Source organism: Erinaceus europaeus, chromosome 3 (assembly GCF_950295315.1).
Source record: "Erinaceus europaeus chromosome 3, mEriEur2.1, whole genome shotgun sequence".
Lineage (NCBI taxonomy): Eukaryota > Metazoa > Chordata > Mammalia > Eulipotyphla > Erinaceidae > Erinaceus > Erinaceus europaeus.
This window is the reverse complement of record NC_080164.1, coordinates 120,787,553-120,859,641: the sequence shown is the minus strand read 5'-3', so window position 1 is coordinate 120,859,641 and position 72,089 is coordinate 120,787,553. Positions and strand designations below refer to the sequence as shown.

The 72,089-nt window shown below is 36.2% G+C and overlaps 2 protein-coding genes across 2 annotated transcripts; both read right to left on the bottom strand.

The window, feature by feature from the left end:
* Positions 1–26,594: 26,594 nt before the first annotated feature.
* CSN3 (casein kappa) lies at positions 26,595–31,680 on the bottom strand. Its single transcript, XM_007523557.2, has 3 exons — positions 31,624–31,680; positions 29,209–29,241; positions 26,595–27,045 (listed from the first exon to the last, which is right to left on the bottom strand). Exons 1-3 carry the CDS (start codon positions 31,678–31,680, stop codon positions 26,602–26,604), a joined length of 534 nt encoding a protein of 177 aa, XP_007523619.1. The 3' UTR covers positions 26,595–26,601.
* A 7,756-nt stretch (positions 31,681–39,436) lies between these two features.
* ODAM (odontogenic, ameloblast associated) lies at positions 39,437–64,270 on the bottom strand. Its single transcript, XM_007523556.1, has 11 exons — positions 64,220–64,270; positions 64,089–64,133; positions 63,534–63,581; positions 61,358–61,591; positions 60,902–60,949; positions 59,060–59,164; positions 58,010–58,057; positions 57,196–57,267; positions 56,608–56,766; positions 45,962–46,031; positions 39,437–39,594 (listed from the first exon to the last, which is right to left on the bottom strand). The coding sequence occupies exons 1-11, from the start codon at positions 64,268–64,270 to the stop codon at positions 39,437–39,439; spliced, it is 1,038 nt and encodes a 345-aa protein (XP_007523618.1).
* Between the last annotated feature and the right edge of the window lie 7,819 nt (positions 64,271–72,089).

Below are 72,089 nucleotides of genomic sequence, written 5' to 3'. Positions count from 1 at the left end.
CATCTTTATTAATGATTTATAAGAGTATAAGATAATGGGAGTATAATTTCATAGCACTCCCATCATCATAATCATGTATTCAAGATGCCCTTTTACTGTGGAGAATAACATGTTCAACAGTTCTGGAAACTAGGGCATGGGGGTCTTTGGAAACATTTGTTTTTTTCCACCAAATTATTAAACAGAATTTGAAATGACATACTAAAACAGTAATTAAGAATGTTTTCTGCTGTGCTTTTCCTTTGAATTCTCTTTTTACTTACCCTTACTTTCAGTTATCTTCATTGTTTTTCTTGATCAACAATTTATTTGGCTTTGTATGTTAACATACAAGGCCACCAGGTTCTAGATGCTAGCATGATGCCGGCCAGACTTCCCTGGACAGACAAACCCACCAGTGTGTACTGGAGCTCCAATTCCCCAGAGCCCTTCCACACTAGGGAAAGAGAAAGGCAGGCTGGGAGTATGGATCAACCTGTCAACGCCCATGTTCAGCAGGGAAGCAATTACAGAAGCCAGACCTTCCACCTTCTGCATCCCACAATGACCTTGGGTCCATACCCAGAGGGATGAAGAATAGGAAAGCTATCAAGGGAGAGGATGGGATATGGAGTTCTGGTGGTGGGAATTGGATGGAGTTGTACTCCTCTTATCTATGGTTTTGTCAATGTTTCCTTTTTATAAATAAAAACAAAAACATTTTTTAAAAATTATTGGATAGAGATAGAGAAGAATTGAGAGGGGAGAGGGAGGGAGACAGAGAGAACCCTGGAGCTCTATTTCACCACTCTTAAGCTTTCCCCCAGCAGGTGGGGACAGGGACTTGAACCCAGGTCTTTGCTCACTGTAGTGTATGCACTTAACCAGGTGTGCCACTGCCTGGCCCCTAACACCCTTTCCTAATGACTTCCAGGTCATTTTTATACTGAGGAAAAATCCCTCTTTCAGAGTGGTGGATGGTTGTGTTGAGGTTAGAGGAAAACATTCCTTTGAATAGGATTGCTCTTTAGATATCAGTAACTGAATATAAATTTAGTAGAAAGGAGGATTTTTTTTTGCATATTCTCTTAAGACTACTGAATCCTTATATTTGATTAGTGTGGAATATTATAGCTGGTGATTATTCTTAATAATTTACTCTGTAATTTCTAGATTCTCATTATTCTCCTTTCCCTTCTCTCCCCCCACCCACCCTCCTCCTCCTTCACCTGAACACTGCTCAGCTTTGACTAGTGGTGGTGTCAGGGAAGTGCCCTAGAACCTCTTGTATGCAAGTCCTATGTACTACCACTATGCTATCTCTCTAGCCTGACTATCATTCTTTGTTAAAGTATTTTATCAAGTAAAAAAATTAGTAGCTTTTATTATAGAGTATTTAACATTTTGTCACATATTCTAGAGCCTTATGATTTTTATCAACTCTATTTTCACGTAATTTACTTTCACGTTCCTCTGGTTAAACTGAAATAGTGTATATAGATATTCAAGGAGAAAAACAGATGAATCATTTTCCGTTTGTTTAAAGTGTGCTGAAAGATCTTAAGATATAATTTTATTTGGAAAATAAAACTTTCTTGGAAATCTGTTTGAAAGTGACTGTAAGAAATTATTTTAGTTGTGGATCCAGGTGGTAGTGTACCTGGTTAAGTGCACACATTACCATGTGTAAGGACCCTGGCTCAAGTCTCTGCTCTCTACCTGCAGGGACCAAGCTTCATGTGCAGTGAAGCAAGTGCTGCAGGTCTCTCTCTCTCTCTCTCTCTCTCTCTCTCTCTCTCGCCCCCTTTCTATTTTTCCTACCCCTCTCATTTTCTCTCTGTCCTATCAAAGAAAGGGGGAAAAAGGGTAGGATGGGTGAGACATGGCCACTAGGTATAATGGATTTGTTGTGTAGGCGATGTTGTGTAGGCCCCAGAAATAACCCCTGTAGCAATTAAAAAAAGAAAGAAAATATTTTATTTGCAGATATTTTAGAACTTTCTGGCTATATGCTCAATTACATTAAGTTTAGTTTACTTTGACTGGATATTTGCTGTTTAATTTGAATCACTTACCATTTTTACATTGTAAATATATTCATATTAATTCATGATCCAGAACAATCCAGTAATCCTGAGGAATACTGAAATTAACCAATTTATGTGAAAACATTTTGAAGTAATTATATTAAATGAGGTTGTTCTTAGGATGAAAAGATCTATGTTTAAATCCTAGTTATCAACTCACTATTTGACCAGAGGGAGAGCATCTTTTTGTAGAGATAGTATAATACCTCCCTAATTCACATAATATCAATCAGATTTAAATTAGAAAGTTTTTTTAATGCATAAATACATTGCAGAGTTGTTTATAAATCTGGCCAATAAGGCTAAATCTAATTGATACATATATTTAATAATTGTTTATCTAAATTGACTTGTTTCTAGAATATTGTATCTCATCTTTAGAGTAGTTGCTATCACAAATACCACTTGTGCCTTCATTCAACATTATTAGACAATTACATCTTTTTAAGTTTTGTGATACCAAGAATACACTGATTAATAAAAATAGTGTTTGTAATGATCAGGATGTGCTACTGAGTAGTTGAATGAAAAAATAGTTTTATTTATTAAGAATCCTTCTTAGTAGATCTCAGATATTTTAACTGGACAATTTTTTTATTATTAGAGGAACATGTCTTCTAATTCACCTTTGCTTCGAAGACCTCTTGAGTTCAAGGCATCCTGGAAAATTAACAATGTAATGCGTGTGCCAGTAACAGGACAATAGATAATACTGTCTTTTATGAGATTTGAGGTTATTAGTTTCAAACCAGAAAGGTCACATACACTTAAGAGTGTTACATCAATTTGACTCATAATGTGATTTTCTTTCTTTCATCTATAAACTTTCCATCTGCTTCAGAACACTAATAACTATATACCCTTTCATTAAGTTCAGAATTATAGTTTTGTTAGCCAAATATTTGGACATAGCCAAGAGGACTTTTTTTTGTGTGTGTGTGAAGGGAGTCTTGTACTCATATGTCAGAAACTCTCAGTTGTTTTGTTTAGCAATGCTCTCAGGAAAAGTTCTTGATCTTTTTTCTAGCTGTTCCCTGTGTACAGAAATGTTTGCCTTACCTGGTGCTCACTATGCTAACATTTGTCTATGTGCATTTATTTATTTTAAATAATTTTTATTAATGTTAACACTAGAAGAGTCAGAATTTAAAATAAACAAATTCACTTTTAAAATTAATAAATACAATTCAAGTATAACATTTATTTCTACTTGTGGATTTTTAAAGTTGAAGTAGCATCAGGTCAAGATTTTATAAGTTTCAAGTGTGTATCATTGAAAAATCAGGGGCTGGGTTTTGGAGTACCTAGGCACACACATTATAGTGTCCAAGGACCCAGGTTCAAGGTCCTGGTCTCCACCTACATAAAGGGTAGTTTCACAAGTAGTGAAGCCTTAAGGTTTCTGTCTGTCTGTCTGTCTGTATATTCTACCTATCTATCTATCTATCTATCTATCTATCTATCTATCTATCTATCTATCTATCATCTATCTATCTATCTATCTATCTATCTATCTATCTATCTACCTATCATCCCCATCTCCCCTTCTCAGTTCCATCTCTTCTCTTTGTCTTCCTTTCTGTTTCTGTCTCTCATCCTCTATAAAAAAAAAGTGCCTAGGGATTTACCTTTGGAATTGAGTATCCAGCAACATTCTATCATACAACTATTTGTAAAAGAAAATAAAAGTGGTGGTTGTATTGTCATATGGAAAACAGGGAAATGTTACACATGTACAAACTATTGTATTTACTGTTGAATGTAAAACATTAATTACCCAATAAAGAAATTATAATTAAAGAAAATAAAAGTAAAGTAAAAGGTATACTTGAATAGAGAATAATGTACCAAAATTATGATATAATGATAACAAAGCCTTCTTTGCACCACCAATATCACTTTATTGAGGAAATGTTGATTTACAGAATTTTTGCTGTCACAAGAGTACATTTTCTATCTCCCCAAGATAAGTATCAGTACATTTCACCCTCAATAAAGCCATAATAGAGTGTGATCATAAACCATCAATTGTAAAATTGTAAAACACTTCAATCTCAGAAATGTTAAAATATCCAATTTAGAATTTGTAAATTGTGGTATGTGTGTATGTATGTTTTTTAGTCTCTAATTATATATATATATATATATATATATATATATATATATGTATATGTCAGAAATATTTTGGCTAGGAAAATAACTGTCAGAGCGTGGGACTCATATGCCTGAGGTTCCCAGTTCTATCTCTGGCACAAAATGTAGCAGAAAAGAAGATGTGGTTTAATTTGTCTAAATAAGCTGAAGTTGTCAAGAGAGGAATGATGGAAGGTTTTATGAAAAAAAAAAGTTGTATTTACTTTCTGGTTAAATCCTCAAGATTTTCAAATAATCCATAAGTAATTTGATTATTTTAATGATCCTACCCAGTTTATAGAAGTAAAGTTCGGAAGTTGAATCTAGCCATTCCTAGTTGCTGACTAGTCCTTAAAAATGTAGTACAAATTTACTGTCTATAGATTATATTTTTTCTTCTCTCTCATCACAATTCACATTTTTCCTTTTTTTAATCAGAAAGTCTCTTTCACTGCATGCAATTAACTAAGTCTTGATGATTTGACATATTTTAAACAAATTTTTAGAACTATATATTCTGGCTTTTGGTTTTAGCCACATAGCTTGTGTTGGAGTTGCATTATTTGATGAAAATATGAATTCCCATATACTTTGGAAAATAGAATCACTATGATCACCAATTTTACAATGTAATTCTAAAGAAAAACATTACTTATAGTTTAAAATAATTTATGAGCTAAACACTGTCCAAGAAGTCACTTTAGTTTACCAATTTAATAAAGCAATTTCTCATTCACTAGAGTGAAATCTCTAGGAAGCTTTTGGAAGTTGGTAGATCACTAAGAAACATCAGCATTAAAATTCTCACATATATTATTTGATAGGCTTATTTCAAATTATTTTAAATTTCTAGATATTGCTATGTTTTTCAGACTTCAGAAGTTGTTTGGATTCTTTATTTTTAAATTTTAATATTTATTTATTTCCTTTCTGTTGCCCTTGTTGTTTTTTTATTGTTGTAGTTATTATTGTTGTAGTTATTGTAGTATTGTTGTTGGATAGGACAGAGAGAAATGGAGAGAAGAAGGTAAGACAGAGAGAGGGAGAGAAATACAGCTGCAGACCTGCTTCACTGCCTGTGAAGCGACTCCCCTGCAGGTGGGGGGGAGGCTCGAAGCGATTCCTTAGGCTGGTCCTTGTGCTTTGTACCATGTGCGCTTGACCCATTGCGCTACCTCCTGATTCCCTATTTTTAATTTTTAAATATTTATTTTCATTTTTGTTGCCCTTGTTTTTTATAGTTGTTGTAGTTATTATTGTTGTTGTTATTGATGTTGTCGTACAGAGAGAAATGGAGAGAGGAGGGAAGACAGAGAGGGGGAAGAGAAAGATAGACACCTGCAGACCTGCTTCACTGTCTGTGAAGCAACTCCCCTGCAGTAGGGAGCTGGGGGCTTGAACAGCTATTCTTATGCCAATCCTTGCGCTTTGCACTATGTGCACTTAATCCACTGTGCTACCGCTCAGGTTGCTTGGATTATTAAATTTGTGGCAGAAAATCAGGAAACAAAATATTAAAAGGAAAAAAAAGTAAATTAGTTTAACATGACCTTGACATTTTTCTTGAAAAATTATTATGCCAATTTATTCCATTTTTACTAAGCATACTGTATAATATTGTGGGTCATATTTGCCACACCAATAAATCATGTGAGCATGGATTTTATTAAAAGATTTTTTTTTTTTTAACAGAGCACTGCTCAGCTCCTGCTTATGGTGGTGCAGAGGATGAACCTGGGACTTTGGAGCCTTAGGCCTGAGAGTCTTCATATAAAACCATTATGCTGTCTCCCCACCACCTTTTAAAAACTTTTTACAACCCTCACACCATCTTCCCAGACAATACCTTTGGCCCACCTGGAATGTTAGCTATTGGGCTCAGGCAAAAATTAGCAGAGTCATGGGTCCCTTGGAATATACCTAAAATAGACCTAACTTTTTCCGAAATAGAGACCTCAAATCTCACCTTCTATATTCATGCCTTTAGGTTCCAGATTATTAAACAATTTGTTCTTCTTTATATCTTAATGCTTTTTCAAACATCAACTTACGGATGCTACCACGACACCAACCTGAATTCCCCAAGCAGAGGACCTCACCAATATATCCTGGAACCCCATCTTTTCGGAGCCCTGCCCCACTAGGGAAAGATAGAAACAGGCTGAGAGTATGGATTGACCTGCCAACACCCATGTTCAGCAGAGAAGCAATTACAGAAGCCAGACCTTCCACCTTCTGCACCCTATAATGATTCTGGATCCATACTCCCAGAGAGATAAAGAATAGGAAAGCTTCTAGAGGAGGTGATAGGATATGGAATTCTGTTGGTGGAAAATGTGTGGAATTTTATCCCCTTATCCTATGGTTTTGTCGATATTTTCTGTCTTTATTTTATAAATAAATAAAATGAAGGAAAAGAAAAAAAACAAAACCTAGCTCTTTAAAGTACTGGCCAGGGCCAGATAACTCCCCTGGTAAATTGTTTGCTTTGCCATGTGCAAAACCCCTGCTGGTTACATCCTGGCTGCTAACTTACAGGGGAAAGTTTCCTTCTTTGTCTTTGTCTTTGTATTTTTTTTTTCTCTCATAAAGTCAGCTTGGAGCAGTGACAAAAAAACAACTCTAAATATAATTTTAAAGGTTTATAAATGTATAGAAAATAAATATTCTACTAGTTCTTATCCTTTCTTTGACTGGTTATTTTTCATTCCTTATTATAAATAATTTGAAATGGCTATATTATTCATGAAGGTTTTGTTTTCCATTTCCATTTAGACTTGAATGATTATATATTCCATTAATTTATATGCTATTAACTCTGTCTTTATTCTTACTATTATGACTTGTTAGTTTATACTATTACTAATTGTGTTCTCTGTTTATTTTGCTTTTGGGGGGCAACAAAGTGTGCTGAAGTAACTGTGCATCATCCTAAGTCTGAAACCTTTGAGGCAGAAGAATTTCAGAATCTGCCATCTTGCTTATTTCATATTTAAAATTGCCTATTGAGGGAACTCTGTGTCTGGTGATTTTTTCTTGTGACTCTTCGGTGAAAGGGAAAAAACATATTAACACTTTTAAATGAGGTTTTAAAACTTATCATTTATTTTTCTTTTCCACAGGGATGCAGGTGGGCTACTAGTGGAGAGGCTACAGCACTGCCTCTTTCTTGGTGCTGTGTACTCCTTATGTGTTTTACTGAGGCTCAAACCTGTGCCAGGCATGACAAAGCAGGTTCCCTCCCAGCTGAGCTATCTCTCTAGCCTCTTGAAGATACAGACTTTCTTAGAGGACAGAAAAGAGCAACTGAAGAGGACTCTGAATTTAAAGCAAAAATGACTGTATTGGGCAAGGTCATACTCTAAACATTTTAGTATGCTATTTTTTACTAATTGAAAAGTAAAATTCATTCATTTATATACAAGATACACCTATCAGTTTAAATATATTGTGTCCACTTAAATATAGAAAGAAAGAATTTAGAGGATGGTATAAAGAGATTTAAGACTGGGCTAGGTGGTGGTGCACCTGGTTGAGCACACATGTTACAGTACTCAAGGATCTGGGTTTGAGCCCCTGGTCCCCACTTAAAGGGGGAAAGCTTCTTCAGTGGTGAAGCAGTGTTGCAGGTATCTTTCTCTCCCTCTCTGTCACCCCCTTTCCTCTCAATTTCTGGTTGCCTCTAATGAAGCTAGTTAGAAACATTTAAGACTTAATACTTTGGTTTTGTATTCAATTAGACTTCTTGTGAAGACCCTGCATATATGAATCATATTTTTGAGACAAATGAGTGGAAAGTCTGAGCTAGTAGTATTATCATGTCAGATAAGTGTGCACAGTTGACCCAAGAAGTATTAGAACAAATTGTTTTTATATGTCAAATGAATCTGTATATGTTGTGTGTGTCTGTATACATATGCACATATTTTCAGATGCTGTAATTGCTACTTTGGTCTACTCTGAAAGAATTTCATCAGAATAATGGTTAGGGGGCCGGGTGTTGGCGCACCTGGTTGAGTGCACATGCTACAATGCACAAGGACCCAGGTTCTAACCCCTGGTCCCCACCTGCAAGGGGAAAGCTTCACAAGTGGTGAAGCAGGGCTGCAGGTGTCTCTCTCTCTCTCTCCCCCTCTGTTATCTCTTTCCCTCTCCATTTCTGGCTGTTTCTTTCTAGTAAATAAAGATTAAAAAAATAAAGAATAATGGTTAGATCCAGACATAATAAATATAAAAAAATTCCAGTCTTTCTATGGTTAGGAATGTGAGAAAAAATAGATTTTGTATTTTAATGACTTGTGTTGAATAAAAAATATTGATGCCTATTGATTAAAAAATATTGATGCCTGTACTTCCATGGTTATGGTAAAATTGTTCATAGTAGCCAAAATATGGAAACCATTTAAGTACCTCCTAAGGGATGGAGGGATAAAGAACACATAAGTATACATACTCTGCAATATTACTCAATTACAAAAAGAAATGGATGCTGCTATTTGTGACAAGATGGGTAAGCCTAGAAGGGAAATTTGTATAGTAAAGTACACCAGAGGAAAACAAACATTGATAAAATTTATTTATGGAATATATATATATTTGAACTCACAGAAGCTGGGTAGCTTGTAAGGTCTAGGAATGGATGAAATAAGAAGATAATGAGATTATGAGATGAATAAATTCTGAGAGGCTAGTTTTGCAGTTGATAATACTACTTAAAATATATACATAAATACTACTTAAAATAATAATAATACTTAATACTACTTAAAATACTACTTAAAATAATACTACTTAAAATACATACTTAAAATTTGCTATATCTGAAGTATTCATATCCACAAAACAATTGACCATGACAAATATTTTTATTGATTGTAGCAACCATTACATAGCATAAGAAGTACAAATCATCACACTGTGATGTATATTAACTATATGATTAAAAAAATTATGTATATAAAGGAAAACTGACAAAAACCGTAGGATAAGAGGGGTACGACTCCACACAATTCCCACTACCAGAACTCCCATCCCCTCCTCTGATAGCTTTCCTATTCTTTATCCCTCTGGGAGTATGGACCCAGGGTTGTTATAGGGTGCTTTTGTAATTGCTTCCCCGCTGAACATGGGCATTGACAGGTCGATCCATACTCCCAGCCTGTCTCTTTCTTTCCCAAGTGGGGTGGGGTTCTGGGGAAGCGGGGCTCCAGGACACATTGGTGGGGTCATCTGTTCACATGTATCCATACATTAGGGCAAATATATATATCTGAAAGCAAAAAGTGCACAATAGTCTGCAGTGAGTCAGTATATGCAGCAAGCAAGTAGAAAAACCTAAAAAGACACCATACAGTTCCTAATGAAATAGTATCTACTTAGACTTAGATACCCTCCTCACCCACTTCCTATACTTCTCTCAGTCACTCCAAAGCTAACTATGCATCATTACACCTCAGTGAAGTTGGAAAAATATAATAATCTTTTAATATTTTTCTTGCCTTAGGTGAAATTAATTTGTCAAGTTTGGGATATATAACTTGGCTATTTACATTTTTGGTAAATGCACTCTAATGTTCAAATAAATTATTGTCGTATTTTACCTCTTCATATAAATTTTATTACCTCCCATTAGACTACATTTACAGTCTTATTTCTTATTGATTAACACTATTTAGTTATTATTTTGTTCTTTTGGAAGAGTAATCAGCTGTAATTCATAGTTAATTTTTAGTTTTGTTGCATTCTAGCAAGAAAAGTTGACAGTTGTAGAATTTCTGTGTTTTTAACATTTGAGAAAAATCTTATTTGTGGTTTAATACATGATCCATTTTTATAAACACACTAGAGTAATTACGTATGTGAAATGATACCTTACTCTCAGGCTCTTCTTAAATCATTTTATTGGTGGGGTGGTAGTTTATAATGCAGTTGTTGACACATGTGTACAATTTCTCACCTTCCCATGGCAAGTGTCTGCAAAATATTCTCACTCTCAGTTTAGGTCTTTTCCCTCCATCATGCACTAGGACCCCGGCATCCTTGCACACAAAGATATACAGTCTAAAAGAAATAAAAGGAGAGACGTGTAGTATATCTGAAAGTATACTGTTCTTTCCTTTACATGGTTCTTTTCTTTACTAAAATACTTTTAGTATTTGCATTTGTTATTTCTGATCTTTCATACAATTTGTAAAATGGTCAGCTACTTTTCACCACCTCCCTATGCAGTATAACAATTATCAAACACTACTGTAATCCTCAATGCTTCTCAGAATTGTTCCTGTTGTCCCTTTAATTCCACCACTGTGCTTTCATTAGCTCTGACTCTTATCCTAACCAGTGCTAAAGAGTACCCACTCTTATTTAAAAAATAGTAAGCTATTTTACTTATTGAAAGCAAGGACTATAGATATCTAGGTATCTGGAGGACCAAGTTAACAGTAAATGTGTGAAGTGGGGATAGTGGAGACTGATGAAATGAGGTGAGCTTGCCTCATTTATGAGGACAAGTAATAGTTGTTAGTGCTATCTCATTGATGCTGAAAGTTATTGTTCAGAAACTAGAAGACATCATGTAAAGTGAGATAACCCCCAAAAAGAGAACAAATAGCAAATTATCTAACTTATAAGCGAGACTTAATATGAATAGAGAGGAAGAACACAGTGAAAACATGGACTGGGTCTAGTGTATTTCATCAAAGCGAAGGACACTGGGGAAGGAGGGGGAAGGAGAGGTGAAAGAGGATTGTGGGGGTCTTCATGCATAATGAAATAGTACTCATATGTCAGTGACTATACCTTTAAGCGTTAACCTCCTCAATAATAATAATAATAATAATCTAGGTAAAGGGTTTGCATAGGTATCTGTTGCCTTTGCCATCAAGGATAACTTGATGCTAAATGAATGAGGGAGAAATGAATACTAAGTAAATACAAAGAAAGCTGAAACAAGCTGTGCACAATTACCACACTGATGCTTGTATGTTTAATAAGTTTGTTGTTAGAGCCAATTTTCAGAACAAACCTTGCATACTGCTGTTATAATCAATAATTATGTAAGAATGAATAGCATAGCACTAGGCATCTTATGATTTGGAGGAAAAATGGATTTTTATATGATGTCTTTCATTTCCTAAATGTTTTTGGTACCTAATTTGGTTGTTAGAATTACTATTCAAACCAGGAAAACCAAAAAGAAAAATCCCACTTGTAATGTTCTGCCTAGTGCAGATAGCCGTTTCATAGCACTTTATTTTTATTGGCTAATGACTTTGCCACTCTGAGCTAATTTATGAAATAGAGATGGAGAAAGAGACAGGAGAGGGGGAAAGAACATGCAGTACTGAAACTTGTTCCAGTGTGATGGAGGCTGGCTGAAATCTTGGTTGTGTGCCTGGCAAAACGTGTACTATTCAGGTGAGCTGTCTTATTGACCCATACCACTTTTTTGTGTGCATGTGATAATACTTCTGGCCTTTCAGTATGTGAGAAATTTCCAGGGGCTGGGTAGTGGCACCCCTGGTTAAGTGCAAACACTCAAGTAAGGATCTGGGTTTGAGTCCCTGGCTCCCTACCTTCAGGGAGGAAGCCTCCCAAAAGAGAAAGCCTCACAAAAAGTGAGGCAGCTCTGCAGGTGTCTATCTTTCTCTCTCCGTCCCTTCTCAATATTTCTCTGTCCTATCCAATAAAATAGAAAAAAAGGCCTCTAGTGGATACATAGTACCAGCACCAAGCCTCAGCAATAACCCTGGAGGCGATAAACAAACAAACAAAAGAATTCTTTTCCCAAAACAATTATTTGTAAGATTTATTTATTTTTATGAGAGAGGGTGAATATTAGCATTGATTAGCTCTGGTGGCAATCTAGTCATTGAATCTGGGCCTCTAGGCTCTCTGGCTTGGAATTTCTGTGCTTTAATGCTGGCCTGGAATCTCCTTATCCACTTTGGATGGTGTCATTAGTTATATACATGTGCTATATTCCCTTCTTTACTGGGAGCTCTCCCATGGAGCACAATTGTTGTTTGGGTCTCTGAATTGCTATCATCTCTCTTAGAACAGAAACTTGCTATTGGTAGATGCTCAAAATGTATGTTCAATGTGTTCATTTGATATATATATTTATAAGAAATTAAACCTATTTACAAAATAGTATTAGAAAAATTTTGAGTGTAAACATTATCATAAATATCTAAAAATGAAAAAAGCTATCTAAGAATGAAAAGAAAAATTGGTAGAAATTTTTCATACATGCACATACAGAGGTATGAGACAGGTCCACACGCATAGCTGTGCCTAGAAGTCTTTTTTAAAAAAATCTTTATTTATTTATTAGATGGAGACATCCAGAAATCAAGAGGGAAAGGGGAGGTAGGGAGAGAGAAAGAGAGACTTGCAGTGCTGCTTAACCACTTGTAAAGACTGGGGGCTTGAACCCGGGTCCTTGCTATAACAAGTGCACTCAACCAGGTGCGCCACCACCCAACCCCTGCCTAGAAGCCTCTACACCACTTCCCTAAAAATATCCTCAAAGGCTATAAAAATAAGGAATTCCGTGTCTAATAATTTGGTTTGGGTTTTAAATGTGAATACAAACTAAATACATATCCATCACCTATTGAGAGCGTGATGATTTTTTTTTTTTTGCCACTAGAACTATTTCTAGGGCATGGATGACTGCATGTCTCCAACACCATTTCCCAGTGTTCATTTTTTCTCTTTATCATTTTTTTGGCAGAAGATAAAAGAGGTGTAGGAGGAGGGGGGAAAGAAGGTGGAGGGGAAGAGGAAGAGGGAGACATCTGCAGCATTGCTCCACTGATCCATGATTACATATGTGCTCTAAGGGGTGTGCCACCACCCAGCCCCTTGAGTACACTGATTTCATATCTCCCCTGGAATACTTTTGAGAATGAATATTTTAAGATAAGACTCATAAATGTAAAACTACGTAGCTCAAAGGGAAGTTTAAATTAATGTTGCATATATGCTATTGAATCCATGTTGTAGAAGGGAAGGTGTTTTTGTTTTTTTTTTTTTGATGGAACAGAAAGAAATTGAGAGGGGGCAGATAAAGGGAAAGAGAGACATCTGCAGCACTGCTTCAACACTCACAAAGATTCTACAGGTGCAGACCAGAGATTTGAATCTGGGTCTTTGAACATGGTAACGTGTTTTCTCTACTGGGTACACCACCACCCCAGTCCAGGAAGAAGGAAATTTGATGGGATATGGAAGTAATAAAAATGAAAATAATATTTCAATTTACCTATAAATTGACAAGCAAGTTTCTCTTTTCTTTCTGTATCTGTTCACAAAATGGGACCAACAACCTTACTTATTTTTCTGAGACACAGAGATCTGGAGGGCAGTGTAACAGTCATGGAAAGAATGAACAGAGGCAGGATTTCTTGGTGTATAGACCCTCTTGGCTTCTAGTCTGTAAGTGTGTGACTGCTGTGATAGGGAGCATTGCCCATGTAAGACAGTATCTTGCTCGAACTAATTTGTTTCTCTTCCAGTGCTTCTTAGCTCAGGAGTAATGTGAATAGTGTTATTCACATAAAGAAGTGTTTGTGATTTCTGTGAACCTGGGAAGCCAGAATCAATTTTTTCACTAACAGGAAAAATGCATGTTCATCTCTGAACAATATCTCTGTCTTCAGGTTTATAGCATCCTAGAAATCCCATAATCTACAATAAGCAATATCTATGATTTTATAGGTAACCTCTCTAAGCATTTACTTCCTTTTCCAAGAATGTTAATTATACTTATAAATTAAAAGATAATTCTCTGTTGGGTGACTTAGCCATTGGCAGTGAATGAGAGATTTCAGTGTGTAAAGTGAGGAATAAGAGTTTATAGAGTTTAGTTTTTAGGCCTTCAAGGACTTTTTAGAGATTGAAATGAGAATAAAATACAAGTTCCACTATCATATTAAGTATTGAGGCTTTTGAAATTAATTCAGTCACCTAATAGAATACAATGGCAATTCATGACACTTCAAGGTGGTATGTGATTTGTCAATGATAGGCCAAAGAAGAAGAAACACTATAGCACAGTATGCTTGAGAATTGCTAATTTTTACTGAGAATTTTTAGTATTTCATCCCATACATTTTGATTGTTGGTTGGGGCATTCAATCAGTATTCAAGAATTTTGTGTAGTTGCTATTTCTTGTGGGCTTTAGTAGTGTTATCAGCTGTAAGTTCCAAGGCACTTTACATAGCAACAGTGGCCCCCGGAGTTGACAGTGCAGCCGGACTTATGGCATTGGATTCTGGAATTGCAGTGGTGCCTTCAGCATCCTCAGCTTCGTATTCATATTCATAATCTTCAGTGTCATCGGTATACTCTTCAGGACTGGAGACATCATTTTCAGGAACAGTGACAACAGATGTAGAGGTAGCAGTGGTGGTAGCAGTAGTAGAAGTGATAGTGATGGGGAGGGTAGTGCCATCAGTAGAAGTTTTGGCTCCTGGAGCAGCTGATAAGAGAGCCTCTGTGGTGGTGGTGGTACTAACTGTTGTAGTGTCAGTTGCACTGGCAGTGCTCACTGTAGTGCTTGTAGAGCTAGTTAAGGAACCAGTCATATCAGTTCTTTTAGTAGTTGCGCCAGTTTTAGCTGTGGTGACTTCAGTGGCAGCAGCAGCAGTAGTAGTATCTGTGCTACTAGTAGTTGTGTCACTGTCAAGGGTAGTGTCTCCTTGTCTGGTGGTGGTAGCATCAGGTGACTGGGTATTGATTTGAGATGTAGAGGTAGTGGTAGTTTGTAAGAGAGTAGTGGTAGTAATAAGGGCTTCTTTGCTAGGTGTGATTTGACCCTTGCCAGTAGTAGTAACATTAGTACCTCCAGTGGTGGTTGTGGTTTCTGCCAAGATAGCACTTGGTGCTGTGTGAGACGCTGTAACCGCTTCTACTGAATTCTCAGCTGGTTGCTTTTTCAGATGATGTGGGCAGGATATGGGCTTACAAGGTTTAGATACATGAGTCTGAAGTTGAGATGGACGAGATTGTATTGGACATGATGGTGGTAGATGAGGCTTGAGCACCTTGTGTTTATGAGTGCATGGTGACTTTAGAGGAGACTGGTTAGCTGATTGCATAGGTTTTGTGTTCCCTGGCTTGTTTTTGGAAGCTGGTTGTCTTCTTCTGACAGCATTGCATTTTTGAGATTTTTTAGCTTTTGAATTAGCATTTCTTTTCAAAGAAGGCCTGGAACCTGCCACATTGTTTGGTCGAGACATCTTAGAGGAAATTTTCCTTCTTCTGCTCTTAGAAACTTTGGATTTTGGCTTTTCAGAAATAAGGTGACTCCTCACTGTACCTTGAGAAGATGATGTCTGTTTGTGGACAAATTTGGCAGCTGGAGCTTTTCTTTTTGCTGTCTTTACAGTCGATTTTCGTGTGACATTAGCAACTAAAGACCTTTTTTCTGTGTTGTGTGAAGATGTCTGCTTCACTGTGAACCTGGTCCTTTTGGACTCTTTCTGTTTGAAGTTATCAGCTATCTTTCTCTTTACAGTTGTTTTGATGGGAGATATCTTTTTGGAATTGGAATTGTCAGCTAAGTTCAGTTTGGATGCAGACTTGCTTATTAAGTTCTTTTTTGGTTGAGACTGTTTTTGTGCAATCTTGCTAGCTTGAAATTGCTCTCTGGTAGAAGGTGACTTCTTTGCATCATTTTGGGATGGTACGAGGCTCTTAGAGGGAGATATGGAAGTTGATAGTTTTTTACCTTTAGATACTAGAGATGGGTTTGACAAAACTGGTAGAGATGCTTTTGACTGAGTCCCAGTACGTGAAGCCTGGCTTGCTGACTGCTTTGGTCTCTGGGCCTGGGCTTGTCTTACAGCAGCCTGAGCATGGGTGGACTCAGTTTTTTCTTTTTTGGAAGGTAACTTCAGCCTCAATGTCTTTTGACCTGGTTGAGTTTTAAGTCTGTCACTTGTCTGTAAATAAAAAACATTAAGTATAAAACAGTAAATACATGTGTATACTTAGGGTATATTTATATAGCTTTACCTACTAAGAATAATCATGTTTTTCTTTCATATTTGATTTCTATTTCTCATTATTTCCTCCAAATAATGGCTTTTCAGAGTCATTTTAGCAAAATTGAGAGGATGGTCCAGAAATCCCATTTATCCCCCTGCATTCACATATACACAAACCCCTCACTATCAGCATCCTGTATCAGGGTGACCCACTTGCTACAATCAGTGAACATATATTATTATCACTCCAAGTGTATGCTAGGGTTCAACTTTGGTGCTGTACATTTGATTGGCTTTGACAACTATGTCATCATATGCACCTACCATGTTGTATATTTTCACTATTCCAAAATTCCTCTGTGATCTGCCCATTTATAGCTCCTAACTCCTGCTAGCCACTGATTTTTTCCTGTTTCTCTAGTATTTTCCCCCAAATGTGCTAAAGTCATAATATAGAATCTATATATCCTTTGAACATTGAATTCATACACTTACTGATATGCATCTAAAGTCCCTTCATGTATTTTTCTGGCTTGACAGAAAATGCGAAATAATTTTTTGTTACATATATATATACATATATGTCATAGTTAATTATTAATTCACCACCAAAGGAATTTTGTTGCTTTTATGTTTGGGCAATTATGAATAGAATTGCTATAAGTGTCCATGTTAATATTTGCAAAGTGTGCATGTGGACATGTGTTACTTTTTATTTAAGTTGCAAAGTAAATCTTTTTTATGCTTTTAATTTTTTATATTTGACAGGACAGAGAGAAATTGAGAAGGGGTGGGGAGATAGGCAGGAGAGAGAAAGAGAGACATCTGCAGCGCTGTTCAACTGCTCATGAAGCTTTCCCCCTGTAGGTAGGGACCAGGGGCTTGAACCTGGGACTTTGAACATGGTAAGAGGTGTGCTCATCCAGGTGCAGTACCACCAGGCCCCCTGGACACATGTTTCTGATTGGTTAAGTACATTCCCAGTACATGGATACAGAGAAAGGGATATAATAATAAAAGTTTGAGATTAATTCTTACATTTTATTATTAATAATAAAGTGTTAAAATTATTATTATTGTGCTGCCAGTGCTATCGCTCCTAGTGACATGGGGACTGTGGGTGTGTGCTTTATCAAGAGAGCTATCATTCAGACCAATGGTGATATATATGTGTATATATATGTTTTTTAAATAATCGAAAGCATGCACTATCTTAGTTACATGTATATTCTGTTACAAATGCAAGATATTCTGTGGTATGATTGAAATAAATATCTTGCTTTTTTTCTAAATGAGAAGAAAATTATGTGTTGAAGAGAACTGAAGACTTACCAGACACAATGTGCTAAGGTTCAAGAGAATCACAGTTAAAATGAGAAGCTTCATCTTTTCTTCATGAGCCCTAATAAGAAAACAAACAAAAAAAAGGGAGTTGGGCGGTAGCGCAGCAGTTTAAGCACAGGTGGCGCAAAGTGCAAGGACTGACATAAGGATCCTGGTTCGATCCCCTGGCTCCCCACCTGCAGGGAATCAATTCACAGGCGGTGAAGCAGGTCTTCAGGTGTCTATCTTTCTCTCCTCCTCTCTGTCTCCCCATTCTTTCTCCATCTCTCTCTGTCCTATCTAACAACGACGACATCAATAATAACTACAACAATAAATAAAGAAAGAAAAAGGCATAGTGATAGCATACATAATAGGATAAATAGATCATTCAAATATACATTTGCTTTAATGCTAAGACTTCTCAGAAAGTAATACACTCAACAATTTTCTGGCTACTTAAGTTTTCTGTCCCCCTTTATGAAAGACCTAATAATAGAATAATTAAGAGTAATTACATTAAAAACTTAATGCTTCTTTAAGTATACGAAAAAACCTGTGAAAACAAAGATTGTTAATGCTTTTAGTTGAAAAACATTATGTGGGGCTGAGTAGTGGTACACCTAGTTGAATGATTCCATTACCATGGACCAGGAACATGGTTTGACCCCTGCTCCCCACCTGCTGGGAGACGCTTCTTTCTATTTCCCTATGTATCTCTCTCTTCCATCTCAAGTTCTCTGTTTCCTATCCAGTAATAGAAGAAAGAGAGAGGTGGAGGGATAGATAAGGAGAGAGAGAGAGGGGGAGAGAGAGAAAGAGAAAGGAAAGTAGGTGGTCCACCCTCCTCACCCCATAAAGATCCTGGGCCCATACTTCCAGAAGGATAAAGAATTGGGGTGGGGGTGTGGATGTGGTAGGGAGTTCTGGTGGTGGGAATTGTACCCCTTTTATCCAATGGTCTTGTCAATATCTTCATTTTATAAATTTAAAAAATTAAATAAAAAAAAAGGAAAGGAAAGGAAAGGAAAGGAAGAAATTCCTCGCATCCTCTTAGGCTGTTAACCTTAATGCTTTCACAGAGAAAAGACATGTATGAAGCAAGTAATAAGTCAGCACCCATTTTATCACCAAAAGGTGCCTTAGGCAGCATTCCTGTTATAGCAGTTTTTTTTACTCAATGAAGGTAAATATGCTTTAGGACTTATTTTTTTATTTTGTTTTTTACTTACATTTAGCATTTTACCAAAGACTTTCTTTCAGCCATAGAAATTAATTTATGGGAATACGTTGTTTAAACTGTAGAAACAGTGAAGTGACTAAGAGTCTGTCCTTTAGAGAGTATGAGCAGTTCCCACCAGTAATTAGTGTAGTAGTGTACTGTTAGAAACAAGTTCAACTTGTCTAAATCAGTCAATCATTTAAATCATTAGTTTACTTAACTATTACATTAATGCTCAAATTGTGGAAATTCCAGAACTTAAAAGAAAAGTGTTTGTTCTAAAGTTAACTCTGTAGATACCTTAGAAAGGGACTTCTCTCCTCTGTGTTCCAATCAGATTCTATCTTCTTTTAACCAGGCTGCTTCTAGTCTGCTGGTTGTTTTCAAATGATAACCTGTGAGAACTCTTTGAATAAGTAAACCCCTTATGCCTGGATGTCCCTCCTACTTATTTCCTATTGGGGAGAGACTAAGAGAACTTTAATATGATTACTGTTGGGAAGGGCTAATCTTAGAAGAAAGTCAAGACTTTGAACAAAATCTGTTGCATGAATTCTTGTGGAAATGTTTCATTCCACTGTTATATTTTCATTTAGAAAAAAGAGTCATTTTATTACTATAAGATTTTATAATTTGTGCTTTTCTTGGAATCATTTAAAATTTGTTTCAATGGCATGTGTTATATAGAAGTCTCATTCTTTATGATTTTTTGATTCTTTGCCCATTTGTTTCTTTTTTGTTAAATTTATAAATTTATTATATATTTATTATAAATGTATTATATTTAAAATTACATTTTAATTTATAAATTTATTATATTAAATAAGCAACAAGTCCATTGGATAAGAGGGGTACAATTTCACATAATTATAACCACCGGAGTTCTCCATCGAATCTCCTTCATTGAAAACTTTATTATTCTTTATCCCTCTAGAAGTATGGACCCAGAATCATTATGAGGTGCAGAAGGTGGAAGGTCTGGCTTCTGTAGTTGCTTCTCCACTGGGCATGGATGTTGGCAGGTCGATCCATACTTGCAGTCTATTTCTGTCTTTCCCTAGTAGGGCAGTGGTATGGAGAGGTAGGGTTCCAGGACTCTTTGGTGAGGTCATCTGCCCAGGGAAATCACATTGTTATCATAGCAGCATCTGCAGCTTGGTGGCTGAGAGGCATCACGTTATAAAACAGAAAGATGGGAGTTGGAAGGTAGCGCAGCGCCTTAAGCGCACGAGGCGCGAAGCACTCAGACCTGTTTAAGGATTCCGATTCGAGCCCCCGGCTCCCCACCTGCAGGGGAGTCCCTTCAAAAGTGGTGAAGCAGGTCTGCCGGTTTCTATATTTCTTTCCTTCTCCCTGTCTTCCTCTCCTCTCTCCATTTCTCTCTGTCCTATCCAACAATGACAACAAGAATAACTACAACAATAAGACAAGGGCAACAAAAGGGAATAAATAAACATAAAAAAAGAAAAAAAGAAAAAAAAAACAGATTCCAACAGTAGGTGTAGGTATTTTAAGATAAAGGATTAAAAAGAACAATTTAAAAATATGTAAAATAAGTATGCTAATGACAAATAAGAATTACAAAGGGATAAAAAGAGTACACTAAATCGTTTGTTTATTTTTATTTGTTAGCCTCAACTATTGCCTTTATAGCCTTTATTCTAATAATGTGGGCATCTAGCCATTGCTATAATCAAGAAGATTAGGAAGAGGACATACCGTCACCTCCTTCTAACCACTGTGCTAAAAATAATACATAATATTGATATAGCAATTTGGTTATCATTCTGTTGACATTCAGCTTGCTTTCCTTGAAGACTGGAATTAAGTAGGTTATAAAACGTTGTATTTTTATATTGCTATGATTGACAGAATGGTTTGCAGTATTTGATCTAGCTTCTGTAATTGCTTCTCTACTGGACATGGGCATTGGCAGGCTGATCCATACCTCCAACCTATTTCCATCTTCCCCTAGAGAGGTGATGTTCTGGGGCACATTGATGAGGTCGACTGTCCCTGGAGTTCAGGATGGAATCATAGTAGCATCTACAACTTGGTGTCTGAAAGGCAGTTAAGTCATGAGGCAGAACAAAATGTTTAATAAATAACAACCAGAAAGTAAGAATAGAGCAGGTGAGAATAGGAATTTTAGGGTGATAAGAAGCTAGGAAGTCCATTTTAGGTGTGTTACTAGAGGCCCATGACTTTAGTGATTTTTGCCTGATAGCATTAGATAGGTTAAAAATACTGTCTGGGAAGATGAAGTCATAGTTGGGAATAGAACTAGAAAGCTGGATCAATCTCACCCTGGGCCTATGTACATTTATATTTCTCCTTCTTCTTCTCTTCCTCCTCCTCTTCTTCTTCTTTTCTTCCTCTTCTTTTTAACCAGAGCACTGTTCATCTCTGGCTTAATGATTGTGCAAGGGATTGAGCCTGAGACTTTGGAGCTTCAGGCATGAGAGTCTCTTTTCATAGCCATTATGCTACCTACCCCCTGTATTTAGCACAGGAGTCTATGTAACTTCCAAATCCCTGTTAGTCAGAGCTTGCAATCCGTAGTCACAGCTGGGAATATTCTAGGCTGAACTCATTTCAGGACTAGTCCTCCTTGAGTGGCAGAGTAGGCTGATCTAGCCACCCTTTAGAAAGTGGGACAGTCCCTATCATTGCTGCTTTATAGTGAGGGCAAGGTCCTGGAGAGGTCCTTGAAAGGGCTTATGATGACTTTCCTGATGGAAGTGACCAGTGATGATGGAGAGAGGGGTCTGTTAAAGGTCTAGGCCCATCATATCTACAGGGGAGTCCTAGGATTTCCTGACTTGGGCCCCAGGTAATGGAATGGTCTGGTAGGGACCAAAGAGACCATCATTAAGTGATCCAGTCTCTTGGCCTTTTCCAGATTTTGAAGTCCCTTCTTTATCTGATGAGCTTGGATTTTCTCCCAGCTGTTAATGCATTGACTATCATTTGTTAAATGCTAATTTGTTTATGGGGTCTGGCCTCAAGAAGGGAAGGAAACACACCTAGGATTTTAGTGGGGCCTAAGTTAGCCTTGGGATTTATTTGTTTGATGATTCTATTAAAGGTTGTCATAGAGACAGTATATATACTAAATATATATATATATTTGCCAGTATATCTCTGCCAATTGGATACTTTTTATTTTAAAGATTAGCAAGGGGTGACAATAATGCTGATACTGCCAGGAGATATATATATCACTTTCTTTTGTGTAGTTGAGTAGATAGAGTGCTCATTCTGTTCACATTTTATTTCACCCATTAGACACTATCTTTTATAGTAGTGTTCACGTGATTTAATATTATAAACTTGAAAGCAAAACTTCTTAGTCTCCAATCCCAGCCTTAATTTATGAAAAATATTTTGCTTCTATGTTTTAATATTCCCAGTGGCAATATTTCCCATGAAAATTTCCTATAGAAAGTTGATTAAATAAATATATGTAAATAAACAGACAATTTACTGGTAGCTTTATATCACTATGTATTGATTTATTATTATTAACTGATATTGTTTTATTTTATTTACTTATTTTATTATTGCCATTAGGGTATCACTTGGACTTGGTGCCTATATCTCATGGCCATTATTTTTTCTTTTCTTTAGGTGCTAGGTCAGAGAGAAATTGAGAGGGGAGAGGATAAAGAGGGATAAAGTAAGAGAGAGAGACACCTATATATAGTACCTGTTTAACCACTCATGATGCTTCTGCTCTTGTAGGTGAGGAAAGGGGCTTAAATCTGATTCTTGTACATGGTAACATTTGCTTAACCAGGTAAGTCTCCTCCAGACCCCCAGATATTATTGTTTTATTGTTTTGTATTACATACAGAATCTTATTATAATACATATATGATAGATGATGCATTTCTTTGTTTACTAGTGAAATAAACTATATTTTTGAAGAAATCAATAGTATTATAACAAATGAGACCTATGCTATGGTTTAGAATATGCTTTTTTTGTAGACTTAGCTTTTGACTGATTGAGAGACCTATAAGTCACTTCTGATAACAGTATGTCTATTGTGGGTTTCAGGAAAGGACTAGAAGGGTCACCCATAAACATTTTGTAAGAGTTAAAAGATTTATCTTTTTTTTTTTTTGGTGTGATATTGAATGTAGAACAAGTACATAAACCACCCACTCATTATTTTCTTTGTACATTTAAGAGAAAAACTTCTAGTTTTAGGTCATGAATATCCACCAGTTGTAGACTGGAAAACACCAATTCTAGAACTTTCCTGGTGTGTGTGTGTGTGTGTGTGTGTGTGTGTGTGTGTGTGTGTGTGTGTGTTGAAACTGTAGCTTCCAATCTGGAGGAAACTGGTTTTTAGTCCAAGAGTTTGTCAACTCCTTTGAGTTTGCTATATACCTGTATTTGTAGGTGTAGTAATATGTAGCCTGCCTGTGCCCAGAATTTGCTTGTGGGCACTGATCTAAAGAAGATTAAAGTAACATTACATCTGAGCACTTAAATTTAATACTAACCCTACAATGCCCATGATTTCCAAGAATCCTTTTAGTATCATTTATCTTAGGGGGATTAATGTTTACAGTCCCAAGAATACTTCATAGTCCTTTGAAATGGAATACTATGACTTTTATAGTTCTCTCGAATGGAATACCATGAGTTAGTTTCTCTCCAGCCCCAATAATAGTTTTAAGTTTAGATGATTCAGTGTGTTCCTAGATATGTTCTAAATTTATATTATATACTTAAACCCATAGAGAATCATGAAATTATAAACCTTTCCCCAAGACATACTTGTATACTCAAATTCACACTGACTGCCTTGGAATTTATTTTTTTTAATATTTATTTTCCCTTTTTGTTGCCCTTGTTTTTTTATTGTTGTTGTAGTTATTATTGTTGTTGTTGTTGATGTTGTCGTTATTAGTCAGGACATAGAGAAATGGAGAGAGGAGGGGAAGACAGAGAGGGGGAGAGAAAGATAGACACCTGCAGACCTGCTTCACCGCCTGTGAAGTGACTTCCTTGCAGGTGGGGAGCCGGGGCTGGAACTGGGATCCTTACCATGGTCCTTGCGCTTACCTTACTGAGCTATCACCGGACTCCCTGCCTTGGAATATCTAACTTTAAGTGGTTGTTAAGGTGTATCAATAGTCTTCTCTAATTAAGAGAATCCATTTGCATTCAATTGACTTTATTGTGAATCAACAAATCAAATATGATGTGAATGTAAAATGTAAGGGAGAGAAAGGAAAGGAGCAAAATTCTTGAACATTACATTTTCTTTTGACTGAAGACTGACAGATTGATGAGACCAAAGGAGAGCTTGAAGTAGTCATTTAGTTTCAGTAAGACCTGCAAGAATAAAGACATTTTAGGAATACAGTTAATAATGTGATACTATTTCTTATGATATATAGAATTTAATTTTGTTATAACTTATTGCTTATGTGTTATGTCCAAGGAGTTTATGGAAACAGCATTAAATTTAGATAGTTAAATTTGGCATACAGTAAAAGAAAAAGAATTGACTTCACTTAATACTTACAGAAAGACTATCTTTTTATAAGTTTCTTTTCAAATGATGTTGTACAGTGAGTGACATTATCTTACAAATCTGTGCGCATGAGTTTTGAACAACTATAACTTGAAAAAATGGCTATTGCATTAAAATATCATGTAGTAATATATTTCATCAATAAAATATATAATTACACACTATATTACTTGCTTCCATGCTATCTCCATTAGTTTTCCTAGAATTTCTAAATTTCACATTAAAATCTTATTCAGTTTATTATTTTCTTTCACTACAAAACACCCTGTCAGTTACCAACTAAGCAATAACATCTTCATATGTGATGCTGTGGATACCATAGTATTTTTTCTATTTAGTTTCTTACATCACTTGAGACAGCCCACATGGAAATAGCATGCTAGTTGAGCTTCATTACTAAGCAGGTTTGCTTTGTTTTCTAGGTTTCAGATGTCTAGATTTAGTAACTTTATCATCCTTGATTGTTTTATTTTTTATTCATAAGTTCAACATACAGAAGCAATTATATAGTTTTTTAGTTAGTAAGAAGTTGATAATATCAAGAGAAAATTTAATATTCATCAATTTTATTTATTTATTTTCTTTTGCTTCTTGCACTTTTTGCTAAGGAGCTGCCCCTGGACAGTCCCACTGATCCTGATGAACTCGGTTTGAGACAGAGGAAAGTAGAGACACCACAGCACTGCTCCACTGCTCATGAAGCTTCCATATGGTGGCAGGGTGGGGCTCAAACACATGCCCTCATATGGTAAAGCTTGTGCTTTATTGGGTAAGTTCTGCCCCTACATTATATTTGTAATGCATTGACTTTATAGATTGATTCATCTTTTACTTGATTTTCATAGCAGTCAAAAGTATGAGAAGATAAAAATTTGGGTAGACTAATGGCAAAATCACTGAGATAGAAGAAGCATCTTTCTCTGATTCAGTGCTATTCACCTTATATCAAATGTCATCACATTGTATTTTAAAAGAAAATTTTTTATATAAAAACTCTCAAAATCTTGCATGTTTTCCTTTGAGAATTTTGCATTTTATTGATCTCTCAGATTAAGTTCTTCAAATTGGCATCAGATTTAGAGTGCACATTGTTTTTGATCCAAACAATAAGTAGAAACATTCTGCAATACATTTCAGTTCCTGAAAATATACTTTTAATGTGTAAGTATTTTTCAAGTTGAGATTTGGAATTTTTCTACTGATTTATCTTAGACTAGGAGAAATATAGGTGCTTAACTTCATGAATTCATTTAGAAATGAAGTCTGAACAAAGGAACACATGAGAAATATATCACTTCTTATCACTCTATTGATAACAAAAGTAATGTACAGAATTGTACAATTAAAATTCATTTAAACTTGTATTATATATAGATTTTCATAACAAAATTAATTTTTATGTAAGAAAAATCCTGGTTGGACAATATTTTAATCTGTTGTGTGCATTAATAGGAATGAACTAAAGCACTATGTTCTACACATTTCATTATAATAATAAAGAAACTTTGACAATATAATCTTATTTTGCCAAATAGGATTACATTTTCACTTCTTTTAAACATTTTATTATTATTATTTATTTTCCCTTTTGTTGCCCATGTTGTTTTATTGTTGTTGTAGTTGATGTCGTCGTCATTGGATAGGACAGAGAGAAATGGAGAGAGGAGGGGAAGACAGAGAGGGAGAGAGAAAGACAGACACCTGCAGACCTGCTCCACCACCTGTGAAACAAATCCCCTGCAGGTGGGGAGCCAGGGCTTGAACTGGATCCTTATGTAGGTCCTCGCGCTTTGCGCCATGTGTGCTTAACCCGCTGCACTACTGCCCGGCCCCCACATTTTCACTTCTTGATGAACCCGTATGGTATATTCTTGCTATGGGAGCGTGTTATAGAAAAGACTTAAATTACCCATCTCATTTTAGATTTCATGATTGTATTGATAAATCCATAAATTTTATTATTAGCTTTTGGTTTTTGCTGATTTTTCTTCTTGTTTTTATTGCCACCAGGGTTGTGCAGGGGGCTCAGTACCTGTACAATGAATCTCCCATTCTGGCTAGCCGTTTACCGCCCCCCTCTTTCTTTTTAACAGTGACAGAGAGAAATTGAGAAGGGTGGGGGAGATAGAAAGGGAGAGAGAAAGAGAGACACACCTGGAACACTGTTTCCCTGCTCCTGAAGCTTACACCCTGCAGGTAGTAACATGGGCTTGAACTTCAATCCTTACACATGACAGTTCTGCTAGGTATGTCACAGTCTGGCCCCCGTTTTTTATTGATTTACCTGTGTTGTCTTTGATGTTTTCTTAAACTACAGTTGAAGTAATTGGGACTGTGGTAGTCTCAGGTGTGCTTGTAATGGCGAACTCTGAGGAAGCTTGTGGAGTGACTGAAGTTTGCTCTGTTGGTTCAGTGGTAGGAACGAATGTAGGTTCAACAGTTGCAGCAGTGTTAGTGGTAGGGATAACTGTACTAGCCTGAGTAGTCTTTGGTCTAATGACATAAAGTGATGGATGTAAGTGTTGAGGACGCCCGATAGTAGGTGGTTGGAAATTTTGCCTTTGAGAAATTTGGGCATGAGACCTAACTACAACTGGCTTTAAATAATATGGCAAAGGAAGATATTGATAGATATTTGCTATTGCTGACCTAGCTGGGTATAAAATAGATGTGAAATAGCGATCTGGTATATAAATTGGACTAAACTTGACTGTTTTCTCATTGACAGTTCTTTCATCATCTTCATGGCACTGCAAAAAGAATAAATATTATTATACAGAATGGTAATCCTGAAGGCTGGAATGTAAATATATCTTAAATGAGAATTTTTGAAATGATTAAATAAAAGTTATAGATGTTATAAAATATTAATATTTTGAAAAGTTTATTAAAAATAAATGTTACACTATTGTATAAGTACAATATTTGTAGTAGTCAGTGTGGCAGCAACCTTGTTTTGTAAGACATGGCTTTCTACATGTCTATTTCTTGATTTTCCACAAATAATATTCATATCTATGGGCCCTAGGTTAGTCAAATCCATGGGGCAAACAGTTAGTTGTATATATATTTTTTCTTCAAGTTTGGGAGCTACTTAATGCCGTAATCCAGCTTTCTAGCCCTATTTTTCAACTCTGACTACTTCTTCCCAGGCAATATTTTTAGTCCACCTGCATGTTAGCTGTCAAGCTCAGGCAAAAATTACTAAAGTCGTGTGCTCCTAGGAACATACTTAAGATAATTTTCTAGCTCCTCTCCAACCTAAGATCCCTATTCTTATCTGTTATATTCCTACTTTTTGGTTCCAGCTTATTGTTTAATTGTATTGTTTTGTCCTACTTTGTATCTCATCACCTTACAGCCACCAAGTTGCAGATGCTACTATGGTTCCATGCTAACTTCCCTGGGCAGACTACCTCACCAAGGTGTCATGGAGCCTTACTTCTCGAAAGCCCTAACTCACTAGGGAAAGATAGAAAGAAAGGTGTATGTATCAACCTGTTAATGCCGATGCCCAGTGGAGAAATAATTATAGAAGCAACCACTCAACTCTCCTGCACCCCCCCCCCCCAATTTTTGGTCTATATTCCCAAAGGTGGAGGAATGTTAGGGGAAAATGATGAGAGAGTTGTGAACTCCAGCTCCATCAAGCCTCTAAGACCCAGAGAGAAAAGAGGAAAGAAGGAAGGACATTCAGAAGTAACAATAGGTGTAAAGAGACATATCTATGTAAATATAGATAGTTATAGAAATAATAGTCAACCCATATTTGTGACCTTGGGAGAATTACTACAGTTTCCAATAGGGATACAAAACTTTGGTGGTGGGAAAGGTGTGGAATTATACCACTGTTGTCTCACAACTTCGTAAATCAATATTAAATCACTAATAAAAATGGTAAACTAGTAAGATTGATTTCAATCTTGCTCAGTGTGGTAACCCATAGTACAAACCACAATATCCAAAGCCTGGTGTATGTAGAAAGTACTCAGAAGGTAATGGGGATTATAATAAGTACAGTAACTAGAAATTTTTCACAAAGAGCATTGGCAAACTATATGGAAACATACTACACTCAAAGAAATATACATATATACCTATACACATATGTATGTGTCTATGTTCTCTCCACATATGCGTAGTTGTTTACAATTTCTCTTTGTCTAATAGGCTGATGGCATTTTAATGATTACAGCAGAATATTAATATTATGTGATATGGGAAGATTCTTGGATTCATACTTCGAATATTCTCAGATTATTTTTTTCATTAAAAATGCCTTAGAAAATATTTTGCTTAATTGCTTTTTGGTTGATACAGCTATTAAAATATGTCATTTGATTTTCCATGTTAGATATCAAATCAGCATAACACTGCTAGCAGGTATTTCTCAAGAAAGAAGACATATTTGTATGTATTTTACTACTATAGTCAATATATTCAAACATATTTGGAAAACAAAAGGAAGACATAAATGAGAGAATCTGAGAACTCAAAGATAGCTCATAAGATGCTTTTTAAAAAATTATTTACTTATTTATTTTCCCGTTTGTTGCCCTTTTTATTGTTGTTTTAGTTATTATTATTGTTGTTATTGATGATGTCATTGTTGGATAGGACAGAGAGAAATGGAGAGAGGAGGGGAAGAGAGAGAGGGGGAGAGAAAGATAGACACCTGCAGACCTGCTTCACTGCTTGTGAAGTGACTGCCCTGCAGGTGGGGAGCTGGGGGCTCGAACCGGGATCCTTACGGGTCCTTGTGCTTTGTGCCACACACACTTAACCCACTGTGCTACCGCCCGATTCCCCACAGGATGTCTTTTACCCAAATATTAAAAATATATATCATTGATCTTTACATAAAATATAATTTGTACTTCATATATCTCTAATAGAAAGACATATAAACTTACTGTTGGTTGTTCTTGGTTTTGTACCTCTGCACCCTGGTGAGTTCAGAGAAAGAAGAAAGGAGAACTTAAAAAATGAAGTATGGCAGACTGAGGGGGCATTAAAATTGCTTTGATATTAAAGACCACTCATATTTTCTTTATTTCATTTAATAAAAAAAAAAAAGCCTTTTCCAGTTTTACTTCCATGATAGTCTCTCATTGTTATGCAATGTTTCTGCCATTTATGATGTAACTATTGTCTTTTAAAATTTTTATTTACTATCATTTCATTGGGAGAATTCAAGTTTTTCAGTATAGCTGTTGACACATGATTAAAGTTTCTCATCTTGGGGCCAGGGGGCGGCACACCTGGTTAAGCAAGAAGTTACCAAGTTTGAGTACGAGGGTTCAAGTCCAGCTTCCCACCTTCACCTGCAAGGGGAGGCTTAATGAATGGTGAGGCAGGTCTGGAGATGTCTCTTTTTCTCTTTCCCTATCTCCTCCCCCAACTCAATTTCTCTCTGCCCTATCTAATAAATAATAAAGAAAAAATAACAATAAAAGAGAAGAAATGGTTGCCAATAGTGGTGGACTGGTCTTGTTGTTCAGGCACCTAGCCCTTGAGATAATCCTGGTGGCAATTAAAAAATATTTTTCATCATCTCACTGTGATAGTTACCCGCAAGACATATACACTTCATTGTTGAGTCACAACTTTGGATGTTCAAATATTTTTTTCTCATTATAAATAGGTATGTAACATCCGTAAACCAGAAGCAGTTTTTGAAAAATGGTTTTCAGTTGATTTATTTTCTTTCTTTCTTTCTCTTTCTTTTCTTTCTTTTTTTTCTTTTTACCAGAACACTGCTCAGCTCTGGCTTATGGTGGTATAGTTCTGGCTTATGGTGGTGCAGGGGATTGAACCTGGGACTTTGGAGCTTCAGGCATGAGAACCAGTATGCTATCTACCCCTGCCATCAGTTGATTTCTTATGTTATTTATTTTTTAAAAATTTTCTTTCTGTTTTTTAAAATATTTTTTAAACTTTAAAATTTTTCTTTTATTTTCTTTCTTTATTTATTGGATAGAGATAGCCAGAAGTCGAGAGGAAGGGGGAGACAGAGAGGGAAAGAGACAGAGAGACACCTGCAGCACTGCTTCACCACTTGCAAAGCTTTACCCCTGCAGGTGGGGACTGGGGGCTCGAACCTGTGTCCTTGAGCATTGCAACATGTGTTCTCAACCAGGTGTACCACTACCCGGCCCCCTAAAATATATTTTTTTATTCTTTTTTTATTATTGGATAGAGACAGAAATTGAGAGTGGAGGAGGAGACAGAGAAGGAGGGAGACAGAGAGACACCTATAGCCCTGCTTCACCACTTGTGAAGCTTCCCCCTGCAGGTGGGGACCAGGGGCTTGAACCCAGGTCTTTGTGCACTGTAACATGTGTACTTAACCAGGTGTGCCACTGCCTGGCCCCACTTACGTTGTTTTATTATTATTATTTTTTTGATTAGCAAAAAGAAAATGAAAGAGACCACAGCACTTAAGCTTTCTTCAGTACAGTGGGGGTCGGGCTGGAACCTGGTTTACACTCATGACAAAGCGGCATGATCTGTTTTGTTGGTGCCAGTTGGTTTCTTATGATAGTTTTTTTTTTAAGTAATTCTCAAAATTTTACAATCCAAGAGGAAGTCATATTGCATCATCTTGTGCTTGTCTTCATGTTTTTGCCATTGCCAGAGAATTTCCTGGAAACCCCAAATGAACAGGAAAACAAAACATAACAATAGTCTAATTAGCAATGAAAATAAGCCAGAAGAAAAAGAAAAAAAGCCCTTGCCTTGATCTGATAGCCTTAAAATATAATGTGAATTTCAAAAGTTCTGAAAACCACAGAGTTTTCATAGATATTATCTCTGGAAAGAAATTAATGGGAATGGTGAAAATAGATTTGATAATGACTATGACAAAGGTAGATGTGTCAATACTTTTTCAAACTGGTGAAAAAGTACTTAATATTTTAAGGATATTTAGTCTCTAAAGTGATTGTAGTTTGCTTTAGATAGGAACTTAATTAGAAGGATCCTGACCCTGAGCTATTCTTTGCTTTATTCTTAAATATTTTTAGAGAATTATATAGTAAAAAAAATCCATACGTTTTTACTGAGAACATATTTTATGAGTATTTAAAATATTTTCTACACATGTTAAAGTGTGATTTCTAAATTCTTGGGAACTAAAAGCATACCCAAAAGAAGAAAATTAAGTTTTATAATGAAATAAATGTAAAATAAATTATTTTGAGAAAATATAGCTAGTGTGCAATCATTTTGTCCTGTGATGTACGCCTGTATTTAGAAAGTTACATTAAAGACTTTAAGCAAAATTTTCTTTTAACTCTTAGTAAAAATTGATTGGATAATTAACTCACCAAAAAGGGCAGGGTTAACGCCAGGATATTCAAAAGTAGGAAAAGGTTCCTCATCATTGCACCTAAAAATTAACCAAAATATAAATTAAAAGGATCCATTATTTGTAATTTAGTAGTGATTTGGAACAATGTTTTCTTTGCTTTGGGGGATTAAACTAAAGCAAGACCTAATCCTTATAGAAGATCCATTTGTAGTAAAAGTTTTAGGAAAAAAAAAAAGAACTTTTAAAAGTTTTAAAAATTGAAAGCTTTAGAAAAAAAAATAATAAAACCTTAAAATTAAACTTTGGCAGACTGGGAGATAGCCCAGTACCTCAGAGCTCAAGTTTTTATACTGGAAATACCCAGGTTCAGTCTTTGACACCTCCATAAACCAAAGTCTATATTCTATAATAAAGTACAAAAGAAGGAATAGTCTCTCACTCATAAAAATATAAAATCTTTTGTTGTCAGGAAGGTTTTTGATTACTATTTCAACTTCTTTTTCTGTGATTGACCTGTTTATGTTTTGCAGCTCCTCCTAGTTTAGACTTGAAAGGCTGTGTGCTTTTAAGAAAAGTGTCTATTTCTTCCAGGAAGTGTCCATTTCCTCAAGTCTCCAGTTTGGTGGCATATATTTGCTCATAAAAGCCTTGCATGATCCTTTGGATTTCTGTGGTATCCGTTGTGATCTCTCCCCTTTCATGTGCAATACACCTCTCCCTTTTTCTTTTTTTGAATTTGGCCAAGGGTTTGTTAATTTGTTTACTTTTTCAAAGAACTTTTTCATATCCTGCCTTCACTGATCTTTTGTATGTATTTTTAAAAAATTATTTTCAATGTTGTTTATTTCAGCACATTCATAGTTAATGAATTCACGGTTAATAGTCACTTGGTTGAATGCACACATTACCATGCACAAGGACCCAGGTTCAAGCCTCTGGTTTCCACTTGTGGGGAGGGGGAGGAGAAGCTACAGAACTAGTGAAGCAGTGCCACAGGTGCCTCTCTTTCTCTATCTCCACCTTCCTGCTCAACTTTTCTGTCTTTATCTAATAAAATAAAAATAAAGATAATTTAAAAAGAATTATATAATATCCTTGCAATCCTTGGAGAATATATTTTCTCAGTTTCTTTTTAAAATTGATAAAATGATACTTAGCAGTATTATTTATGCTTGTTTATACTTTATGTTTTTACTGCTTAAGTTATTGCTGGGTTATTCATACTTTTAACAAAATTTCAATGCTCTTGGCAAACTCTCTCTCATTAGCTGGAGGGTGAGAGACAGAGAGGAAGATAGGGAAGCATACAAAGAAGGATAGAAAGAGAGGAGAAGGAAAGACCTCACACAGGATTGCTGTAGGAGGAACTGATTTTTCCCTCTTCAACCACTGATATTGAAATGTCATACTGCCATTTTATCTATAGTTCCAATATGCACCTTCTAATAGCATAAATTAAATGACAGTAAAGTTAAAATTGGAACATACTCACTGCAAACAACCTCAAAAGTACATATTAAAACCATAAGGGGTGGGTTGTAGCTTTCTAAAGTATTTTTTAAAAAATATAAAATCTTTAAAAATAAATTAACTTTTGGCCACATTGCTGAAAGAATTGCTCCAAGTTAATAACTTTTTAAAACATATATTAAGAACTTCCAAGGGATAAAGAATGGTGTCTTGTGTTGAATTATAGTTGTTAACACAGAGAAGAGAATTTCAACAAATACAAATTACTCTAAAGGAAAAGAAAAAGAAAATCCTACAGAAGTGGTTTCATTTTCCTTTTCTTTTTTTTTCTATTATAGCTGATAGGACAGAGAGAAATTTAGAGGAAAGGGGAGACAGAGAGGGAGAGAGACAGAGACATCTGCTAACCTACTTCCCCACTCGTGAAGCACCTTCTTGCAGGGGGAGAGTGGTGGCTGGAACCTGCGTCCTTGCTCATGGTGATATGTGCTTTTAACTGGGTGTACGGCAAACGCTAGAAGAAGAAGAACTGGGTGTACCACTGCCCAAGCCCCAGAAGTGGTTTTCTAAATATATATTTGTTTAATATGGTGTCTGGAAATTAACTCGGGGCCTTACACATGTGTGGTCCTGCTGACTGATCTCATAGATCTAATTAAAATTTTTTTTTTTTTAAATTTAAAGTGAGAAGAGAGACATCACAAAACTACACCACCATTTACAAAGCATCCTTTGTGCAACCCATGATACTCTGATCTGGTGACAGGACTTGAGCCTAGGACCATTTCCTAGTCCCCAGATATCAGGTTACAAATAAAAGACACAACATTATGTTTGTGTAGAAGACACATAGACGGAGCTTGCCTATGCTGAGACTAGTAGGGAGAAATAGAGGAGAAAACCTTAAGGATATATTGAAAGGAATGTTTTTTTGTTTTGGGAAGAGAAAGAAAAAGTTGTATAGAAAGATTAGGGAAGAAAATGGAGAGATCTTAATACCACCTTATAGAATAACTTTGTAAACAACAGATACCAGTTGAGTAGTTTATCTGGCAACTGATACATACATTCTTTTGGAGGACTGAATTATAGCCAGTATACCTTTACTTATGTAACCGGACACATAAAAACATTTGGCAAATTGATGACTGCTCCTTCTAAACAGTGACCAGAGACATATATCCACACTTTACCAGCTACTTAAACCATTTGAGTACCTGGTTTTGCTCTTATTACTTGGTAAGACAGAAATAATTTGTGAATTAGATAATGTGTTGACTCACGAGGATATAAAAGACTTATTTTATAGTTATACTACAAGTCAAATGATGATCTTTACATAAATATGCAGTTAAAAATTAGGGATTACTGGGCAGACGACCTCACCAATGTACCCTGGAACCCCACCTCTCCAGAGCCTTGCCCCACTAGGAAAAGATAGAAACAGGCTGAGAATATGGATTGGCCTGCCAACGCCCATGTCCACCAGAGAAGCAATCATAGAAGCCAGACCTCCCACCTTCTGCATCCCATAACAATCCTGGGTCCATGCTTCCAGAGAGATAAAGAATAGGAAAACTTCCAGTGGAGGGGATGGGATATGGAACTCTGGTGATGGAAATTGTGTGGAATTGTATCCCTCTTACCTTATGGTCTTGTTGATCATTATTAGAGCAACAATAATAATAATAAAAGAAAATAAGGAGAAAAATTAGGGATTACTTTGAATCATTACTACATGCCACTCTTATTAAGAAGACTCCATATTCATCTGTAGAAATAGGTTCACTGTCTTGAAAGCTGCCTTCTTTTGAATTTGCATTGTCTTCAGTAGTTTAGCCAATATCAGACCTTGACTTTAACCCAAAGCAAAGTTAAAACCAAATTTTATCAGAACATGATCCAGAATGTAAGGCCTGAGTTAGAAATTAATATCAAAGTGATGCCAAGATACACTTAAACTAAACAATAAAAGCTGAAGTGAAGAAGAGCTTCTGAAATAACGTTAGTGGTGTGATTACTATCTACTATGAAAAGTAGTCATTACCTTTCCTTGTGCTTGTCAGGTGTTGCTTGGCAGTAGACTGAATTGGCCTCCCAACTATAGAGAAGACCCAAGGTAAATAGCTGAAGACTAATTAAAGGATATTAGCGCCTTGTGTCATGTGAGTTATTTTCCTCCTACTTTTTATCCAATAAAAAGATGACTAAAAAGGAAGGATTTGACGACAGCAGGGTCATCTTTGGGTCAGTCTTAGTTAATAGAATGGAAAGGGGGAAATTGAGTTTCATAAAGCTTAAAAATATTTCATAACTTTTCAAGGAATTAAGATTTATGTTTTCTATGGAGATTAGAGGAATTTTAAACTGTAGTTATTAACAAATCACACCAATTTGAGTTTAAAATTTTTGTTAAGACAAAAAATAGCTAGAAAACACTTTCAAATTTTAACATGTATGCTCAACCAGGTGTACCACCACCTGTCCCCGATGTTCAAATTTTAAATGTTTCTTTTTAGTTTATGAACATGGATGCCAAGCTTCTCTGCATCTATTATGAACTATTCTTTGTTTTCTTCCTTCCTAAATTACAACTTTTTAAAATTAGAAAACTGATAATTCTCATAGTCAAAGCAATTTTTTCTTTTTTATCCCTTCCTTCCTTCCTTCCTTCCTTCCTTCCTGCCTGCCTGCCTGCCTTCCTTCCTTCCTTCCTTCCTCCCATCCTTCCTTCCTCCCATTAACAGTGCACTGCTCAGGACAGCTTATTCAGTACCAAGGATTGAATCTGGGACCTGGGAGCCTCAGACATGAGAGTCTGTTTGCATAACCATTATGCTATCTCACTCACCCTAAAAGCAATTTATTATAAATTAAATTCAAATATTAAATATTTTAATCAATATAAAGGGTGCTCTTGGCATTGAGCTATAATTGTTATTTAATAAGCTCATGCTACTAAGTATTCATTAATACCTGTTTATTGGGTAGCCTCTTAAAGGGTCCTTTTAGATTTTTCAGTTTCACTAATTTGACTAGTTCTATATATGCAAATTAAATAATTGTTTTTAAGGATAACAATTCTGTTTCAAGAACAGCTTATTCTGACTGTAAATTCACAAATAGGGAATATTTTGGTAAAAATACATCTACAAAATAATTTGCATAGTTAACAGAGGAAAACACATTTTCTTTGTTTTCATTTTTCAGTGGAAAATGTTAACTCTCTTCACTTTAGCTATGAGAGTTGGCCATATACTGAACATTACAAGAATCAGTGTAGAACTGCCAAAATACAGACAAGAAATAATATTAGCATTGTAGTTATTCCTGAATAGCTTTTTCTTAGGACTACTCTGTCTTAGAAAGTTAGGAACAATGTTCAGAATTCTGGAATACTTTGTACAAATTAAGATGAACTTTTCTTAGACTCATTGATTTTTATCATTCAAGGGAAGATGTCAGTTTAAAACTGCCAAAACAATGTCAAACATTCAGTTTTTTTAAACAAATTTAAATTTTTTCATGGGTTTACATAGATACTTCAGTTGGGATTATAATTTTACTTCATATGTGTATGTAAGATTTGCTGTACACCAACAGGGTAATTTAGATTGTGTAGTTTCACCGTTTTCTTTTATTTTTCAGGATCAAGTAAGAGATGAATAACTGTGGTCTAGTCAGTGCCCCAAATATGAAAGCGTTTTCATGGTGGTTTCAGACATTGACTTAGACCTATAGAATGATTTTCTGCCAACTTTATTGGTGTAATTTGCAAGTACCAAAGACTCAAAGCACTTTCAATAATATTATTAGGCTGGGAGTATGGATTGACCTGCCAACACCCATGTTCAGGGTGGAAGCAATTACAGAAGCCAGACCTTATACTTTCTGTACCCATAATGATCCTGGGTCCATACTCTCAGAGGGATAAAGAATAGGAAAGCTTTTTTTTGGGGGGGAGAGCAGGAGGGGTAGAATAGGGAGTTCTGGTGGTGGGAACTGTATGGCATTATACCTCTCTTATCCTATGGCTTGTCAATATCTCCATTTTATAAATAAAAAAATTAAAAATGTATCTTGGTTTACAACCACATTTAGCCAAGATACTAAATGATATTTCTGTTGGAAAGAACTAGCAGTGGAGAAAAGCTTGTTGATTGTGATAGACCGACAGTACTACCTTATTTTTGTAATAAATATGTGTTCTAGAAAAAAATTATTTTGAAAATATTTCTAATAAAATACATTTCAGGTTCACTTGGGAATCTTAGGAATCCTTACTTTTACCAAGTTAAGGGATTTTTCACAGTGGAATCACCCATTTATTTTAAACACTAATTTGGCTGTTGGAAGCTTTGCGAAACTGGACATTATTCTTTGGGCATTTATATTTCCCATTTGGAGAATTGGGTATCATTAGATACACAAGCAGGCAAAGATTTTTCCTGCATGTCTAGAATTTTCTTGTGAAAATTCTAGAAAAATTTTATTCTTGTGAAAATACTAGTGACATTGTACATTCCTCATATACATTTTCCTTAGTCAATATAAGAGAGCTAGAATTTGAATGACTGTTTTAGATAGACTGTGATAATCTGTTCATATATCCTGATATTTTCCAATGAGAAACAAACAAAAAAAAGAAGTTGAGCTCTTATAATGTGAAATTTCCTAGCAAACTTGGATAGTGTTGGACAAAGTCTTATTTATTTATTTATTTATTTATAAAAAGGAAATATTGACAAAGCCATAGGATAAAGGGGGTACAACTCCACACAATTCCCACCACCAGAACTCTGTATCCCATCCCTCCCCTGATAGCTTTCCTAGTCTTTAATCCTCTGGGAGTATGAACCCAAGGTTATTTTGTCATCACTGGGGCTTCACAACTTCATACCAACTTTTTTCAGATAGAGAGACAGAGCCAGAGATAGACAGGTTGAAAGATCACAGACCACAGCACTTGCTCTTCCTTTACTGCATTGGGAACCAAGCTCAAACCTGGCTCATGCGCATGAAAAAGCAAGTACACTCTCCAAGTGAGCTATCTCTCTAGCCTTCCTTTTCTTAAGTCTTAAGTCATAAGAATATTAACATTTTGGCTCAGGAGCTTGTATAGCTCAGAAACCATTACTATAATATGAGAACATTGTGAAGAAATAGCACAAAAATTCTCTTAAAAATTTTCTCAGCACTAGTAAAATGGAACACCATGATTTTTCTTTCCTGTGGATAATTTAGTTAAATAAACCATGCATATGTACAGTTTTTAATAAAAGCAAATTACTGGGAGAATATAGTAGATGTTCATGATTGATGCTTACAGAAACACATAGAGATAAAAGTGCTTTCTGGTGAACATTGATAAGGAGAACACTTGAGATTATAAAGAGACTTAATAACTATCGGAAAGGAGGATCATAATTCACTAGCAGTTGTTGTCACATGTGTACAGTTTCTTATCTTCCTGTGATTTTATATCTCCTTAAACCCAGAATGAATGTAATTATGACTTTGAAATTAGTGGAAACATAAATTCACATTTTCGTACCTTTTGAATCCCAGACTTTGTGTCCACTACTTAGCTCACAGATTAAAATTAATGAAGTATAATAAGAACATATCCATTATGATCCTGGGAGCCTCTTGACACCCTAATGCTTCCCTGGGACTTTCATTTCTCTCATACCATTCTGAATAGATACCCAGGTTAGGTTTACCTCTCTTTCTCTCTCTTATTAAAATTATATTAAAATTATATCAAGTAAATGTCAGGTCCAAGAATTATACTGCGAATCTATGGGAGAAATTTGTTATTGTTGTTACTATTATTATTGTCTTTTTTTTTTTAGATACAGAGAGAGAGTGACAATAACGCTGATGCTGTCAGAAGCGATTAGGAGATATCTCTTACTTTCTTTTGTGTAGTTAGTTGAGTAGATAGAGTGATTGAGGGAAGTGAAGTGTAGGGCTAGGAGAGGAGGATGTCTAGACCTAAGACTAGACTATTTGTGGTTCTTTATTTAGGCTTTTCTATTTGCATGCTAAGATTACTAGGTCTAAAGCTAACCACAATGGACTGTTGAACACTTTTACATTAAGGTATATCGTTGCCCCTCTTTGATACCTCTTGAGGATGCTGATTTCCTCTCATATTTATATCTTTCCATCTTGGTTTCTTATGATTACCTTTCCTCAGTCTCCAGCCTGACAGCTATAGGAAACAATTCTTATCAAATGATCTTTTTATATTATATTGAGGATGGTTTTGTTGTTCTTGTCTTCCTTCCCATAGTCCTAATAGGAATCAGTGATTCTTAATACTGAAGGACAGATATTCAATGTTTGAAGAGGCTCTAATCTCTGAAAATGGCCAAGGAAGACAGTAATTTACCCGCAGAAGTGTCATGTGGCTCATTCAGCTGACCTTGATTTGTAGCCAGCTTATGGGTTTCAGCTGGGAAGAGTTTAAACCTGGGATAGAGTAATGCAATCTCTGTTCCTGGTAATTTACCTGTGAGGACAAAGGCTGCCATTGTGACAAAATGAAAGGCTTGTTTTATAAGAAGAATCTTGGATGACTTTTGTCATTACTTCAGGACAGTTTATTCTTATTACCACCTGCCAGCTCTTCCTCCTTTAAGGGTTTGTTGGTAGCATGATCATTATATTATTTACGGCAATTGACAATCAGGATAAATCATTACTCATTAATGTCCACAAAAATGTTATTGTGTGCATTCACTTGATTACTTTAATACTTTCTTTAAAATTACAAACAATGAAAGGGTTCCCCCTTGCAAGGAGGACATTTTACCGTGGTGAAGCAAGTCTTCAGGTGTTTTATCTTTCTGCTTCTGCTCTCAGTTTCTCTCTGTGCTATCTAATAAAATGGAAAAAATGGCAAAAACAAAAACAATGAAAGAATGATAGTAAAAGAGGAAAACTTTGGTGGGGTTGGATAGAGCATAAAACACGGTTTCACCATCTCTGGAGTTTTACTTGCTTTTTTCTTAGTTTCTTTCATGTCATGTGGGGATTGAACCCAGTCTTTCATACTTGAAAGGCATGGGTCCCCAATACTGAGCCTTCTTCCCCCCCCCAGATTGGTGTGCCTTTACTTTATATGAAAGAAAATATATGCTTGGAAGAAAAACTAAAAGTCTGAGTTTAATTTATGTCATGTTAATTATATAAATTAGACATATATGATTATATTAGTTATATGTTAATATTACACTACATACATGGTATCTGTACATTGTTGCATTGTCTTGGGACAGATCTTACTCACTACTTGACATTGTGTGGGCCCTGCAATTTCTGTAGTCACAAAGTTACCAGATTGATTTTGCTAGTGTTATTAAGAGAAAACTCTTACCATTTAAATACTAATTTTAAGATTATTTTCTCTGACAATAAGGAAACTTTTACTTATATTTTGGTATAAATCAGAGATAAGAAAAAAATTTTTTCCAAATAGATTGTGACAAAGAGGCAGAGAGAGGAGGGGGGGAGAGGATAAAAAATGAGGGAGGGGTGAATGAGGGACAGAGGCAGGGGCAGGGGCAGGGACAGAGGCAGAGGAAGAAACCACAGCACTGAAGTTTCCTTCAATGTTGTGGGGGCCAGGCTTGAACCTGGGTTGTGCATATGGTAAAGCGGTATACTGCCCACATGAGCTATTTTGACATTGTAATAATCCAGTAACTTACAATCTCCTGAAGAAGGATGTATACCTTTAAATATATAATTTTATTAGAGGGTAATTTATAATAATTTTGACATAAAAAGTGGAAATAAAATAAAGTGGAAGCATGTCAAAGTAGTGAATGATTCATTCTGTTTGGAGAGAGAGGAAAAAAGTTTTCATGAGGGGTATAATATGGTAGTGAGTTCTTGAAAAATACATTGCAATTAAGCAGTGGTCAGAGAAACACACACTCCCTGGAGAGCACTCCACAGGCTCTGGGCATCACTGTGTAATTGTGAAGGCTCCCTGTGGGGACTGGCAGTGAAGACCTAGTGCGACAGCAGAGATCTAAGAAAGGCTGAGTAGGATACAAGAGGATCCAAAAATCATCTTGAATTTAGAATGTGGAAGCCTTTAATTATAAATGAGTAAGATTTTATATTGGAGGCAATAAAAAGTCTTCCAAGGCAATTGAGCAAGTTAAGACATACAAGTCAACTTATGTTTTGAAAATAGCTCTGACTGGCAGCTAGATTAGCAGAGAGAGACCAGAGTGAGCACTGCTTACCTCTGGCATATGGTAGTACTGAGGATTAAACTGGGGACCATGGAGTCTCATTCATGTAAGCCTGGTACATTAACACTATACTCTCTCCTTGGCCTGACAGTTACTTCTGTCACTATGGATTTTATTTTTTCTCACTTGAAAATAAAGTGAAAACAGATGGACTAGCCAGTTTTTGGTCCTTTCATTAGAGAGTCCTAGGTTCAGAATTAATTTTAATACATATATTACTGAAGCAAAGGCATAGGAGTTGGTTAGGCCTGGTTGTGTTTCTTTTCTTCTATGTAATGTGTCCATGCCTGTGGAAGTTCACAGAACTTTCATGATCTTCAGTTTCCCGGTCATTGAAATTTGACTGTTGTGTAGAGATTGTGTGACAATTCAGTGTTGTAATTTGAAAAGCACTCTGTAATTTATGAGCAGGGTATAAATACCATACTGAAGAATACCTCTTGTTATCAGCTTTTTTCTTTTTCTTTTCTTTCCTTTATTTCTTTTTTCCTCCGTGCCAGGGTTTCATCATGCTTGATTTCACCACACCTCACTGACTTTTTTCATTCAAACAGAGCCAGAGAAAGGAATAGACACCACACTAACAAAGCTTCCTCTGGTGCCATGACACTCCCATGGGATGCTGGGGCTCAAAACTGGGCCTAGTGCATGGCAAGGCATGCCCTACCTCATGAATTGTGCTTCAGTTTTGTATTTTATATTTTTCTTTCTTCCTTGTTCCCTCCCTCTGCCCCCTCCCCCTCCTTCTTTCTCTTTAGGTTTATTTATTTATTTGTTTATTTTTATGACAGAGAGAATGAGAAGGACACTGGAGCATAGCTCAATTCTAGCTTACAGTGGTGCTGGAAACTGAAGCTGTGACCTTGGGGCCTTAGGCATGTTAATACTGTGATCTAAAACATTGAACTATTTTCCCCAGCCCCAATTTTGCATCCCTAATTTTTTTTTTTTAATCAGAGCACTGCTTAGCTCTGCTTTATGGTGGTATGGGGGGATTGAACCTAGGACTTCAGAGTCTCAGGTATGAAAGTCTCTTTGCTAACCATTTGCTATCTACACCTGCTCCTCATCCTTAATGACAATGTACATTTAGGAAATAGGAAACCAAAATATACTTTGTATTTACCAAAGAGGACTACTAGAGATTGAATTGCATTAAATTTTATTAACATGAATATTGATTCTTCAGGAACATGGCTCACCTTCAGTTTTATAGTGACCTGAAACAAAGGATAGTAAATAAAGTTATTAATTCGATGGGCCATTTGCTTGTGAACTTATAAATTATTTTGCTCTTTATTTGCAAATATTGCTTCTAAAGTATATATGGCTGAAGGCCTGTGGAAAAAAATTCTACTCAAGAAGACTGAATAAGGAAAAAGAGGCCAGTAGTGGGAGGTGTTAACTGAAAATGTCTTATAACATCTTCTGAATGTTAATGTAATCTTTAGTCTGATCTACATTTTTCCAATTCATTTGGTCATTGACAATCAACTTTTATTTTTAATATGATGACATTATAAGGTCTCATAGGTGGAACATTCAAAATTTAAGGTTTTACTGTCATGTAAAAGTCAGAAGCTAGGCTCAATATTTTTAAGTTAATTAGAAAAATATATGACTTTCTAAGGAACAAAGTCTCCTTTAGATGCTAAATTCACACATTCATTTATTGTTAACTTTTGCTTTTGTGAAAGTTATGCCTTCTTTACCCCTTTTATGCAGCCCCCCAAATTCAAAGTTGTTGTGGATAGAGGAACATGTAAAATATTTATAAAAGTAATTTCAAAAGAGAGAATTTGTTCCTGCTATATCACAGTAAACGATGGACTTAAGTTACTATGCTGGTTGGGTCATAGAAGGACACATACTGAGTAGCAATCCTAACAATTTTCATCAGAGAAGAAAACTGAAATAAAATTTTAGCTTAATGAGATTAGATAGAAATATTCTATTAATTTTCAATGAATGGTACTTTCCAAACTATTAACAGCAAACTTAGAAAACAAAATAGTACTTTGTGCTATTTCTACTCACCACCTGTTTCATCTTAAAGTGTTCTGGGACTCATCTTTACTCTTCACGAAGAGGGGACGGTGTAGTGGAAGGCACAGGTATTGAAATAGGAAGAAGATATTATCTAAACGGTGGGTATCTTTGGTATACATATGGTGAGAATAGGCCAAATGAATATGGGTAAGAGGAAAAATAAAACTGTGATGGTGACTCATTGTTCCAATTGGCCTGTTGGAAACAAGATATTAAAAAAAAATTCCTTTACTTTTTACAAAGGAGAGTTATAAAGCAGCCTAAGTATGTGCCTCTTCATGGATTTGGTAGAGGTTTTAGAAATTCTAAAATAATTTACTTTTTCTATGTATAATCTGAGCAGGAATTTGATTAGCTAGCATTATTTTAGGAAATTAAGAGAGAAACATGCGTTGGTATATTTCTACTCATAGCCTTATTATCACAGTAATTTTCCTATGAGTATATGACCAGGAAGGAGTTTGAGCAGAGAACACCAAATTCCTCTTTTTGCTTTTATGCAAAATCTTTGCCTTAGTCAAGTTTTAGAATCCTCTTTATTTTTTCCTTCTTTTCTCTCTGTCTGTCTCTCTCTCTCTCTCTCTCTCTCCCCCTCTCTATTGGTGATCTATCCATGTTCCTACCAATTTCTATTTCCTTAACACTACTAATACTCTTGGTCTCAAACCCTTGCTTAATTTCAGACAAGATTTCTAGAAATTCAAATAAATTTCTAGGCGGGGCAGTGGTATACCCAGCTGAACACAAATGTTACCATGTACAAGGACCTGGGTTCAGCTGATGCTTCATGAGTAGTGAAGTAGGTCTTCAGATTTGTATCTTTCTCCCTCTTTATCATCCCCATCCCTCTCAATTTCTTCCTATTCTAGTAAATAAAATAGAAAGAAAAAATAAAAAGGAAAAAATGGCCTGTGGGAGCAGTGGATTTGTAGTTCTGGCACTGAGTCCTAGCAATAACCCTGGTGGCAATGAAAAAAAGAGAAAAAAGAGAAAGAACATACAAATTTCTAAATAAAAACCCATCTTTTCAAAGTATATCACCTTAAGAAAAAAAATTAATTAACTGTCTAGACCAAAATAGGCCTTTAGTGATTTTGCCACTGGTGAAATTATCATAGCTCATTCACACTTCCTAATTCTCAAGCTTTATTTAAAATTTTTAAAATGTTGCTTGCATGATCTTTGTAGAGTTAAAATAAAGTGGAGGTCTGCATAATTATGAATTTTTATTAGGCTATATAGTTTTAGTGAAAATATGAACCAATTTATCACAGAGCAGCTCAAGTTACAATTTCGGTCTCACTGCTGTTGTGATTCAAAGATAATTCTCTTTTAAAAAGCAGGGATCAGAATCCCTGACATCTTAACCTCAGTTAAGAACTAATACCATGACTAGTGCTTTCTCTAAAGTTTGGATAAGGGGATGTCTTTGACTGAAGTAGTAGAAATTCATATACAAAACATAAATGTAAAAAAAAAAAGAAAATATAACTTACACTTTGCTTCTCTTGCTCTTGATCTTGAGAGACCTATAACTCAAACGATGAAATTAAATTCATGCAAACAAAACAAAATAGCTATGAAATATATACAAATATATGAGGAAAATAATTTGTGCACTACCCAATATTGTTTTATAGTATTCAGTTTTTAAACCTAGGATTTGATTTTTCTAGAAAATGTTGTAGAAATTATTACCATCCTCCAAAATATTAATGTGTAGGGGCTGAGTGGTGGTGCATCTGATAAGCTTACATGTTACTGTGTGTAAGGACATAGGTTCAAGCCTCCTGGTCCTCACCTGCAGGAGAAAAACTTCACAAACAGTGAAACAGTGCTGTAGGTGTCTCTCTTTCTCTGTAACTGTTATTCTCTCTCTACTTTTCTGCTTTCCTCTCCTCTCTCAGTTTCTCTCTATCTGCCTTTAAAAGAAAGAAAGAAGGAAAGAAGGATGGAAAGAAGAAACGAAGGAAGGAAGGAGGGGGGGAAAGTGGCCACTCTGAGGGGTGGAGTCATCGTGCAGGCATCGAGCCATAGTGATAACCTAGATGACAATTAAAAAAAAGTCAATGTGTATTATGCTAAATGCCTCAAATTCACCAATATACCAAGTAAGACTACAGGAAATTAAACTATACACTCACCAGTATACAATTATATTATTTTCTATAATATAAGATTAAGGAGAGAGGTGTTAGACATGCTTAAAAGTAGAATGTAGGGAGTTGGGAGGTAGCACAGCAGGTTAAGCACAGGTGGTGCAAAGTGCAGACTGGAGTGAGGATCCCCACCTGCCGGGGAGTCACTTCACAAGCAGTGAAGCAGGTCTGCAGGTGTCTTTCTCTCCCCCTCTGTCTTCCCCTACTCTCTCCATTTCTCTCTGTCCTATATAACAACAATGACATCAATAATAATAATGACAACAATTAAACAACAAGGGCAACAAAAGAGAATAAATAAATAAATAAAAGTAGAATGTAATATCTGTAAGAAAGCTACTTCTAGATTGATTAATTACAACAAAACTGCATAAATGCTCTGGATTTAGACATATATACTTACTGGTAAAGCAACAGTAACTGCCAGGATGGCTGTTGTCAGGAAGAGGATTTTCATCTTGTTCAGAACTACCCTAGAAGTCAACAGAGCCAAACACTAACATGAATTGAGAAAATACTTTTGTCATATTTTCTGTGATGAATATCTATTTGATATTAGGCAAGTCACTTACTTTTAAGGCATAAATCTACTACTGGAGAAAAAATTTATATAAAGAGTGCTTTGTAGTGTTTTATGAATTATTTTAAATATTTGCATATTATCAGGATCCTGCTTCTCTGTACATGATAATAAAAATAAAGCTCTGGAATGGAATAGTACCTCAGTTTGCATAGGAGATGTTAACATAAGGACAAGTGATTATTTACTGATTTCAGTAAATTTCAAAACAAAATATCATGACAGAATGATTTGTATTTGTCCCAGGCAAACCCCTAAATTCATGCTGTCTAGAGGAAACTATTTTTGCCATTTGGGAAAGGATATTTCAAGACCACTTTGCTTAATTTTCATTTAGGTTGTATAACCCTAATGATAAACATTTTTCTCCCAATCACAATTGCTAATAAATATTTGAGAAATTTGAACTGAATTAAATAGTAATGCAGTAACCATAACATAAGATGGGGAAATAGATCATGAAGCATAGAGACCTTCATTAAATTTTTTGTCACAATACGGTAAATATGTATATATTACTTGATTTCAGCCATAAATCTGCAATGTCCCTAGAGAATGATATCATTAGTTAGTGTTTCTATTATTTTATTTTATTTCATTTTATTTTATTTATTGGATAGAGATAGAGAGAAATCCAGAGGGAAGGGGACATAGAGAGTGAGAGAGAAAGAGAGAGAGAGGGAGAGAAGAGACATCTGCAGCCCTGCTTCACCATTTGTGAAGCTTTCCCCCTGCAGGTGGGGGTCAAGGGTTTGAATCTGGATACTTGTGCATTGTAACTGTGTGCACTCAGTCTGATGTGCCATCACCTGGCTCCATTATTCTATTCTTTATCATGATACGAATGATGGTGGTGGTATAGACTTTATAGAGAGCTTGGAACATTCGAGTTTGAAAGGGGATCCGCCAGAAGGTCTCTCTCTTCATGTTTACTCCATTATTAATTAGTGATTTCCAGATCACTGATTGAGTCAGACACTGTCATAGGTATCAGATATATATAGCATTGCTGAAAGTTCTTGGTTTTTTTTTGTGTGCCTCCAGGGTTATTGCTGGAGCTCGTGCCTGCACTAAGAATCCACTGCTCCTGGAGGCCATTTTTCTCATACTGTTGCCCTTGTTGTCCATAGTTGTTGTGGTTACTATTGTTGTTGTTGTTATTGCTGTTGTTGTTGGATAGGACAGAGAGAAATGGAGAGAGGAGGGGAAGACAGAGAGGGGGAGAGATAGACACCTGCAGACCTGCTTCACCGCTTGAGAAGCGACTCCCCTGCAGGTGGGGAGCCAGGGGCTGGAACCTGGATCCTTAGGCTGGTTCTTGCGCTTTGCGCCACCTGTGCTTAACTCGCTGCGCTACTGCCCGACCCCCTCAACTGGACTTTTTATCTAAATCCAAAGTTGGAATTAAAATTTACCAAATGGTGTCTGGAGAAATAACCTGTAGATCACTACTGCACTTGCATTCCTGAGACTTCTGGTTCTACCCTTGGTACCATATGTATTGGAGTGGTGCTCTGGTTTTTCTCTCTGCCTCTTTGTTTTGTTCTCAAGAAAAACTCTATCTCATAAGAAATAAAGTAAATCTCTAAAAGTACAAAATGATTTTATAATTAGGGAAACATAGGATTTCAAATTTTCAGTTAAGTTCAGGATTTTATAGGAATACTGGAATAAGAAAGAAATAGTACAAAATGAGGGGGCTGGGCAGTAGCACAGTGGGTTAAGTGCACATGGCGCTAAACGCAAGAACCTTAAGGATCCCGGATTGATCGAGCCCCCGGGTCCCCACCTGCAGGGGGGGCGCTTCACAGGCGGTAAAGCAGGTCTGCAGATGTCTATCTTTCTCTACCCCTCTCTCTCTCTTCCCCTCCTCTCTCCATTTCTCTCTGTCCAATTCAACAACAATAACAAAAATTAGGGCAACAAAAGCAAAAAACATAGCCTCCAGGTGCAGTGGATTCGTAGTGTAGGCACTGAGCCCCAGCAATATCCCTGGAGACAAAATAAACAAATACATAAAAAGTTAAAAAAAAAAGTACAAAATGCATACACATATGTATACACCTCACAGGTGTACATCTTCATATGCACAGCATAACTTGAATATGCAAAAAATTGTTCCAGAGGACTGGCAAAATAACTCACTTGATTAATGTGCTGCCTTTGCCTTATGCTTACCCCAGGTTTGAGCCCAGCTCTCACCATACTGAAGGTGCTCTGGTCTTTTTCACCTTTTCTCTGCCTCTTTATCTCTCTCATAATATCTCATAATATCTGTCTAAAAATGTGCTAGGTATTAACAGGGGTTTAATGACAATACATATTTTCTGTCACCCAGTAACCAATAAAGACAGACAGATATTTATTGTTACAATGTTTGGTAGTGTGGTAAATATTATGCATAGAAGCTACAAGATGTATATATACAGTATTTTGGGCAGGGTAATTTTGAACTTGGGTATTTATAACAGGAAGATATTCAACTGGCTCCAAGGATAATCAAAACCAAATTAAGCAAAGAGATAGATCTATAAGCTACATCATAGAGTTTTCTAGATCTTGATGTACCATCAAAACATGATTATCAACTATGTTTTATGTTCCTACTTCTAAATCTATGTTACCCATAGCAATATATCACTGTGTGCTGAGGAATACAAATGATGTCTTTGAATAAATTAAATCCACCTTCTGAGTGCATCAAATCATTCAAGGATTTATAGAAAAATACAAAGTAAAATTTGTATTAAATTGATATATAGTGGGGGCCAGGTGGTGATGCTCCTGGTTGAGTGTACATGTTACAATGCGCAAGGACCAGGGGGGTTTGAGCCCTCAGTCCCCACATGCAGGGGGAAAACTTTGCAAGTGTTGAAGCAGAGATGCAGGTATCTCTCTGTCTCTTTCTCTCCCTATCTCCCTCTTCCTTCTTGATTTCTACCTGTCTACACCCAACAAATAAAGATAAAAATAAATTAGTATATATAAATAATGTAACTACAGCTAAATTTAAAGAGAAAACAGGAGGGTACAGCAATTAAGCATGTGTTCATTCTTTTGAGATACCTTTAGTAGTACATCTTCCCTCTAGTTCTGACTTGAAACATGTACAATTCAGACACAAAAGAACGAATCTTTGCAACAGGTTCAGTATACCACCCCTAGAACTCCATCCCCACAAAGATTTATTTATTATAATCCTATAATATAAACTTATTATGTCTGGACAGTGCTTTAAAAATAAGAATGCTCCCAGATAATTACCTGATTAAATTACGATTTCAAGCAACTATGACAAGATAGTCTGAATAATTTTGATTTTCACATTATAGGATATATATATATTATATATATATATATGTATATATGTGCTTGAAAATTATCTGTCTGGGAGTCGGGCTGTAGCACAGCGGGTTAAGCGCAGGTGGCACAAAGCTCAAGGACCAGCATAAGGATCCCGGTTCGAACCCCGGCTCCCCACCTGCAGGGGAGTCGCTTCACAGGCGGTGAAGCAGGTCTGCAGGTGTCTATCTTTCTCTCCTCCTCTGTCTTCCCCTCCTCTCTCTATTTCTCTCTGTCCTATCCAACAATGACAACAACAATAATAACTACAACAATAAAACAACAAGGGCAACAAAAGGGAATAAATAAATATTAAAAAAAAGAAATTATCTGTCTGTCCTTCATCTCTCTTTTAGTTAATAATTAAGAGTTTTCTTACCTCAAAATTATCAGTCAATTCCGTTTCTTAGCTGCTATTTTAAGAAACAGTAATTGAGTGTTCCTTTAAATGGTGACTGTTATATACCCTGAGAAGTGAATAGTGAAGTCTGTGGTTTGACAGTTTTTTCTCTGTGATCATTAATATTATTCACTGAATCGTCAGCAGTGTCGATGTGTTGAAACTGGTGAATAACCAGCCTCTACTGTTTTGTTGAAATTGTGATTAACTACCAAAAGAATACCTTTATTTGCATGATTCTTCTTTAGAGTTTATGTATTCCATATCCAAAGTGTGTCACTTTGCATAATATTGCTCTATACTCTTATTTATGTATTTTTCTTTATAGAATTTTCTAAGTATCTTATTAGCATTAGTTATAATCTATTGAAAATTATGCTTGGCAGTGCCATATTTATTTGTTTATTTATTGCTGTCAAGATTTCATTAGGGCTACATACCTGTGCAGTTCCATCTCTGTTGGTGGAATCTTGTTTTTTTCTTTATTTCAGATAGAGGTTGAGAAGCAAAGGAAGACAAAGAGAGAGAGATACTACAGTATCACTCCACTGCTTTTTCTTTTTTAAATTATTATCTTCATTTATTGGATAGAGACAACCAGAAGTCAAGAGGGGGAGAGACAGAGAGACATCTGCAATACTGCTTCACCACTCACAAAGTTTTTCCCCTGCAGTTGGGGACCAGAGACTCAAACCTGGGTCCTTGCACACTATAATATGTGTGTTCAACTAGGTACACCACCACCCGGACCCCCACTCCACTACTTTATGTTTTCCACTTGTATGCTGTGTCCATGTGCTTGGTATGCTTTCTGAGTGAGATATCTCTCGGCCTCCCTGTTCTTCCTGTTTCTCCCTTCCTTCCTTCCTTCCTCCCTTCCTTCCTTCCTTCCTTCCTTCTTTTTTTTTTTTTTTTTTTTTTGGTGATAGAGGAGGGAGAGAGTAAATGTGCACTCTGGGGAACAGCATAATGGTTATATAAAAGACTTTCATGCCAGAGGTTCTGCAGTCCCAAATTCAGTTCCCAGCACAAGCATAACCCAGTGCTCTCCTCTCTCTGTGTGTGTCTCAGTCATTGAAATAAATAAATAAAGTTAAAAATAAGTAAGTGTGAGAAAGAGACAGAAACAGCATACCAGAGCATCACCAAGCTCTGACATAGGATGATTTTGAGTATTGAGCATGGGACATCTGGCCTTTACTGTGCAAGTTATATGTTCTAATGTTGAGATACTTCTCTATGTTGCCCTTGTCTTTTTATATTTCATGTAGTTGTGATCTAATGTATTCTAGTACTCTTTCCTGTTTCCACTATTCTAAATTTTTTGTTGTACTGTGATCCATAAAATTAATAATAGAAAAGCTACAGATTATTAAAAATTGACTATTAGTGACATGTAGTTGGTTTCTGGTATAATGTATTACTGGTGGTGGTTTGAAAATTTCTTTCAAAACAAGATACTGGGAAAACTTAATTTCTCATGCAGTTTCCTTTTTAATAAACTCCAATGAGCTTCCTTAAAATAGGAATAATGCAGGGACTGGCCAGTGGTGTACCTGGTTCAGTGCACACATTACAATATGGAAGGACCCCCAGTTCAAGCCCTTGTTCCCAGCTGCAGGAAGAAAGCTTCACAAGTGGTGAAGTAGTGCTGTAGTTGTCTCTTCTTCATTCTCTCTTCCTCTCTCTCTCTCTCTCTCTCTTCCCCCACCCCATCTTAATTTGTCTGTCTCGGTCTAATCAAATAATAAAAAGGGAATTGTGTATTTTTCAGTACTGATTTACTTGTTACCAAACATGATGATGGCCCAGTAATAGAATATAATTAAATATCTGTTGTTCAAGTATATAATTTGACTAGTTCCTAATGTAATTGAAGAGAGGTAAGAGATTACTCAAGTTTGCAAGCAACCCTCCACCCTAATTCTGCTTCCTAGTTCTGACACTATCTTCCCTAAAAATATTTCTGGTCCACCTACATGTTAACTATGAAGCTCAAATAAAGATTAAGACATAGGCTCCTGCCAAGAATGGTTTTATTGTTTGTCTGTGTATTTGATATTTTTAAAAAAAAATCTTTCATTTTCTTAGAAAATCTCAAAGGCTGAATCTGTTACTTACACCAAATTTAGTTAATGTTTTGATATTTCTCATATGACTCAAATGAGAAAGATTGCCATATTTTATATTTAAAATTTTCATTTGTAAATATAGAATATGTTTACCTATGTTAAAATTTATATTGGTTTAGTTGGCTAAGGATATTGCTCAGTAGGTAAAGTGTAGGACATGCATGTTTGAGGCTCTGTGTTCAGTCCCCTATACTGCATATAACAGCAGTGCTCTCACCCTCTCTCATATTATGTATTAATCTTGAAATGATAGTATTCATTTAAATACAAAAGGTTACATTTCAATGACTTCCTTATGTGCACCAATACATATTCTTTAGAATGTTTGAACTGTGGATTGGCAAGAGAGTTCACCTCACTAGTGCACCTGCTTTGTCATGAAGGAAACTATCATGTTGCAACATTCTCTCTTTCTTCTCTGCCTGAAAAATATCAGGTTGGAGCAATAAAGGGTCCCATTGATGACAAAAACTATTGAATGGAGCCTAAATATTTTCAAAATATTTATTTATTATGAGAGAAATAAAATGAGTGAGTGGGTGAGGAAGATGACTAGATCATTGCTCTACGCCAGTATAAAATCTTTTTGGGGATGGAATCCAGGGCCTCAGAAATTACTACTGAAAGCTCTTCCTGGTCTCTATGACTTAAAAAAAATTATTTTGCTTATTTATTAGAGAGAAATAGAATCAAAAGAGAAGGGGCAGATGAAGAAACAGAGAAGCATCAGCAGCACTGCTTAACCACTCATAAAGCTTTTCCCTGTAGGAGGGGGATGGGGGCTTGAACCTAGCTAGCCCTTATCACTGTAACATGTGTGCTCAACCAGGTGTGCCATTGCCCACCCCCCTCTATCACATTTTAGATTGCCTTTTTTATTTTTATGAAAGAATCAGAGATACCGTAGTGCTGCTCAGCCCTGGCAAAGGCAGTGCTGGAATTGAACCTCAAGCCTCAGGGGCCTCAGACATGCAAGTTGGTGCTTTAACAGGTTGAGCTAGCTCCCTGAACCCAGGGCTTAAATATTTTAATATAAAACATCCTGTCTGGGTTGCACAGATACTTTTCTGTAAACAGAGTCCTTAAGCAGAGATTAAGAAAGTAGCTGCAAAGGCACATACCTAGGATCTGATTCATGTCCCTCTATTCACTTATTTTAGACATATCTCTTAACCTTTTAAAATGACCCATTTATCAGGATTAAAGTGGTACTAAATATCCCCCCTTTTTATTCATAGCTTTGAAAATTGAAATAACAGTGATGCTTCTACATGACAGTGTGGTGAAATCGAATCTGGTCTCCTGGAGGCACAGAATTCATTTCTATGTTCATGGTCTAGAATTTGAAGTCCCCTTTTCCCTCTTAATTTTTCTTTGAATAGTAAAATATAAAACACTTTCTATGCTTCATAAAAATTCTAATTATAGTACATTCTAATGGATCCACATAGTTTAAAAATGTTAGCTTTTGGGAGTCGGCGGTAGCACAGGTTAAACGCACACGGCACGAAGCACAAGTACCAGTGTAAGGATCCTCGGTTGAGCCCTGGCTCCCTTACCTGCAGGGAGGTTGCTTCACAAGCGGTGAAGCAGGTCTGCAGGTGTCTGTCTTTCTCTCCTCCTCTCTGTCTTCCCTTCCTCTCTCCATTTCTCTCTGTCCTATCCAAACAACAACGACATCAACAACAACAATAACAACCACAACAATGATAAAAAACAAGGGCAACAAAAGAGATAAAATAGCCTCCAGGAACAGTGGATTTGTGGTGCAGGCACCAGGCCCCAGCAATAACCCTGGAGGCAGGAAAAAAAAAAAAGAAAAAAAGTTAGCCTTATATTATTTAAGATATCATCAAAATGTTTATGTTCTAGAAGGTGGCAAATATTCTATGTGAAATGTGTTATGTATATATCCACAGCAGTCCCATGGGCTACACTAGAAATTGTCTCTATTTTACAAACAAGGAAAATATAACTCTAAGTTAGGTACATGAGGTCACAAACTGAGTAAACTATGTAACTAGAAATGTAACTACAACACAGGTAACACAAAATGAACAAGCCTCTGATGTGGGAACCTTAAAATCTATGTGTAATCTCTTCCCACACCTTTACCTGGGCCATGCCATTACTTATGCAAATCAAGTTTTCAAGAACACTAAGAGGGAAACAAAAGCTAAAAATTAGAAAGAGTTGAGTAAAATAAATATAGGTAATGTTAATTCTGCTCTAAATATGAGAAAATTGATGTTTGGCCAGGCTAAGTGACCTAGTGAAGGTTTAAAACCAGAATGAGGGTCCGGGTGGTAGCACAGTGGGTTAAGTGAAGATGGCGCAAAGCACAAGAACCAGCGTAGAGATCCTGGTTCGAGTCTCTGGTTCCCCACCTACAGGGGGGATGCTTCACAAGTGGTGAAGCAGGTCTGCAGGTGTCTATCTTTCTTTCCCCCTCTCTGTCTTCCCCTCCTGTCTCCATTTCTCTCTGTCCTATCCAACAACGACAGCAATAACAACAACAATAATAACCACAACAATGATGGACAACAAGGGCAACAAAAGGGAAAAGAAATTTAAAAAATGGCCTCCAGGAGCAGTGGATTTGTAGTGCAGTTACTGAGCCCCAGCAATAACTCTGGAAGTGCAAAAAAAAAAAAAAAAAAAAAAAAAGAATGAAATAAAAATCTGATGAAACTCAACAACTATAGCGTAAACCATTAACCCCCAATAAAAGGAGAATGCTTCAGGAAGAATCTAGCTAGGTGGGTCTAGTATAGTACTAGCATAAGTCAAAGTTAGGTACACACCTTAGTACCAATAACCACACTCACAAATTTACTGGCAGTATATCTTTATTCTTACAGGTGGCACTTTCCCAGGAGCATCATTAATTCATGCAATTAGTCAATCGTTTCAATAATATTAGCTTTATTATAATTTTAGCTTTCTTGAGTATGCAAGGATAGGATATTTGTAAAGATAGTACATACGGTGTGATTGCATTATTTTTATGACTTAATGAGTTAGTAATATCTATATGTAATAAGAAATTCAGAGTAGTTAGTCAATTTTTTATATTGCAATGAAGGAATTTTAGCATTGAGGAAGCAAATAGCCTAAAATAATATCCAAGGTGCCATCACGACCTTTCCCCTGAAAAACATGATAAAAGAATAATATAATATCTTGTTTCCTAGACATTTTCTAAACTGATTAATAAATAAAAAATTACTTCTGTTGTCATTAATTGATGATCAAGTAATAAAAAATTACTTGATGCTGCATAGAATCAAGGCCACACACTACTGAAATGTCTTGTTTTTCTGATTAACTAGTTGATTTATATAGTACACATGCAAATAGTCATATACATATAGACGTACTCTCATGTGAATAATAGTGAGTGTCAATTTAGAAAAATTTAGACTCATAGACAGCAGGAAGGAGATTTTAAACCCTTTGAACTTTAGTTTTTCTTTCAAGCCAAGTATTTGCTTTACAGATTATATTTTTACTTGGTGGTACCATTCCATTTTTGAACATATGTCAAAACTTACCAGGTTCACAGTCAAACAAGTCCATTAGGACAGGTAATTAAATCAAGATTTTGTTTATAAAGTTCATGGAATTTTAAATTTCCATATGACTGCATTTCTTTTCTTTTTTTTTCTTCTTATCACTTTGAGACTTTATTCCACACTGCTATAGGTATATTGACAATATTGCTGCTTCTAGCTTATAGAGAAGTGATGATTTGGGATAACTGAGTCTGCATATCTTGCTTGTAGTCTGTCTTTTATATGGTCCTAGTAAATTTATTTTATTTTCAGAGTTCATATCGAATTATGGCATATTTGAACACAGTTCTGAAAATTTCTCATAGTGGGCTGAGAGGTGGTGCACCTGGTTGAGTGCACACATTACCCATATGCGCAGGGGATGTGATTGAGCCTCTTTCCACCTGCAGGGGGGATGCTTCACGAATGATGAAGCAGGTGTCTTTCTCTCTCCCTCTATGTCTCCCCCTCCTATCTCAATTTCTTATTGTCTTATTCAATAAAGTAGAAAGGAAAAAATAATAAAAATAAAAATTTCCTCACATTTTAAGTTGCTAAAGTACCAAAGTTGTTATTTGTAGGTGTATATACGCTTTAATTTTTTTTTTCATTTTGGGCAAATTTCTTCACTAGTTCCCTCTGACATTTTTTTTTCAATTTAATTTAGGATATACTATGGTACTTAATGCATACCTTTTGACAAATACCTACCAAAAACTCTGAATGATTAGTAGGACATCTTATGGTTCCTTTGGGCTACCAGTCTTGGCCTAGTAAGAAACGTACATTCATAACATCTCTTGTTAAGTAAAAAATAAATAAATAAATAAATAATATATATATATAGTAACTGACTTTCAGTAAGTAATTATTGGCCTCTTAAAATCAGTTTTAAGAATGTAGATTCTGCTACATCATCAGCTTTTTTTCTCATTACCATGACTAAGTTAATTCTGAATTTCTAGACTATTGTAAACTATCTTTATACTTTTTGTTAAGCAACAAGTTCTTATATATAAAATCAATCTTTGGTTACTCTACCTTCTCTTCCATGAGTTCTGGGGTAATCGCTGGGTCTACAGCAGGAGCAAATAATTTTGTTGTACTGGGATTTTGTGTAGTTGAAGGAATGGAAATTCCTGAACTGGCATGCTTAAAGTTTATTTCTTTCTGTAAATATGGTATCACTCCTCCTGCTGGCTATAGAAAATGAGAAAGAAAAGCAGTTACAGGTTCAAGTACAAGGTCAACACAGGAAGAATATAAAGCAACAAGATTGATATATGTGAAGCAAGGAATTTATTTAAAAAGTACAGACCTCTATTTTCTAGATTATGACCTATCCTATGTAAGGACTGTGAATTTATTCCAGTAAACGTGGATGTCCCTTGATGTTTGATTTTAAATGAGTGTATCTAGAAGACTATCTGGAATATGAGAATTTTCCAATAAATATTTGGTGAACTGAGTAATTGAATCTTGACTGGCAAAAGATTACAGAGGGGAGAAGTAGCAATTTATAAAAATTACAATAAAGTGTTGTTAAAATTAACAGTTGTGCAAGAACCTCTAAGTTGTCTCTTCCTGACTTCTGGTAGGTAGCAATGTATGGTAAAAAAAAAATCTTACCATCACAAAAGTTTCAGGAACTATACCCATGAAGGGATCAGAGACCACTGGTTGCTGCCCTCCTGGGATAACCTGAAAAATTGGAAAGTTTTAGAAATCTAAATTATTAACCCATAAGATAGTTTATATTTTGCACTTAGGAAGCTAAATACTTCCTAACCTCTTCTTAAATGAGTTTCTTAAAGAAACAAGATAATTTAGATTTGGCAAAGAGAAAACTTCTCTTGACATCAGGAAACTGACTTGACCCAGTGTTTCTGCTTTAGCGTAGTCATGAGTTTGCATAGCATTGTCAGCAGTCCCCAGCCAGTATGTTTAGCACTGATAACCCTATAGATCACAAGCATCAGACATTGTTGCTTGTGAACATGAAGTCTGACAAAAAGAAGACTACAATGAAATCTAAAGCACAGTGATTAAATAAATCACAAAAAAAAATTGCTGGGCATCTTTGCATCCTAGCTTATGTGAAAGATCTTATTTCTTTACAAATTGTAGCCTTTGTCTTGTCTCATAAGAAGAGCTGTTAAATTACCCAGCCACAGAATAAACCTCAATTCTTGAGAAAACTCAGTCTAGAGTGAATCATCCATTGCTCCTTGAAAAATTTCCCGAATTACCTAACAGAAGACAATATCCTATGAGAAGTCATTCCAGGCACCTCCTATTAAGACACCCTATAGTTCTCCCATGATGTTCAATAAGGAACGCTTTCATGATAGTCTTTAACTTCATGAAAGGCATGTTTTACGGGTTATACATTAATTCATTGCAAAAGTTCAGTTTGTAAGATGGAACGTACGCATTTACTTACAGGTTCTACTTGTTGTGGAATATATCCAAATTGTGTATAGAATGGCATCTGTTAATTTTTGAAAAACATGTAGGTCAGTTCTGATCATTAATCATTATGTTGTGATAATTACATATTATATTTATTATGATGTAATCAATGCTTTTTTTAAAGCTCATATATATTGTAGATGAGAAAAATGGTTTTTAAATTATCAACTGCTCTTTTAATATGATTTCTAGATTTAATAAAAGTCCTTTCATGGGACCGGGTGGGTGGCGCACCTGGTTGAATGCACATGTTACAGTGCTCAAGGACCCAGGTTTGAGTCCCCAGTCTCCACTTGCAAAGGGAAAGCTTCTTGAGTGCTAAAGCAGGGCTGCAGCTGTCTCTGTCTCTCTCCCTATCTCCCCATTCCTCCCAATTTCTGACTGTCTCTATCCAATAAAAATAAAGAAGTCCTTTCTTTTTGAACATAAATAAGCCTACACTTACTGTTTAACTAAACATGATTTTCAATTTTCTCTAATTTTTAAAAATTTCATAGTGATGATAAAGCTATTATTATTTTTCTATTCTAACTAAAAGAGTTATAGTCATGTATAGCCAAATGAGTTAATAGTAGAATAAAAAATATTTCAGGCTCACAAAAACTCAATATAATGTTATATTACTATATCCCAAGATCTTGTCATCTTGAGATACAGATCCATGATAGCTATTTATATTTTAAAATAATATATAATTCATACATACTATTTTTATGTAGCAGGGGACAAGATGAAAGCTGGAAGATCATTGAAAGTCGAAAACCTTCACTTTTCAATGTAACACATGTTTTGTCCTCTGGTGCTAATGAAGTTCACTCAAGGACTTTATTTTTTTTTTAATCCAGCACTGCAGCATTTCCGAATTAGTGATATATTAGAAGAAAGCACTGTCTTCTTTTATAAATACAGGTGCAAACTATTACAATTTTTTACACAAAATACACTGAGGTATTCTCTGCAGTTTTATCTTGCCCTCTCTACTTTCAGAGGGAACTAGATAAAAATCAAATATTTGCAGTACCTGCTCCTCAAACTGCTGTTGTCCTGTTTGTGGAGGTGACTGTGTGCCTGTTGGTAAAGGTTGTTCCCAGGGTAGTAGCATGTAAACTGGATGGTACTGAAGCATCTATTTGTAAACAAAAATATATGAGTTTCCTTTAGAGCCTTTAAGCATGTTCTAATGTCAACATGTGAACATATGTATGACACATAATTATAAAATAATAAAGTATATGATAAAATAAAATTGCCATTTTATTAAACAATCACTCATATGAATTACAGAATATTATAAAAAGCCTGAAGAAATCCAAGGGGGAAAATCATGCAGTCATACTCTGTACATTGTCATGTGTTAACTTTCAATTAAAAGTCTCTCTGCTTCAATATATGTGTTTGTAGAAAAAAAGGCATAATAGGACATACATAAAGTTTGCATGGTGTTTGTTTTGCTTGAATAAATAAGAGACTATATTAATCATAAATCTTAAAAATATGGGCTGAGAAGTATTTTATGTGTGGTTCTTAGTCCTGAGGAAGAATGAAATCACCCACCTATTGAGTGTTTTAGAAGTTAAACATTTTAGGGGTCTACTATGAAGGGTACACTGATTCATTAGCTATGTAGGAGTCAGTTTTCTATTTTCAAACTTACCACCAGAGGTTTTAATGCAAAGCCAGGGTGGAGAAACCCTAGTTTAGTGGTAAAAGGGAAGGATAAAGAATAATTTTCCAACTCAGCTATTTACTTTAATTAGGGCTGGAAATTTAATCCCAGTGAAACTTGATTTCTTGTTCTGCAAAATGAAGTAATTTCACTATGATTTAGCTAATTCTTTAAATACTTATGGTTGTGAATGAGATAGTGTCTAGAAGTAAGTTTTGTTTTATAACAGGATTGGAACAGAATTACATAATACAATTACATTAGAATTAAGTGGTAATGTTTATGAAATAACCAGTGATCAATTGTTTAATAGTTTTACTTATTTCTTTTCTTATTTCTTAGAAAGACATCATGACATTAATTAGCTTAGGGCTGGGGAGGTAGCATAATGGTTATGCAGAAAAGATTTTTATGCCTGAGGCTCTGAGATCCCAGGTTCAATCCTCAACACCTCCATAAACCAGAGCTGAGCAGTGCTCTGATCTAGCTCTTGGTATCTCTCATTAAAGTAAAAAAGCAAAATGTTAAAAAGTTAATTAACCTAAACTTGTAAGTTTAGGTTTTTTAAAAAATATTTTTGAAGATATTTTCACATTTAATAGAAACTGTTCCATTTGACATTGATAAATAGGCGGGGGTAGATAGCATAATGGTTATGCAAACAGACTCTCATGCCTGAGGCTCCAACGTTCCAGGTTCAATCCCCTGTACCACCATAAGCCAGAGCCGAGCAGTGCTCTGGTGTAAAAAAAAAAAAACAGAAAAACACAAGAATATGAAAATATTTTGAGCAAAGTTTCTTAGCTGATAAATAATGTGGGCATTTTTTTTTATCACCATATCACAGCATATTGTATCAATTTAATGCTTCTCCTTCTGAATAAGACTGAGAATTGGGCAAGGTCAATCTATTGTATTTCTTTTGAGCTGTCTCTTAAAGCCAGTCATGTCTAGTGAGGATCTGACCTGGAGGTAAGTGAATTCCAGGATGGGAACTGGAAACTCAAGGATTCTGGAAACTTTTTAGCTATATTTTCCTTAGGAGTTCTTAAGTGAATGTAGCATTGATAAACACACTAGTCAGCAATACGTGTTTGGAGATAGTGATCTCATCACATGAAGTTTCATAGCACTGCTATAGGAGTCAGAGTTACTAATGTAAAACATGCATTCAACAGAGTCATCCTATTCATGTACCTGTGTTTGTTCTTGAGGCACTTTGAAAGATACTAGATAGGGCAGTGCCTGTCAAAAAAAAAGGAAAGGAAAGGAAACATAAAAAGCTATACCTGATTTTTCAATTAAAAATTCCTGAGCTATTATTCTTAAACCTAGCTACAGAAATCTATGACTTATATTAGTAACCTTACATGAAAATAAAAAGGCATTTTATGTGTACCATCATGAATCACACCTTTATTTTTTAAATGAAATTTCCCTAATTTTATTTCCAAGACATTTTCACATTTTGATTTGTAGTTATAATTCTAGTTTGCTTAAATTGTATTTTTCATATTAAAAATCGGGAGACAGTGAAGTACTTTTAATGACTACTCAGTATCTCCTGTGTTGTTAAAAGATGATTTGTATTCATTTTCACATTTAACATTTTCACATCTAGCTCTCTATAAGACAGAAAGAGTCACAGCTTACCTGATTAGGGTTCTGTGGAGTCTGTGTGACTGTTTGAGGCTGTGAAGGGTCCAGCTGCCCAGCCTGAGTACCTCGAGGTAAACTAACCTGTCCTGGGAAAGATGCCTGATTTGGGAACAGTCTAGCAAAGCGATCTAGAGCTGGTGAAGAGAACTGAGAGAATCCTGGAAATTTAGCTTGCAGCTGCTGTTGGGAAATTCCAGAGAAAGGAGGAATCCATGAATTAAATGGACCCTGGAAGGACACATACAAAAAAGAAAGAAATAAAAGAAAAGAAGTATTTCCATTGTGTCTATGCCACTTCTGGAATTATACTATGACAAGGAAGAAAGAAAGAATGGAAACAAAGCAAACAAAAAATGAAGCAGAGGGTATGGAACTATACCCCTGTCATCTCATAATTTTGTAAATCAATATTAAATCACTAATACACTTTAAAAAATGAAGCAGAAGAAAGAAAAGACATTTTTTCCCAGTGTTATAAAGAATTTAGATTTTGTGGACAGATGACTGTATAAAGATATTTTGTGGTATGTACTCAATGGATCACTACTCTATTGAGTTCTGGAACAAAATGAATAAAAATCAAGGTGACTGTTAAATGAAATAAGGAAGTAAGAGACATTAATAGTTTTACTCATGTGGACTATAAATAACTAAAGCAAACAAACTGCAAATAAACCAAGTCAAAACTATCTCAAATACTTGGTGAAAGCTGACAGTTCTTAGAGGGAAAGGAGGGTGTAAAGAATAAGTAGTGGTAGGCACAGTGAGTCTTATAGGCAGCAGTGGTAGTGTACTTACAGAATAAGCAGTGGTAGGCACAGTATAGAGGTGTAAAGCTAAATCCTTGGAATGCTATAGTTTTGTTAATAATGTTGAATAAGTGAAAATAAATTTACTTTTAAGCAGTAAATAGACTGAAATGTAAATGATTTTCTCTTTTCTTTGCTATGTTGTAGACAAGGGTGGCATCTTGGCATATGAGCAATCATGACAAGAGCACAGAAATGTTAAATTTCTAGTGGCCATGAGAAATCTGCAGTAGAATGAGTTGGATAAAAGAGCACAATTTTTGTACTTGACAGACTGGTTTCAAATCTTGTTTCATTTCTAAAGCTTTATTTATTTGCTAAGGTAGAGATTGAATGAGGCAGAGAGATCAGAACATGATTCTGGGCTGACTTGAACCCATCACCTCATGCAGTTTGCTCTGTACACTGAGTCGTGTCCTTAAGACTGCTCCAATCTTATTAAAAAACAGGTTAGTTGAATACTGCTTTGCAACAGATAGTAATTTAACTATTTCATAATGCCAATAATCACATGATCATTGGAGCATATCGAATTCTCAATCATGTTTTTATTTCATTCTTCTAACAAATGATAATTGAATGTAGGACGAATTGACAACTTTAGACACTGAGATTTCAGAAATGGAACTTGAAAACCTTTTGTTCTCATACAAAGTACCATAAGAAGTGAGCAACACTATTTCTATTTTTTGGTTCCTGTTTATTAAACATTTTTTACTGCTTTAAATCTGACCACCTTTTAGCCACCAAGTTGCAGATACTGTGATTCCATCCTGACTTTCCTGGGAAAAAGACCTCACCAATGTATCCTGGAACCTCACCTCTCCAGTCTTACCTGACTAGGGAAAGATATAAATTGGCTGGGGCTATAGGTCGATGTATGAATTTCCATGTCTAGTGGAGAGGCAATTATAGAAGCCAGAACTCCTACCTTCTTTTCCCACAAAAATAATTTTGGTCCATATACTCAGAAGGGGAGAAGTGTTAGGGGAAGATGACCAGAGGGCTCTGAACTCTAATTCCACTAGGACCCATAGATAGACGAGGGAAAAAGGAAGGACATTCTGGAGTAGCAAAGATGTAGGTATGATTTAGAAAGGAATAGAAGACAGGGCTATAGAAAAATGGGCAAATATATAGAAATATAGATAGAAAATTATAGAAATAATAGTCAACCTATATCTATGACCTTAGAAGAATTACTGCCATTTCCAGTGGAGTGAGTGGGGACACAGAAGTCTAATGGTAGAAACGTTGTGGAATTATACTTCTGTTATCTTATAATTTTGTAAATCAATATTAAATTACTAATAAAATAAGAAAAAGAAATGAGCAACAAAAAATTATTGTGGTACAGGTACCTGCAGCTGTAAGGGTAGAAGCTGACCATTGTTCAGATTCAGAAGTAACTAGAAAAGGAGAGATAATACTAAAAACAAAGTCATCACACATGCTGAAACTATGAAGAATAATGCTTACTGCAAGTATACTTTAAGTCAGTATCAATGGGTCATATTTCTTTTCAAGGTTAGATGTGTTCGCACTAAGATTATACAAAATTATAGGAATTATAGTTTTGGACTTAATTTCCTCTTACTGGAGGAGTTTGTACATTAACTGTTCATCTTGCTGGTTTAATTAGTCATCTTATAATCTTAAAACATCACTGTACTTCTGTGTTAAGTATTACCAGGACAAAAAGATGTAGAAAATAGATACTATCTCATTATTGAAGAATTTACACTTAAACTGAGCAAGTGGTACAACATTCCAGAGGTAACTTGTTATACAAAATAAATATGAATATTGGAAATGCATTGAATATAAAACCTAGGAGACAGGCTTATAGGATAAGTCAAGGAAAGGATATATCCCCCACTGGGTTTACACAAAAATTTTACAGTATTTTAACTAACCTCATGGCTGTGACTTGCAGACATAAGACGTTGCTGTGGGATAAGCTAAAAACAGACAGAAATCAGTAATGATGAAAGATTTGTAAATAGGTTTTAAGCAATGAGATCAGTTGTACCATGACATCACTTACTGGGGCTGACACTGTGGCTCCCATGAGCCCAAGAATAATTATAATTCTCATTTTCAGATGAAATATCTAAAAAATAAATCGTGAAATTAAGCTTTAAAAATACTTACTACATAAAAATCACAATTTGTTGCTACTACTCAGCCAATGAGTATCTAGGTAAATCTGTACTACTTACAGTTTAAGATTTAAATTTTAAGATATATTTATAAATATCTATAAATGTGCTTTTGTTTTTCCTCTTAGGGTAGCCAAGACTGTTTACATGCTACTTTAATTTGACCAGACTTTTATTTTGGGTGACATCCTGTATAGTTGATGAGTTAATGAATTGGATGACTTTATTCCTTGTGTTGTTCTTTGGACTAGGGAATGGATAACCATGACTATAGCTATCTTTATCATGAAAACATTTCAGTGTCTAGTTAATATTGTAACAGAAGTAGTACAATAAAATTCTAATAATAGGAACACAATAGTAGATGTTTTACGTTCAAAAGTTTGTTAATAGGGCTGGGTGGTAGCACACCTAATACAGTGTCCAAGTTACAGTATATAAGAACCCAGGTTCAAGCCTCCAGTCCCCACCTACAGGGGAAAGCTTCATGAGAAGTGAAGCAGTGCTACAGGTGTCTCCTTTCCTCTCTCCCTCTCTATCTGCCTTCCCCTATGAATTTCTCTCTGCCTCTATCCAATAAATAATGTTTTAAAGTCTGTAAAATTAAAATGTATTAAAACCAAGAAGATATGTCTTCTTTTTCTAGTTTAGGGAAAGATACTATCATATCACACTGTCACAATGCTCTGTTGTACAACCCACCTAAGCATATTATCTCCTGCTCACCAAGAGTTAAAATGCCTGTACTATGCAAATCACTGACCCGCACAAGCAGATAGGGTGAGCTTGGGAGGCTCTTCTGCAGAGTTCATTGACTCTGGTTCTTAAGATTATGAGCAGAGCAAAGATTTAATATCTTACCTCACTCCTTTGTCTATGAAGAGAACTCTAAGCACATGCAAGATCTATGTTCTTTTTATCTTTCAGCTTCTGGGATCTTCTCTTAATTTTTAAAACCTATCTTTAGAAAAAAAAAGGACCAATCATTTTGCAAAAGGCCCAGTGATTCAGTGGGTTTCAGACAAGGGTTTACCTAATAACCCCCTTCCTAATCTTCTCAGTGGCATAAGGATATACACACTTTTAGTAATGATATTAAATTATCCTCTTAGAATTGTTTCCCTGTGACCATGCCTGCCTTCTGCTTTTGTTATGACTAAGCATCTCAGAATATCTTTCATTCTGCCTCTTTTATCATTCTTAAAATGACCACTCTAATAAAATAACTTTAAAAGACAAAATTATAGTATAAAAACTAAGTTTTAGTTTGAGTAAAATGCAAAATTATTAGATATAAGAAATAAGTAAGACAAAAATTATTTATTTACAAGCCATTTTTTTGTTTGTGCTAATTAGTGTTTTATAAGATTATAAATTATAGGGTATAGTGCCACACTGTACCACCACTAAAGTTTTGAGCCCCTATCCTACCCTAAACAAAAATTCAATTATCTAGTTAGGTACTATGAGACTTTGATTTCTTACATTTTGTCTTATGAAGTCAGTATGACTCTTTCTAATATAAAAGGAATTCTCTAAATAATTGCTAGATTTTTTAAAGTGTATTTTTGACAAATATCTCCCCATGTGACCGGTCATGTCACTTAGAATAATTTAATAAATATGAAGCATAATGGTCTACATTTAGTAAAGTGATGACAAGTGAATATTTTGTGTTTAAAAATTATTTTGGGGCTACAGAGACAGCATAATGGTTATGCAAAAAGGCTCTTTTTAAAATTTTTTATTTATAAAATGGAAATATTAACAAGACCATAGGATAAGAGGAGTACAATTCCCACCACCAGAACTCCATGGCCCATACCCTCCCTTGAAAGTTTTCCTATTATTTATCCCTTTGGGATTATGGACGTAGGGTCATTGTGAGGTGCAGAAGATGGAAAGTCTGGCTTCTATAATTGCTTCTCCACTGAACAGGGGCATTGACAGGTCAATCCATACTCCCAGGCTGTCTCTCTCTTTCCCTAGTGGGGCAGGGGTCTGGGGAGGAGATGCAATTGACACTGCATCTGTTGATCCCAACCTAATAAATCAATGCAACCACTACCACCTCAGCATGTTTTACTTTGGAGTGTGTCCAGAGACATCAGGCATGGAATGTCACCTCCAGTTTCATTACTCTAGTGAGACCTTTCCTAGCTTATAGAACTCCTTAATTCCATTTTGAGTGGTGCACTTCCTAACAAAACCTCAAAACCTAGATATAGACCAGGGCCCATGAGATAAGGCATATGTACACATGTATCCATAAATTAGGAGAAAATATATACCTCAAAGCAAAAAGTGCACAATAGTTTGCAGTGAGTCAATAAAGACACCATACAGTATGTAATCAAATAGTTTCTACTTAGACCTAGATAATCTCCACAGCTATTTCCTATTTTACTTCCCTCAGTCACTCCAAAGCTAACCTTGTCAGACAAAGTAAGGACTACAAAATCTGGATACGGGCAAGAGACCAGCATAGTTTAGTGATGACTCTTTAATTACTACCGGGCTACCCCATCAGCTGGGGCCCTAGTCAGGGAGTCCTGGGTTCCCATACAGTCATGATGGGCCTAGACCTCTAAGAGATCCCTGTCTCTACTGTCACTTCTTCTTCTTTTTCTTCTAGCGTTTGCCCTTCTTCCGTAGCCAGTCAACAGCGTCGGGTTGAGCCTGATGTAAAGTTTCGAGACCTCCTTTGAATCTGGAGAGGTGGCAGTTGTTGACTATGTGGGTCATAGTCTGTAGCCGCAGGGGCAGTTTGGGTCGTCTCTGGCTCCCCAGTGATGGAACATAGTGGCGCACCGGCCATGGCCTGTTTGATAGCGATTGAGGAGGGCCCAGTCATAACGTGCTAGGTCAAAGCCGGGTTGACGCTTGCAGGGGTCTGTGATGAGGTGTTTGTTCTTTACCTCAGCTGACTGCCAACTCTGTTTCCAAGAGACTGGAACAGAGAAGTTCAGTGTAGGCGTAGGGGACCAGATTGGGTGACGAGACGTCAAGCATTGGACAGGGTGGGCGAAGATATCCGCGTATATTGGCAGGTCCGGTCGAGCCGTAGACGTGGGAAATGAACTTAGATGATGCCGCATCCCGATGAATATCTGGCGGGGCGATGTTGCTAAGAACTGGCAGCCATGGAACCGGGGTGGAACGGATGGTTCCAGAAATTATCCTCATGGAGGAATATAATTTGGAATCGACCAAGTGGACATAGGGGCTACGGAACCATACTGGGGCACAGTATTCTGCAGTGGAATAGCATAATGCCAGAGATGATGATCATAGTGTGGAAGCTCTCGCGCCCCATGAGGAGCTGGCCAGTCTTGCAATGATGTCATTCCTCGCGCCCACCTTTGCTGCAGTTTTTATGAGATGTTCGTGAAATGACAGAGTGCGATCGAGAGTAACGCCAAGATAGACTGGCTGGGCTTCATGCCGGATTCTCGTATCGTCAAGTTGCACATTAAGCTCACGCGAGGCCGAGGCATGGTGTAGATGGAAAACAGATGATACCGTTTTTGCAGTGCTAGGGATTAGTCGCCATTTTTTTACAGTAATCAGATATCAGAGACATGTCTTTCATGAGTGTTTCCTCGAGGACGTCGAACTTGGATGCCTGAGTTGCACAGCAGATGTCATTAGCATAGAGGAACTTCCTTGAAGAAGTTTCTAGGAGGTCATTGATGTAAATATTAAATAGCGTAGGAGCCAGAACAGAGCCCTGGGGGAAGCCACTTGAGACAAGTCTCCATCTGCTAGACTTGTCACCCGGATGCACCCGGAATCTTCTGTTTTGGAGAAGAAACGATATAGTGTTGGCCACCCATGGAGGCAGGCATCTTGAGATCTTGACTAGGAGACCACGGTGCCAGACCGTGTCATAGGCTGCTGTTAGATCAACAAAGACAGCACCCGTCTTTAAATTCTTCTGGAATCCCTTTTCAATGTAAGTTGAGAGGGCCAGGACTTGTTCGCAGGTAGATCTTCCTGGGCGGAAACCAGCTTGGATGGGTGATAGGAATTTCTCTGTAAGAGGAGAAATTCGTGACAGAAGCAGCCTCTCAAAGAGTTTGTAACACATGGAGAAGAGAGAAATTGGTCTATAGCTGGCGGCCAGTGTTGGGTCTTTCTTTGGTTTCAAAACTGCTATTATCTTTGCACGACACCAAATTTTGGTGGATTCCAAGATGTGGGACAGGAATGTAGTGAGCCACTTCTTTGCCGCGGGGCCCAAATTAAGAATGAGTTCTGGGGTGATGTTATCATAGCCAGCAGCCATTCCCAGTTTAACCCTCTTCAAAGTGTCTTCCAGTTCAGACAGTGTAAAGAGAGAGACTTTTGGAGATGGACAAGATAAACGGAAGTGGGATGACCACTCATGGGAAATTTCTCTTTTCCAGACTGATCATCTCCATCAGGAACAGCATAATAGACCCCTTTGTGTGCCCCTACCAGACACACAAGCAGGCTCTGATACTTAAGGCTCCAAGGTCCCAGTTTTCATCCCCATCACCTCATCTCCACCTCTCTTTCTGTCTCTCATAGATTTTTTTTTTTTGCTAAATATGACTTTAGCATTCAAAACACAGCTAAGTATCACTATTTTCCTAGCATTACTATTTAAATTTTCTTCTAGAAACTTCAGTGTTATGACCTCTCCAGCCCCACCCAATCTCTGCCTCTATGTAAAAAAAATTTGAATACATTTTCTTTTAAAAGTGACTTTTAGGGTGGGGGAGATAGCACAATGGTTATGCAAACAGACTCTCATGCCTGAGGCTCCAAAATCCCAGGTTCAATCCCCCACACCACCTTAAACCAGAGCTGAGCAGTGCTCTGGTGTTTGTCTCTGTGTCTCTCTCTATCTTCATCTCTCTCAAAAATAAAATAAAATATTTTTTAAAAAGTGACTTTTATGTTTCTTTGCCTTGTTTTTGTTCCTATTAAGCCCTAACAGTTCAAGACGGCAAGTGCTATGATAAAGTGTTGTAGTTATTTTCCAGTAGCTGTGGAAGAGTTTATTTTTAAAGTTTTATTTACTTAATGAGAGTGAAAGTGAAACATATAAAGAGGCATAAACAGCAAGTGAATTAGAACTCCACTCTGGGATATGTGGTGCTAGGAGTTGAACTAGGAGGCTCAGAATGTAAGTCCTGTGCTTTACTACTGGCAGCAGTGAACTAGTCCTGTGGTTAATTTAATTTTCCCAAGATTTATGAATGTCATCTTCTTAGAATAGTTAGACCATCTTAGATGTTGATGGCAGTTTAACTACAGTTTTAACTAGGTGGTTAATCAGTTGTTACCTAGACAATCCAATAGACTTGTTGAGTAGTGAGCTATGTACAGCTTGCTGCTATACATTCTATACATTTATAGTTATGATGTTAGCCCACTGCTATATTAAATTGAGAACATGACAATCTCTTAAAGTTGTTTTATTGTATTTGAAAGGGTTTTAGTCCATTAACCCAAGTGCCCCCCCCAAAAAAAACCTGCTAATGTCAACCACCAAAAAGTTGGGAACTTGATACCCTAAATGTAGTCCATGTAAACCATCTTGCTGAATTTAATGCTCTGTGGTGGAGAAGGAGAAGGAGGCGGAGGAAGATGGTTTGGTGGGGAATGTAGTGAGCTGACATCTATTGTAGGTAGATGTGGAACTGTGCCATTGTGATAGCAATATTCCTCTCTCTCTCTATCTCTCTCTCTCTCTCTCTCTCGCCTCCAGGGTTATTGTTGGGGCTTGGTGCCAACACTTAAAAAAATTTATTTAAAATATTTTATTCAGTTAGTTTGGATAGAGACAGAAATTGAGAGCTAATGGGGAGATAAAAAAGAGACACCTGCAGCACTATGCCACTATTTGTGAAACTTCCCATTTGCAGGTGGGGACTAGGGGCTTCTATTCAAGACCTTCTGCATGGTAATGTGTTCTCTTTACTAGATGTGCTACCTCTAGGCCCTTGACAGCAACATCCTATACAAGAGAATTTCATCAATAAAATGTTAGGTTTGAGCCTGGCCCCTACTATACTATTAGGAAACCTCAATACTGTCTTGTCTCTCCCTCTCTTTTTCTATCTTTGTCTCTTCTGTCCCTTTCTTTTTTTCATCTTCTTTTTTTCTATCTTTGTCTCTTCTTTCCCTTTCTTTTTTTCCCCCTCTTCTTTTTTTCCTCTTCTTTCCCTTTCTTTTTCTACCTTTGTCTCTTCTGTCTAGAAAAATTCAGCGTGGAGCAATGAAGTCATAGTAACAACAAAAGGAAGTACAGAAAAGCAGTTGAATCTCTCTGTTTTTACAGTAAGTCAAAATGGGAAAAGCAGACTATGGTTCCTGATGTGATGACAACTTTCAACTCCCTAGGTCATAAGAGCTAAGATGATCTTGGTAGGAAGAGAGATAGAAAGGGGCTCTGGTTTCAGTCACACCACATTGTAGTATAGTTGTTGTCTGTGTCTGTTTCACTCATTCTAGTATGTTGAACTTATGCACTTAACCATCTCATGCCCTTCGCCCAGTTGGCATTGCATTGGCTTTTGTTAAATAAATGAGCTCTTTCATTCGATGAGGGAAGGAAAAGGATGCAGAATAATACCAGTCTATGTAAACCAAGACGCAGGTATCTTAAATTGAGGAAATTATGAACTAGACTTCATTATTTATTTTAGTTCAATTACAAGAACACCACACACCACTTCATTCAAATATATGTACAAAAACACATTATCAATGCCAAGAGCGTATTACTTTGGATTATCTATCATTAAAACTATTCACATCATTGCTGTCTTCCAATAACATGAATGATGGAGAGAAAACAACAATGACTTAGAAGTTCATCCTCCCAAAATGTCATCTATGTTTTTATTTCCTTCAGCTAACATAGAATATAAATTAAGAGGTTTGACAGTGAACCATTGTGAAGTGGACCAACATCCTGTTAATCAAAAGGACCAAATCTGAATGTAAGCACCACCTATAATAAAAATAATGTTCTTGTATATGAGGTATAGTTTTACAGGAACTTATATTTAACTAAGCAAGATGCATATATCACTTCAGTGAGAAAGTTGAGTTACTGAAGCTTCAGTGATTTCTTTCATTTATTCTTATAACAAACTATTACTGTGTAGATTCTATTTTAATTAATTAATTAATTTGCCACCAAGTTTATCACTGGGGCTTTGTGCCTGCATGACGAAGCCGTCACTCCCAGTGGTTGTTTTTTTTAATCTTTTCTCTCTCTCTCTCTCTTTTTGGACAGGACAGAAAGAAATTGAGAAGTGGGAGTGGATGAGAGGGAAAGAGAAAAAGTTCTTCAGACCTACTTCACCGCTTGTGAAGTGTCCCCCTTGCAGGTGGGGAGCAAGGACTTGAACCTGGGTCCTTGCACACAGTGATATGTGGAGCTTAACCAGGTGTGCCACTTCCTGGCCCCCTTGTGCAATTTCTACAGTCCATATCCTTGCTAGACATTGAGAACTTAAGTGTTAATAAAGCTGACATGATTTATGCCTTCATGGAAATTAATTTTTCCACCGTCTGAAATTATGGCTTTTATTCTAATTTGGGGGCTTTCAATCAAGTAGTCTTTCTAAAGTTCTGAACTACCTAACAGAGAGGGGAAAGAGATGTCAATTCCAGTGGTAATTCATAGGTTAAAAAAATGACAAAAGAGGTGGCCAGGTGGTGGCGCACCTGGTTGAGTGCACGTTACAGTGAGTGCATAAGGACCCAAGTTCA

Bases quoted from the DNA above. Each gene is read 5' to 3' on its own strand.
- CSN3 (XM_007523557.2), bottom strand. From the start codon at position 31,680: ATGATGAGGAACCTTTTCCTACTTTTGAATATCCTGGCGTTAACCCTG. The intron at 29,242-31,623 runs GTGAGTTAATTA...TGAACTCACCAG, and splicing joins CGTTAACCCTGCCCTTTTTG to GGTGCAGAGGTACAAAACCA. The intron at 27,046-29,208 runs GTAAGTTTATAT...TTCTTTTTGCAG, and splicing joins AAAACCAAGAACAACCAACA to TGCCATGAAGATGATGAAAG.
- ODAM (XM_007523556.1), bottom strand. From the start codon at position 64,270: ATGAGAATTATAATTATTCTTGGGCTCATGGGAGCCACAGTGTCAGCC. The intron at 61,592-63,533 runs GTACCTGTACCA...GTGTCCTTCCAG, and splicing joins TTCTACCCTTACAGCTGCAG to GGTCCATTTAATTCATGGAT. The intron at 59,165-60,901 runs GTACATGAATAG...GTTTACAAATAG, and splicing joins TGCCTCAAGAACAAACACAG to ATGCTTCAGTACCATCCAGT.